This window comes from Amblyomma mixtum, chromosome 9 (assembly GCF_055824585.1).
Source record: "Amblyomma mixtum isolate Tamu chromosome 9, ASM5582458v1, whole genome shotgun sequence".
In the NCBI taxonomy this organism is placed as follows: Eukaryota; Metazoa; Arthropoda; class Arachnida; order Ixodida; family Ixodidae; genus Amblyomma; species Amblyomma mixtum.
This window is the reverse complement of record NC_143020.1, coordinates 7,708,633-7,777,019: the sequence shown is the minus strand read 5'-3', so window position 1 is coordinate 7,777,019 and position 68,387 is coordinate 7,708,633. Positions and strand designations below refer to the sequence as shown.

At 46.3% G+C, this 68,387-nt stretch overlaps 1 protein-coding gene across 1 annotated transcript; it reads right to left on the bottom strand.

Annotated features, from left to right (window-relative positions):
• Window positions 1-13,354: 13,354 nt before the first annotated feature.
• On the bottom strand, window positions 13,355-65,947 carry LOC149328208 (uncharacterized). The gene is made up of 10 exons (XM_089558934.1): window positions 65,884-65,947; window positions 62,269-62,319; window positions 44,871-44,927; window positions 38,578-38,803; window positions 20,105-20,261; window positions 18,874-18,986; window positions 18,234-18,360; window positions 17,472-17,672; window positions 16,254-16,382; window positions 13,355-13,611 (listed from the first exon to the last, which is right to left on the bottom strand). Exons 1-10 carry the CDS (start codon window positions 65,945-65,947, stop codon window positions 13,411-13,413), a joined length of 1,326 nt encoding a protein of 441 aa, XP_089415060.1. The 3' UTR covers window positions 13,355-13,410.
• Between the last annotated feature and the right edge of the window lie 2,440 nt (window positions 65,948-68,387).

The following is a 68,387-nucleotide window of genomic DNA, read 5'->3' as shown; positions in this document are numbered from 1 at the left end:
AAACAAAAAAATATTTTCCTTTGCTTCTTAACCGTTAAAAATTGGCAGTTGAATAAGAAAGATGCCCTCAGTTACAAATATTTACTCTACACTTTCATGCTTTAGCTTTTTTACCCAATTTTCATAGGAATTCATGTGAGCGTTGGAGACGGTGCCCCAACTCCTCTATTTACAGCGCGATATCAGTGCGCTTTAAAGGACCGCAAGTGGTTAAAATTATCCGGAGTCCTCCGCTACGGCGTTCCTCATAGCCTGAGTTGCTTTTGGACGTTAAACCCCATAAACCTAACCCAACAAAACCAGACTCCTCTATCTTGACTGTAGGGGTGATAAAGTTGTGCTCATCAGTGCAGGAAATGCGTTCATCAGCATAGACAAGCACTGTTGACTTGAACGCCCAAGACAGTAACACCCTGGATATTACTTTTAGAGAACACTCAAACGAAGCGGGTATAGATAATTGCAAATAGTAAGGATGAAAAAGGAAAGTCTTGCTTCACGGACGACCGCTTAGGAGTGAGCTCGGAGGGATGGCCGTTAATAAGCTGAGTGAATGAAACATTTGCAGTTGAGTTGCATTTTTTTAGTAACCTGATTTTCAAAATTACACCACTTCAAATCAGCAACAATGAATGAATGGCAGACACGATAAATGGCTTCGAGAGGATGATTTGGAGGAAAGCAAGCTGTTCATGAGGTGAAAAGGAAGGTAAAAACCCTTACAAAAATGCTTCTTGAGACAGTGTTGAAGTTCTCATGAGCAGACTCAACACGACATGTTGAATTTTTGTTGTGACCAGGATGGGCTAGTGTTGGTGTATTATTGTGGCCGAGTTGAAACTCATTGGAAAAGTGGCCACTGTGCCAGAGTTGAGCCTTCTCAATGAAATGTCTGCTTTGCGTTCATGTTGAATTCATGTTGGAATTACGGGAGGGAATCAACACGCTATTCTGAATCTTGGCTAGGGCAAAAAAGCAAAAAAATCCTGGGAATACATTCTTATTGTGCCAGATGGACCGACTACCAATGCACTTTTCGGCCGTATATTGATATTTATTGCTGCAATTTCTCGTTTACGTGAAGCCATCATCCCCTGTGACGTAGTGCTCCAGATATACGCACAAACACGTATGTATATAAATATACATAAATACATACACTCTAGCCCTACACCTCCATCAGATAAAGAGCTTGGGAGAATACTGCACACGAGGCTATGAATGCACTGACTAAGAGTTCAGCCTACGATCTTAAGTGCAACCTTGGCTTCGCCCTTATATAGTCCTACTAAGGGGTGTCCGCACCTGCGCAGGTTATGGCCTGCCGATCAGAAAAGTTCTCAGTTATTACTATTAATATTTGTTGATTCAACAGGAGCTCAACAAGGCGTCAACTGAAGCTCAAAAGTCATTTTTGTAAGGGAAAATGTTCCAGTAACGTGTGCATTACTTTTAATGAAACGAACAGGAGCTCAACAAGGCGTCAACTGAAGCTCAAAAGTCATTTTTGTAAGGGAAAATGTTCCAGTAACGTGTGCATTATTTTTAATGAAACGGCCCATGAGACCGCACTTTTAGCGGGGCGAATGAGAACTGACATTCTGCTTTGTGGAAGATTTAATGAAACTTTAAGTGGAAAGTTTGCAGTCCACATTTGCCAACGTGATGGGCCTGTTGCATTCCACAGCGCGCACTTTTTCTTCGAGACAGTTCTTCGGGATTAAGATTTCGGATTTAGCAATAGTGTAACAGAGCGCACCATCTTTCATCCATCTTGCAAAAGAAATAGCCTATTTTATTGTTTTATTGGCTGCGAAAACGGCCAGCAATGATTTTCTTCTCTTGGCGTCTGTGTTGTTTTATCTTGTCGTGTTCTCATTCTCTTTCCTTCTTCTGTATGTCTTCGCAGCTGGAGAAATAAGACAATGAGTTTTTGGCTTGGTGTCTTGTGTGCTTTTTTCTGGTCCTCTTTATAGCATTCTTTTGGCATGCTTGAAAAGACAGTGAGCAGAGAGGACACAATCAACGATGAGAAGTCTTGTGCTAAAAGAAGGACTTTTCGAAGGTAGTCTTCTCCGCTTAGAAGAGGACGTACGGCGCGATAGAGCTGCGACAAGTTTGAAGACTTCTTTGATCTGCAGCACAAAAACATCCAAGAGGAAAGAACATTTTTGGAAAGTTGATTCACACGCTGCTAACCGACCTCTAGAACCAGCTTCAGCTCGTCGCGCTGAACGAAGCCGGCGACCTCAACGTATCTCAGCGTAAAAGATGCATAGGAGACATAACTGCACTAGTCGCTACAAGTTTCTGACGTCGACGGAAGCATCGTTTTGCCCTCATGTCCACCTCTTGCCACAATCATGCAATCTTCATCTTTTTTTTGGGCGGATTATGCGAAGCCTGATTCCTTGTTGGAATGGCCACGAGGGACGGTTAGAAGTCCAGCTACCTTGCAACTGAATGAACGAGTGTGGACTAACTAAGTAGCCTCTTTTTCTGATGAATGCTCCTGGAGTGAAGGAATGGCCAGCGATACTTATACATGCACACTTGCTGTGGACTTGCCCGGCTACAGCTTCCGTGAGACGACGTTTACTAAGAAAGGTTGGCCTGCGATGGGACGTTGCAGACGACTATACCAAGTGAACTCTAGATAATCGCTATATCACGAACTTGTGCCGCTTTTTAAGCGAGGCTTGTTTGCACTCCTTTTTATAACTTTCTTTCCTTTTCATTATGCCTGATGGCAAACAGCTCGAATAAAAAAAAAAAATACTCTGCCTTGTACAGAGCCCATCCACGACCCATTGCGGCGGTCTTCTGTGCCGAATACTTTTTCACATACCACGTGTACGCGCTATAACCTATTGGCACACATTTTGGAAGGCTTGGGTGTTGAGTTTGTTATTTTTCAATGTGTTCTTGCGTTCTGCTACTCACACTCTTAACCTCGGCCACACACTGCGCTGAGATCTGCTTGCCGTTATTCGAAGGGTTCTGCTTAACATTCTCGTTCTTCATTTCAGAAGTTTTCGCATATTTGGGGTCGTCTCGTGGAGAAAGAAATACCTTTGTCACCTGTCTCTCCTCAACGTCTTCTTGCTTATTTTGTTTACTAGACCTTGTCTTGGTAGCCTGCATCTCTATTCTAATGTCATGCAATGCAATACGTAAGTTCGCAAACCTTTTGTCGACGGTAGCCATGAAAAGTGCTCTGCGCTCATCATCCGCTCTTATCTCGATCAAATGTGCTCGGATAAGCAAGTGCAGTATTTCGCAAGCTATCTTCCCAGTTCGTTTTCGGGGATTGCAAATCAACCTTTTTCGTTTCATGTCTCTTCTGGATGAATGCTGTCAAGGTATGTATTCTTTAAGTCATATTCTCTATCGTCTTGGACTGTACGCATACTGAGGACACAGGCAGTTGTCTGTCCCCATGCAGTGCAGAGAAGTGTGTCGCTGTTTCCCTGAAAGCTGCTGTTTGAGCGGTAATATTGGCCAAGGATTCCTTGACGTTAAAAAGTTCTTTTTTAACAGCTTCGATATCCAACTTTGTGCATTCCTTAGGTGAAACACCTGATGGTGTCGGTAGAGCAAATGCACCACAGTTTGACTCTCTATGTGCTATGATCTCCCTGTGAAGAACTCTCGCTCCGCAGCTTCGAAAGCGTGATACTTGGTAAGCTCAGTTTGTGTGGAAGTGCTTCTTCATGCTTGAAGCATCCGTGACAACTTCACCGCCATTTGGATGGTTCCAGCAGCGCACCTGCAACGAACAGATATTGATGACTTAGGGTTATACGCGTGTGCGTTGCCAGCGTATGCGTTGTTATTTGAGTAGCGGGCAACCGACGGTACTCGAGAACCGTTCACTTTCTCAACTAGCCCGAATCCTACCAATATGTGCACATAGCAAATCGTGCGCGTTGAAAGCCTGGAGGCTATTGTATTTATGTTTGAAGCGTGAAGTATAATATCGAGTGGGAGCAATCCTTCAGGACTAGCTCGAGACAGCTAGGCCTCATGTTCCGCTGCTTTGGAAACTTTCCTTCGTGGCTGTTTTCTCCTCACAGAAAAATCGCTTCCTGGGGAAGCGTAGTGAAAGTCAAGCCTCTACCGCAAGACGTTATCACTTCTCAGAAGACACGGTGCATACTCACATCCGATTAGTACAGCCCAGCCGATAAGCACTTACTTCATCGGAGTGACGTAACCCACCGCGACTGCGACGGTAACTGCACAACACAGCTGCATGAAGAAGCTGTTGCGCCACCGAAACAGTCACTTCGTGGTTTCATTTGCTGTGCACTGTGTTGATACCCTACTGCTCGTAAGGTATAAGGTGTGCGGCCAATAGTAAAAGGAGCTCCCGAGGCCGAATTGGGAACGAAAAAGAAAAGGCTACTTAGGCTCCTACATACCGCTATTGTTTATTATGCACTGCACAGCCATGAGAGCGGACAACGCTTACCGTCAGTCCGTGTGTTACACGCCGTCTTGAGGCTACTGTTGAACTTCGCTTAAAGTAGCGTGGTTTTCGTGCACCATATTCGTAATAAGGCATTTGCTTTACGGCTACTGTGTTGGGCGGTTGTCACTTGCTCGCGGTCCATGCGAGACAGTCACTAAAAGTTACTCCGCACGTTCAGAGTGAAGCTGATTAATTACAACCAATGAGACCTCGACCATTTTCATGTCCGCATATCGAGCGTGGAGCGTACCACAGTTTTATGTGTGAGGCTGACATAATTGTGAACTTCGTGTAATATGAACACGTTGCCATGCGCGCGTTATAACAATTATATCGCGGAATCCTTCGAAACGATTGTACTCTAGCTTGTGAAGGCTGCTTGGTGCATGGTACTGCTACCATAATGGTCAATATTTGTGTCAATTTATTTTTGTCGCCTTTCTGTGTTTAGCAAACCAGTAGAAAATATTTTAGGTTTCCTAAGCAGCGTAGTGAGCGTATAACAAATTCGTACGATGTGCATGTGAGCGTTTTAAAGCAGTGTCTACATGCGGATATACAATAGGACAACGACCTGCGCGGCCTCGGGAGCATTAAAACTAGCCATTTTTGATAACAACAACAACAAACAAACATTCAGCAAAGCCTTCAGCGCATGCAAAGACAAGCATTCAGTCGAGCCTTCCGCAGGCTCGAAGAGCCGGCGAGATCAGCGGCTCTCCGCGACATGCTGCACGATCATGTTTTCGAGCCAGAAGTGATCAAATCAGGGTCCTCACTTGTCCTTCGAAGCTTTGGCCGAACCGCAGTGTCGTCTTCCCACTCCTTTACAACCGTATTAGCAGAAACACTGCCTGTCGTAACCGAACCTTCAGATGCAGCAGCCTGCGCGACGGGGCGCGCGCCGAGCAATCAGGAGGTGTGTAATGGCGGCGTGATCACGTGATCAAATATGGCAGCCCCCATGATACGGCGCTGTAAAGCGTCTATAGAGGCTTTCATTGCGCGTTTGTAAGCTATCGTTGTTGTTGGTGGGCCTTGATGTAATTATGTTTCTATTTAGTACTTGCATGCATGCGCGCGATTTTGTGAGTTGGGAATATTGTTTCACAATATATTTATAAGAATGGACAATGTCACAAATAACGGAGTACATTTGGAAAGCTGGCGCTGCGCGGAAGGAATGTCTCTCGCCCGCTCCGTGGACGATTTGGAAAGCTTGGAGCAACGACCCCTATCGCCGCCTCAGAGTGGGTAACTTGAAGCCTGCTGTGAGAGGCCCTTTGCTCGACACTCGGGCTAGGCGGCTCCGGGCTGCAGAGAAGGCCTTTAACGCATCATCGTTGTCGACAGAAGGTTGTAAGCAGAGGTGTCACGCTTTTCGGTTGGTCGAAGTGATTATGACGTCAGAGGGCGCGGATTCGCCCCCTTTGGAGCAGACGACAACTAATAAAATAGTTGTCCGCTCCGACAGGGGGCGTAAGGCGTCCGTAGGTGACTACATTACATACCTCATTACTGCGAACAGAGCCACCGAACTCATCGAAGGAGAGAGAGAGTCGCGCTAAAGAAGCAGTCGAAGTCGGCAGTCAAAGGGTGTAGTTTAATGTGTAATCAAAGTGTGTAGTCAAATAAAGCACTAGTACACCACAAACAGTCAGTCTCGCAGTCAATGCCAAACAGTGCGCCAGGAAAGGCTTTCGCCTGGCAGCACTTTAGACAGCCAAAGTGCTCCCTGAATATTTTGGGCTCTCTCTTCGCCTCACCAATGACGATGCAGGCATCGGTGGGAGGATGAAAGGGCGGTTATACTGTCGATGCGGAGTGTATGTGTGCGCCTGGCTTGGCGCGAAGCGACAAACAGCCGTAGCGCGCTCTATAGTACATAAGGGACGTTCAGCGCCCATATAGCAGTTCCAGCTTACGAGAACCGCTCCCGCAAAACACTTGCGACCACGCTGGTGAGGCCCAGCAAGGTACTAGACAGGTAGCGCGCCAGTATTCGGGACGGCCACAACGTAATCCTCCGTCGGACTGACTCAGAGCTCAGTGAAGAAATTGCGTTTTTGTGTTTGCCTCTCTCGTGTCCAAGTGCACTTTAGTTGCAGGCTCTCCCTTGTATTGTTGCCTCTGTTACGTGTTGCGTTGCGTCCGTTGCATCGTTTCAGACAATACTGTGCATGTTTTCTTATGAATGCTATGTTAATCCTCTGTGTCGTCTCTTCGCTACACAAAGGACGTTTTGTTTGCGAACCTCGTTTCTGGCTGAGCTTGTAACGCTAAGTTGAGAGCATCTCGTGAAACACCTGAACAGCTACCCCCACGCTGTTTAATGGCGTCTGGGAGCACAACAACCTGTGCGCACTGGTGGCGCACTTTACTCCGCAAGACTGAAGTCTAAGAACCAGGCGGCCCCCCTACGAACGACTGCCCAACGAACGAATGACACGTAACCATTCTCGGCCTTTGCCAAGAATGTGAGTGTACGCAGATAAATCAGTGTGGCGTCTTATGACTGAGTTTCCTCTTCTTCTCCTTCTTCTAAAAAGGGGCTGCGATGAATTTAGTCGTTGTTGTTGGCCTAACAAACGATTATACATAACCGCACGGTGGAATCGCCAAAGAAGGAATTTATAATTGAGGCGGCAAGCGCCTCATTTCCTCTACAGATGACTTGAGCATGCTTCGTACTCCCTTAGAACTCGGCCTGAACTGCCATGATTTGGCCATAGGGTTGGAGCGATAGTGCCTATCACCTGCTGTTATCCTTGCGTGAGAGACAAGGTAAATGTTCTCATCCGTAGTTTTTACAGTAGCAGGGCAGTGTTAGAAGCATCTTTCTCTTTATTTGCAGACAATGGCGTCTATGTCGGCCAGTATGTTCAATACCGAAACTTTGAAGAAGCGCCTTACTTTCGCAAAGCGGGAGTTGTGAGGAATGTGATGTTTGTGATCGCAGTCCGCAAACTGCGAAGTTTGTGATCTCTCTCCTTTTTACTACCTGCATGGCCCGCCGGCTGGAGATGGTACAACAGCAGAGCTGCAGGCATTGCACAGACGTGGCTAGGGTGGTCAGTCTTATTTAATACGTTAGCATTAGAACGATCATGCGAACGAAAATCCGGCGTCTACCTGTCGGTGTACAATCTGCTAGAAAAAAACAAACAAAATCTCTCCCTTATTTACGAACTCGAGTGGAATTCAAACCCCAGGAAGCGCGAAGAAGTTCCATGCCCAGTATTTTTGGACAAAAACATCGTGAACGAGGACCAGTTGATGAACGCAATTTTTTCATATACTGTAAGATTTCACTGTGACAATGAACATATCTGCGGATCTTTCTTCGGTAGGCCTGCATTGTTTTGCTATTACCGCTTTTGCTGTGGTCAAGAGCGTTCTGTTTGGCTTTCTCTGGGGTCCTAACTGCTCGATGAGAGTGAAGGAAACACTATGTAAGAAAGGTTTTGCTACGCATTGGAAGAATGAACCATTCCCTTCAATATGCCTATAAAATACCTAATATTCTAATATGCAAATATTTTCTCCAATAATGTTGGACATACAATCGCTTGCCGCCGCTTTAGACCATCGAGCCAGGGTCGCAGGCGTTTTCATGCGTTAAGCTGGAAACAACTGCAAGCTTGTGGTTGTTGCCTCTGCAGCGATGGCATATGCTCATGGCATGGGATTGACCAGGGTTTGGTGCCAGTCCAAATAGGGTAAAAATTCATTCAGGCTTATCTCAAGCGGCTCATAAAAAAAAAAACTGAGGAATCTAGGGCTATCCTTTGCAAGTCTTCGTCTTCACGAAAAACTTCAAACCTCTCGTGCTGCGCATTCCATGCGCCGAAGGCAGACTTCAAACTAAACAGCACGCGGAGAATTCAACGCGCGTGCAAAATTTCAACGGGTGACCGCTTTGAAGCCAACGCTCGATCAAACTGGGCCCCTTATTTAAATAGATTTGATCGTGTCTGAAATGATTTCAAAGAATAGTAAAGCATGACATGCAACCTTTCTCGCCGCTAGTTAAGCTGCTAGCCTCTCGCGCTTTGCACTATTTTCGCAGCTGCACCCAGGCGGCGCCACAAATTCGTGCCGCAGGGGTTAGTTTTCACTCCTACGGCAAAGGTCAGTGCACTCACGAGATCGGTGCCCACGTGCTAACGCATTCCTCTCGACATATATGGCGTTTATGCTCGGAAATATTAGTTTGAAGAGCAGACACGCAGAAACACCTCTTGCCGCTCGGAATTAAGCACGGCTATGACATGGGGAGAGAGGGGAAGTAGGCAGGCTCTGGGAGCGCACCTACCGTATTTTTAGATAAAAAAAGATGCCTGGGGCTCAACGCGGCTTGAACCTAGTTATACGAGTGAAAGCTCTGTTAAGCAAATCAAATGTCAAGGTGAAGGGTCAAGTTCAGAGGTGAAGATCACGCACACAATGATCATAGTCATATTATCACGTGTTCATACTACCATAGCTTAGACCATACCACCATGAAGTTAAGTTCTGTTTGACCTTGTGAGACATTGAATCTCATTGTTGACATGGTGTCCACTGTCTAAAATCAAATGTGAAGGTCAAAGGTCAAGGTAAGATACCCAGTGATCTGTCATATGATCCCGTAGTCATACTACCATGGATTGGGCTATAACCACTACGCAGTTAAGTTCGGTTTGACCTTGTGAGACATTGAATCTCATTGTTGACATGGTGTCCACTGTCTAAAATCAAATGTGAAGGTCAAAGGTCAAGGTAAGATACCCAGTGATCTGTCATATGATCGCGTAGTCATACTACCATGGATTGGGCTAGAACCACTACGCAGTTAAGTTCTGTTTGACCTTGTGAGACATTGAATCTCATTGTTGACATGGTGTCCTTTGTCTAAAATTAAATGTGAAGGTCAAAGGTCAAGGTAAGATACCCAGTGATCTGTCATATGATCCCGTAGTCATACTACCATGGATTGGGCTATAACCACTACGCAGTTAAGTTCGGTTTGACCTTGTGAGACATTGAATCTCATTGTTGACATGGTGTCCACTGTCTAAAATCAAATGTGAAGGTCAAAGGTCAAGGTAAGATACCCAGTGATCTGTCATATGATCGCGTAGTCATACTACCATGGATTGGGCTATAACCACTACGCAGTTAAGTTCTGTTTGACCTTGTGAGACATTGAATCTCATTGTTGACATGGTGTCCTTTGTCTAAAATTAAATGTGAAGGTCAAAGGTCAAGGTAAGATACCCAGTGATCTGTCATATGATCCCGTAGTCATACTACCATAGATTGGGCTATAACCACTACGCAGTTAAGTTCGGTTTGACCTAGTGAGGCACTGAAGGTCAATACCTCAGCAACATCGGAGTCGTTAATTGTGCCCCGAGGAATGGAGCTGTCGCTCTAAAATACTTCCCAAGGTGCGTCGTCACCACCCGTGCCTCTCGGCTGAGCTGCGGGCACGGTGAGGGAGCGTTATTACCACCTCCGGTTCATGCAGTCTGTGTGAGGTGGTCACTTGGGAGGTGAAAGTATCGATTTGCTACAGGCCAGGCTTTAGCCTTCACTTCAGCCCTACTACGGCGTGTCTCTTTGAAGAGGGCGGGGGGCTGTGGCACGATACCTTGCGTGGAGCGAAGGCGAAATAGCGCTTTCATGGCGTGGCTTCTGTTCGCGCTATTTAAGGAATATGCGGCGGTAACCGGGAATGGACGGCACGGATTCGGCGCTCCTAGGGCTGACTGACCCTCTGTGCCCTGCTAAGCACCCTGCTGCACCGCTAGCTCAATAAACGCGAATGCTAAAGAGGAAAAATTTACTTTGGTCTGACACTGTGTTTAAGCAGCACCTATCGTGATTTTTTCCTGTGTTTCCTCGCCTGTGTCCTTGCATTCAATGCAGCAATATCTTGCCAAGCTTTCTATGGAATTTAATTTTGTTATTTGAGTTTGATCTTAGTTTACAATTCATATCACTTGTGAAAAATATCAAGCTAAATTTTTCTATTCCATTATTACGATCCCAGAACGCAATTCAAAAATTCATTTCAAGAGAAAAAAAAACGCTGAGACCGGAAAAAGAGAAGACGTATCGGCTTCCATACGAAAGCCTTGTTCACTGAAATTTATTCTAGAAGAGCGGAGCTTAAATGCGCTTCAATAATCGTCCCAAGCGTCTTGCGTATGTTGGCGGGAGGTTTCCGGCGTTAAGATTAACTCTTTTTTCAGTAGTCTGAATCACCACGGACTCGAGATACTGGCGAGGAAGCCAGTTTTCTTTGGCGATGATAGAAGTCCCTTCCCAGCAGATATCACGACCTGCCGATACGGCCTGCTCCAAAAGTGCGTTGGAAGTGACTTTCTTGTTCTTTACGTCCAACATATGTTTTAACACCATTCATTGATTCAATCATTCATTCATTCTAACCCAATTCTGAGTGGAAGGACAAGAGATTGTGCGATAAGTCTTTGCCACGTTCTTGTACGCATAGAGTTTCTTACTATTACCTAGAGGGAAAGCTGGCTACGCTGCACTTCAGCCACCATGGACGCCCAAAGCATCATGGGGCGGTGAGCTACTTGTTGCGAGACAGTCGTAGTTTATCGGGAACATGGAGTGGCACTACTGAGATGTTTCATTCCGAAAACGCTGTCCGTGTGTGCGCAGACGACTTTCGCGCGAACGCAGTGTGCAAAAGCCATAGTAGTGAAAACGCGACGACACACGACGCCAATAAAGGTTTTACTCTTCCGAAATGTCATTAAAAAACCTCTTAAAGTATCTAAGCAACAACATTTTTTTAAAAACATATTTACTTTTAAAAGTGCGCCTGTTAATCACGAAATATTAGTTTTTATAGTGTTCACTACTTGGCCAATAGGAGAGCGAGTCGTCTGTTATTTTGGGCAAACTTTGCACTTAAAGGCTATTCTGCTCGTTTGTTGTAATCATTAGACAAGATATTGAATGTTAGGACTTTTGTGGTTATCAAACAGCTTTATTTTTCTATTATTTTTTGGCCAAAAGTTGCAGTTCCGCAACAAGTAGCTCACCGCCCTATGATGCTTTGAGCGCCCATGGTGGCTGAAGTGGTCTCGAGGGGTCGCCATGCAAACTCCCATAGACGGGCTGCCAGCTTTCCCTCTAGGTAATAGTAAGAAACTCTATGCTTGTACCTACCCCCTTTGCCAAAAGTAACCGAGCAACAGGTATTTGCTTCTCAACCGCGTAACGGAGCCTTCAAGGCACCCCTAAAGACCGAAAGGTGTCAGAACATGAGGGCAAGGGCTTCTTCATACTTTACACAGAATCGGGGCTTAAAGGGGCTGCGAAACACTGCTTGGGGGGATGCCGGCTATACTTCAGGTGGGTTCTTTATGTCACACAGATGCTGGCTTAAAAAGAATTACAGGAATCGATGCACAGGAACGGGAGTTATTCAGTGGAGAAATTTCAAAATACAAGCAAACAAAACGCTGCCCTCAACTCGATTTTGGCGGGGCTTCCCACCCCTATTTCGCTCTCCCAATGACGGCACCTGGCGCAACCAATCAAAACAGCCAGCCAGAGCACGTCGCGGAAGTTTGTACTCCATGGTTGCCTGCTCCCTGTAACTCGTTTTTGCTGAGACTGGCAGCGTCGTTTCCATGCCAAAGCGCCCCTGGTGATGTATTTTTATTTTACTTGCTTTGCAGGGCTTTTCTCTAAGACAAACAAGTTGTTTTGTTGATCTAATATAAAACGCAGACAGGTGCAAAATGTGTGTCTATTGATTCACACAATTTGCAGTATATTTACTGTTTGTCCGATCATCAAGCTCGCGCCAGGTGATGTCATATCCGCTGCTAAAAACCCGCCACTGTGTGGCGACACCATCAGAGCCATGAAGTTGTTTTTGGGGGGACATTAAGATATTAAAAAACGGAATATACGCGGTATTACCGACGCTAATAGCACCATTATAACTCACTGTATGCAATCAACAGGCAAAACAGTTAACTAAGGTTGTGTTTCTGGGCTCCTTTAAGGGCTGCCATGAGTGCTTCGCTACGAGGCTAAGAAACAAACCACCTGGGCCGGGTTACTTTTGGCAAAGACTGTACATAGCACATAGTTGCACGCATATTTAAAACTTTGCACGTTTTTAATGACCGCGGCAGCTTGTGCACTGCATTTAGAAATGCAAATTCTATTTCCGTCAGTTTTAGTCCATTTAAAGAAATTTGCCACACACTGGATTTACAGCAAGTGTTGCATGAATGGCTTCCTCCGGCGTGAATATGAGTTTGAATTTGTCGAGAAACTTCGCTTACCAGACAGTACAATATGCTCTGTGCAGCTGCAGTTGCAGACACTATCGAGGATCTGATATCTCCCATAGAAAGTCCCAAAAGACGACTGCCGGTCTATTTTACCACCTAGAACAGCGAAAATTGTCTGCATGACACAATGCAAAGACACATGGCACCGTACAAGAGTGCACAAATGAACTCTAATTCCTCAGTTTTATTGCAACAGTCACGGGCTGGGAGATTTGAGCTCCACTAAAAGGCACGGTCCTAGCGGAAGCGGACAGTGAAGAAGGCAAACGACAACATGGAGCCCTAACTTTCAACTTTATTTGAAACTCACTCTTTCGGAGCTATGTGTGATATGGGGAACGGCATCTCATGCCAGATGACTCAGGGTGACACAATATAAAATGTGATCACATTGAAACCGAGAAAGAGCCAAAGGGAGATAGTGTAATCGTCCAGTGCGGACAACTAATACCAACAATCTTCTCCCTTGTGTGCTCTCTAATCTGTTCCATACTCATTTTTTTTGTCAGCACAGTAAATCTTTGAAAAGTTGTGAAGGTAAGAACACGGTTTGCTGCGAAGAATTCTCCTTTGCTCAGTGATGCTGGGGCTTCTCAACAATCATCAACCGTATCTATGACATGCTGGATGGTAATCTAACATATGGCAGTACATTATCATATCCGGCACAGTGTAGAGGTCTTGGAAAAACGTGATTAGACTCTGGAGCCAGCGCAGCTTGTAGAACCCCGGGTCCGAGTAGTCAATGTCCATGGCGGCTATGATGTACTTGAGAGACGTGTAGTTCTGCTTGATATAACATAGCTGTTAACGTAGAAGAAAAAAGATATTCATGATCGTGGTACTCGGCTTGGAACGCTAAGACACATGTCACTATTGCAAATAGATCCACATGGCAGTGCCTTTGCAGCAATCGGAGTCAGCTCCGGGATTATACAAACAGCTTCAAAATGCCTGGGGTTCAACGTGGCTTGAACCAAGCGACAAGAGCGAGAGCTCTCTCAAGCATGGACTCCATTGTATCAAATCAAATGTCAAGGTCAAGGTCAGATGTCAAGGTCATATGATCACTTGGTCATAATACCATAACTTGGTTCATACCACCATACAGTTAAGTTCTGTTTGTCCCTATGAGGCATTGAAGGCCACTGTCGATGAGGTGTTCACTGCATCATATCAATTGCCAAGGTCAAGGGTCAAGGTCAAAGGTCAAGGTCAGATGCCCAATGGTCAGTCATGTGATCACGTGATCGTACTACCTTAGCTTTGGCCATACCACCACGCAGTTAAGTTCGTTTGACCTTGTGAGGCATTGAAGGTCATTGTCTCATCCACATCGAAATCGGAAGTTGCACCACCAAAAGTACAGCTCTCGCTCTAAAAAGAGCTTCGCGTGTCTGCTTGCAAACGATAGTGCCGCGGACGTGCGCGGGAGAATTTGGAATTTGCAGCTAAAGCCACGTTATGTTCTCTCCGACGTACGGTTATAATCACGGGATTTTTGATAAGAAAGCCTCACTTCTGGCAGGAAATATACGGACCTGACCTATGCTTCTGGCCCCAATGCCGCTGATGTCAAGCTACAGTCGGAGTAAATTTGACATAACAGATGTTGAGCCGCCGCGGTGGCTCAGTGGCTATGGTGCTCGGCTACTGACCCGAAAGACGTGGGTTCGATCCCGGCCGCGGCGGCTGGAATTTCTTTGGAGGAGAAATTCTAGAGGCCTGTGTACTGTGCGATGTCAGTGCACGTTAAAGAACCCCAGGTGGTCGAAATTTCCGGAGCCCTCCACTACGGCGTCTCTCATAGCCTTAGTCGCTTTGGGACGTTAAACCCCATAAACCAAACCATAAACCATAACAGATGTTGATGTAACTCCCTATTCTGAAAACATATTACCAGGTAGGCTTTAAGACAATCGAAACATAACATGCGAAACTGCCGCTTGACAACTGAACCTGTTCCAATAGGCCCGCTTGCTTATGTGAACCATGTTCCCCATCTTGTGTTGCATTATGTGGATCCATACGTGCAAGATAACGAGGAGATATTGGGGACATCTGGATAGCTTAGGCCACCGTTCCTTGTTTGGCATCATTCGGCCTGCGAATAAGCAGGGAGGAGTAAAACCCACAAGAACCGAAAACAGAGCGAAATAAACGGATTCCAAGGTTAGGTACGCGCGCCTTACGCCCGTTACTTTAAAATGTGGGAAAAATTGGTTTGGGTTATGGGTGTTTAACGTCCCAAAGCGACTGAGGCTATGAGGGACGACGTATTGAAGTGCTCCAGAAATTTGGGCCACCTGGAGTTCTTTAACGTGAAACTGACCCCAGGTGGTCGAAATTTCCGGAGCCCTTCACTACGGAGTCCCTCATAGCCTGAGTCGCTTTGTGAAGGGCCTAAAATGGCACGTGTTTTTTTTTTTGTACTCAATATGTCAATTCGGATGTACCTAAGGCACCAATAAAGGAGCAGTCTTTTATAACAAGACGGGTGGGTATATTCCCGTAGCCAGCCTAAGCAGAAAAGGTGAAGCCAGTGATTTGATCGGGGCTTCGAATTGACTCTTCCGTCATTTCTATGCATGTATGTCACACTGCTGGCCACTTGCGCCGGCATGCAGTTCGACTAGATTCACTAGCACCCCCCACCCCCGCCTCCCGGTCTTTAACCATTCCTTAACCCCGTTACTTAATCATACTGAGAATACTCCACAGTCCGGAAGCTGGGAGGCAAGATATGGGTAAAGAAAAACATTGTTCATGAAAGCCGTGAAGCGTTCGGACTCCTTTCAAACCTGAATAGAAATACAAATCTTTTTTTTTTTTGGGTTTTGTGCGTCTTCATGGGCGAGTCTGTCGTTTTTTAGCCCGTTTGATCGACGGAGCGCTGCGCTTCATATCAGCATATGACAAAAGACTGAATACACTAACGTAGGCTTTCGTTAGGAGCCCACAAAAAATGCGTATCAGGACTGTAACACAGTGGTTACAGCCAAAACAGGCTCAGCTAGCTGCATTGCAGCCTGCATGCCGACCTTACGAAGTCGCAAGCATATCCGTGCCATCTGTACGCACCGCTCAAAGGAAGTAGGTAGCCGTTGGAAAAGAATAAAAAGGATAAAAGTTGCTACCAAGTGAGAGGTAAGTGCTTAAAAAAATAGAGGACAACGGCGCCTGTTTTGTGCACTCTCCTGCATATTTCTTCACTTTTTGCACTGTTCTTTGCGCTTCACAAAAACGAGTAGTAGCCAAAGAAGGACAGCTAATCGGGCTAATATTGTAAGTGGATGGTTTCACTCTGGTCCTTTGTGGGACCAGCTTCTGCCAATACATGTCCAATGTTTACCGGATTACCTGCGCTGCTTGGGAGGGCAGGCCGAGCTAATAGCTGCGCTCGTCGGAAGTGGAGGAAACCAACCTTAGGATGAAGCCAACCTCACCTTGTGTCTGAGCGACCCCGATCCGTCGTTTATGTACAGCCAGCACGCGCTCTTGTCGAAATAGAATTCGCTGGAGGTGTCAGCGTCCCACGAGAAATGCCCTTCCCAAGGCGTACGCGACTGGCAAACCTGCGCAGAGATCACCCGCATTTCTTTGGGGCAGGGTTCGCATGGTAATCAGCAGAGCCACGTGCAAAGCACTATCGCTCAGTTAGTCAATTTATTTTGAAGGATTTTATAAAATTCTTTCGACCTTCCTCGGTATACTGGGTATACTCTATGAGACAGATTTTGTGGGCACCTCATCTGAATTTGCAAGAATGCTTCAGAGCACAGAAAAATGTTATAAAATTTTGCTTTTCTCCTAATATAAAGTAGCGGTTTTGGCAATATGTAACGTGAAAGGCGAACAGTATGTGCTTTCTCAAAAGTATTTTTTTTACCAAGGTAATGCGATTGCGTGTTTAAATGAAAGGACGCGGTTAGACATGAAATGCGCCCAGGAGGAAGCCACCAAAAGATGTTACAGGTTGTCGATGTCCAAGAATGCTGAGCATGGATACTTTTGTAAGCATCAGGTGTAATATGGTAATGTTTTATTGGCCAGAATAATGACCTAGAAAGGCTTGTAATGATTTGCAAAATTAAGCTATTTTATGCAAATATTTCAAGGTAATAGCGGAGGCTAATTGACCAACGAATAATTGAAATCCGCGATTAGGTATATGGCACAAACAGTGCATAACAATATGTCTTTGTAATACACACGCGTACCTAAGTAATGACCAGTAACTACAATCGCAGAGAGGGTAACAGGCGCTCAAAAATTTTAAACAAAAGTTATACTGTTGGCAGCCAGAACATTCTGAAGGTCTAAACCGGCACAATTCGTGTTTAAAGTGACTGTTTTTCTTTTTTCTCTTGCTACAAGATCACCACTGCGACTTCTAACATTGCCATCGGACTTTTATACTTTGTAAACAGCCGAAAGGCTTCCAGACTATTTTTGTTAAGTCTTGTTCCCTCACTTACCGTAATAACACCTATGATCTCAAAAAACTGCTCAGGTCGTACGTACGATACACAGCAAAACGATGTTGCATGAATCGATGCCTCGGACTGTTTTAACACTCCCTATCTCAAGCTTATTTCCACGCGTTTGTGTACACATATTTTTATTTGAGGGTCCTTGCGGAAATTTACATTGCCCGGTCTTACCTCCAGGATGCCAGCCAATTGAGGTCCAGGGAACGGCTTGCACGGGCCCATGATCAACTGTTTAGTCGTGTCGCTGTCAAATTGTGAACATTGACTCGGGTAACGGGGTTTGTAGCGGCGAAGTGGAATTCCCACAGACATAGCCAGCGTCGTGGGCAGCTCAGCATCACCAATAGTCTGGAACACCTCGTGCCAGAGACGCTGTGCCGTTGTTCAGTACGTGCGAAAGAGAGAAAAGCAAGTAATAAGCACCGACAGTTGCTTAAGGCATAAGTGTGTGGCTCTATTCTTTTAATTGTTTACTAACTTGTTATTTAAACCTGCGCACGTTGCATACACTGTTAACATTCACCGTGCTAATCACACCCCAGTCCTTGAGCAAAGCCTTCTTACGGACGAACATTGCTGATAAGACTAAGGCAGGGATTCAGACGCTGGCAGAGGTGAACATCCAACAGCGTTTCTGGTTGCTGTACCTCATGAAGTGAATGTCAGGTAAGGTGGCCGCTATTGCAGTTATCTTGAGGCTTGATATCGGGTAAGGTGGACGTTTGGTTTCTGCCAGTGATTTCAAGTGCGAAGCGTAGTATGTTAGGCATTAAAACCCGGTTAATTCATTTGTTCGCAAGAGCGTGTTATGAAAGAACCAGTCCGGTCCGGTCCCGGGTCAGGAGGAAGTGACGCGATCCCAAGAGCTCCGTTGGGAACGCAGGTTTTCACTGTGCTGGGAAAAAAGGATATCCCTGAAATTCGAGCGCATACCAGAGAGAATGGGTAATCCGGGCTGGGGCTGTCAACGTATGATGGAGACATCATCAGGCAGTTGGGGTTATTCTTGTCCTCGCCCACCTGGTGTGCCAAGCCAATCACGATATCCACCAGTGTAGTCCTGCATCGACATAACATTTCGGGATTTTATTTGATTACCACATCACCACTGTATGTTCGCTCCCTGTTCTACTTCTTCCTTATCCCTCTCTCCCACTGCTGAATAGCAGGCCAGGTAGACGTTGCCGCTGGCTCACCTCTTCAACTTTCCTCTCATTAGTCTATTTTCTCCCTCACTCACAAGACGTAGATCACATTAAATGCGCTTAGCAGTATCTGGTTTTATAAACTTTCATACCTTTACCAGGACGGTAGCAGTGATTTCGTAAATGATAAGGGAATGAGAGAGTGAGAAAATCTAGAATGCCTGATCTTATTCGGCCCATTTTTACGAAAAAAGTATGCTGCAGAGCCAGTGAATTCTGCACGCAGCAAAAGCCTAGGAAGAGCTAGCACAATGTCGCTTAAATAAAGAAGGGTGTTCGTAACTGCAAGCGATTACCGAAAGATTTCCTGTGTCTTCAAAGCAACAGGTTTGTGTAGTCTGCTCGAGATCATTCCCATTCGCTCTCACCTCAACCGCTCGACGACGAACTCTGCAACTTTTACGTTGATGATTGGCAGCGCGACTGCTGTGTAGACGGGTCTCTCGTTGATGTCCTTGTCAAGCATCAAGGAGGCAATAGTCTGCGGAATAAATACGCGGAAACATTGAGAGTAGTCATGTGACCCCTTTGCTGTAACCGCCTCATTTACTCTGTTGTCTCAACGTTGCCTTAGAATACGCAGTATTGTAGAAGATGAAACCAATTAGCCGGTTAGCCTCTCGAAGGTAGATGAAGGCCAGTTTCGTTCATTGATTAGTTGTGCGCAATTATATCCGAAAGCAGCGGTGCGGTCTATGAGGTGTGCGCTGTTCGAGGGCTCCGGACAATTGCCCCATCTGGATTAATAAATGCCCTCGGAACCTCAGAAAACGGCTATTCTTGCAATGTCTCCTAGGAGCGGTGGCTCCCGCGGTGGCTCAGTAGCCAAAAACCTTATCCACTGATTAAAGAAACAAAGAAACACTGTGGAGGAAGAAAAATTCCAGGGGTGCAAATATGTCTGTTTAGAGTATTGCGAAATAGCATTTCCCTTAATGTTGCCGATTATGTTGCTGCGTGGTCGTTTCTTTATGTCTGTGCCGTTGCTAAGTCGCGTTTTCGTTCTATCCTCGGTTCTACTACATTCAAAAACGTGGGTTCCGTTCCTAGAGTGTCTAGTAACTACATGAATGTACTATTTAATTATTTATTTATGTTAATTATGTAAGGAATTTATAGATACAATATAAATTACCGACAAATGTGTTTATTATTAATTAAACATCTTGGCGAGTAATTATTCACTCATGCTGAATAGGTAGTTATTTGATGAACTATTCTATTGTTTACTCATATAGTGCATGACTGATAGTTCGTGCGGGCACGTTCTGATAACATGTCCTGTATACGCCACTCACGAGACAAGAAATACTTTGACATATTTCTAATTCTAGAAATATAATTGAACTCTGTCGATCGGGTATCGTGTTATAATACTCAATGAGCACTCTCACACAGATCGGAGTCTTTATAGAGAACAAAAGATAAAAACTAAAGACAGATGTCTTCGCCGGCGGATTTCGCAAGTATAGAACAGCCAAATAGTAAATCATAGCTGATATTCGTCGAGTGAAAAGCTCCTCATGTACTTTTGAAGAAGGCGAGAGATTGCGCAATGAGTTCGGAAGGCAGAAAGAGCATGCCAGACGCGAAACGTACCCATGCGTTCATAATCAGGTCCGCAATATCGGTAACGCTGACATTAAAGGCTGGTGTGTTGACGTGGCCGTAATGATAGATGCGCCGCTTCCAAAGGTTTTCCAACTCCGTCTTCGTAGCGGGATCAGAAGCGAGAACCATTGTATTCCTCCGCAGCCTGGCCGAAGAAAAAATAAAAAAAAGAAGACGACGCAGAAACGCTGGAGAGGAACAAGGCTAACACTGGAGATACTTCTGCGTCTCCTCTCGGCGCCATCAGCTACAACCACCACCAACATGTCGTCTCCTGTTATAAGTAGGACACAGATGTCGCTGCAACTGCGTACGTAGTACAGATCCTAAGTCGTCCCCACGCCGCTTCGAAGTGACGGCAATAGTATAGGCGTGTTGTTGAAATTCTGACAGACGGCCGACAAATTTGACGTACGACGTCGAGTGCTGTTTTTGGTTGATGTACGCTACATTCTTGTTTTGTTCAAGCACCTGTCCGTCAGTTAGGAGAATAGTGGACCTTACTTGTTAATTATTTTCTTTTCTTTGAGTAACTCCAACTGCCGGTGGTTCGTATTCGGCTTTGGTTGTCAGCCGCTCTCAGAACGGCTTCTTCGAGGTTTATTCTCTCACATAATGTTTTCGTAGCGGCCTGGATATTTCGCATAGACTGGCCTGGCTGATATGATAATTTTTGCCTTACGCATTATATCTTGTATGGCATTTGTGTGTATGGTATATAACATGATGTATATATATATAGGAGGTTTCTTCTGTGCTCTTTTCGCTTTCTCGTTTTCTTTTTTTTCTCTTGCCTACTCTCTCTGTTGGAGGGTCAAACTTTTTTATTTTTTTAATTTTTTTTTTATTTTTTTCTCTGCCCTCCCGGCCAGGAGAAGGAACAAGTTCCTGCATTTTTCTACGAAAGTTACTGCACGGCCACGCACCTGCCAAGCACCTCCGAGCTGGACACGCCTCTCAATAAGCAAGCCTGTGGTGCTTAACAAAGCAGAGGCCGTATCTGGTCGTTGTATTTTCTTACTGAGTACATATTCGTCGCACTCTCCTTTTCTTTTTTTTTTCGTGTGGGTCGCACTGCCTCTAATAATTTTTACGTGTATTTTTCTGCTATGTGCTTTGTGTTTCCCACTTACCTGTTCTGTGCCCACCCCTAAAAAAGGGGATGCATTAAAAAAGTAAAATCACTCCTGAAGAAAATCGGCCTTCCGATCGAAACGTCGAGTCGAATAAATATGTTTCCTTTAACGAAGCGTATACATCGCTATATATATATATATATATATATATATATATATATATATATATATATATATATATATATATATATATATATATATATATACCGTGTTCTGCAACTTTATCGGCACAGGTTTGAAAAATTCTCCCGCCACAACCGTTGGCTCGTTTGTGGTGAAACCGCGCACAAAGCTTCCTTTTTGTTGTCCGTTTTAAGGCATAGTAAGTATAAAAGTGGTACTTACTAGGTTTGGTCACGCGAGATGCGAAACAAGAAGCACCCGTGTTGAGATCGAGCCGCCGTCATCGAATTTCTGCCGAAAGATACTTGTGGCGTCATCTGGCATCGCTGAAGGAAAGCGCCGCGAAAGCAGACGGCAGAAATACGACGAGACAATGGAGAACATATCTTTTATTGGTAAATCACCGTCAAGTCATTTAATTTGTTTACGATAGTTTTCAAAATGCGTTGGCCGAAAAATATTTCACGCGCTTAAGCAGACGACATGGCCCGAACGACGCATTCAAAGCAGAGGCCCGTGTACTGTGCGATGTCAGTGCACGTTAAAGAACCCCAGGTGGTCGAAATTTCCGGAGCCCTCCACTACGGCGTCCCTCATAGCCTGAGTTGCTTTGGGACGTTAAACCCCAATAAACCATAAACCAAGCATTCAAAGCAAGCCGCCGCGCTCGTTGCAGCGCTCGCCTCGGCGCTTCCGTCGCGGCGCTTTCCTTCAGCGATGCCAGATGGCGCCACAAGTATCTTTCGGCAGAAATTCGATGACGGCGGCTCGATCTCAACACGGGTGCTTCTTGTTTTGCATCTCGTGTGACCAAACCTAGTAAGTACCACTTTTATACTTACTATGCCTTAAAACGGACAACAATAAGGAAGCTTTGTGCGCAGTTTCACCACAAACGAGCCAACGGTTGTGGCGGGAGAATTTTTCAAACCGGTGCCGATAAAGTTGCAGAACACGGTATATATATATATATATGCGATGTCAGTGCACGTTAAAGAACCCCAGGTGGTCGAAATTTCCGGAGGCCTCCACTACGGCGTCTCTCATAGCCTTATTTATTTATTTTGTAAGAGGGGATTGTGGCTCAACAGTACCTTGGTCGACTTCCAACGTCCAGCAAAGGTCCAGGTAAACGTTAGGGCTGCGAGCGAGCTTCACGCCTCTGAATCGTCGTCGTCTTTCACTCACACAGCTCCCCACAGTGAGCGAGCGCGCCTGCTAAACTACAATTACCTCCCGGCGAAAAAGGAGGCATCCTGCCGACTTAAGGAGCACACACGGTAGGCGGATCCTAGTAAGGCTTGAGACGGTCGATGTGCACTGTTTCACGGCCGCGACGGCGCGCATCTTGGGACGGCGAAAGCGGTTCAATGATGTAGTTAACAGGAGAGGTCTGGCAGACGACACGGTACGGGCCTTGGTACTTTGAAATCAGTTTCGTGGAGAGACCGGGACTGGTTGAGGGAACCCAAAGCCACACGAGCGAGTCTGGGGTATAAGATGGAGGCGGACTGGTAGGGGCGCGAAGGTGCTTCTGGCGGTTCTGATCCTGCGTTGTAATAGATCGGGCAAGCTGGCGGCAATCCTCAGCATAGGTCGCCGCTTGAGAAAGGGTAAGGGACTCGGAAGCATCAGGGCGATACGGAAGCACAGTATAACAGGGTACAGGTAGGCTCGCGGCTGTAAAGAAGAAAGAAGGGAGAGAAGCCAGTTGTGCTCTGTGTAGCAGTGTTGTAAGCATATGTCACGAATGGGAGAATGCGGTCCCAATTTGAGTGGTCAGAGGCAACATACATGGCGATCATGTCGCTCAATGTGCGATTGAAACGTTCAGTAATGCCATTTGTTTGAGGTTGGTAGGCCGTTGTAGAGCGGTGAACAACGCGGCATTGGCGAAGCAGGGCTTCGACTGTGTCTGAGAGGAAAACACGGCCGCGGTCGCTCAGAAGTTCCTTAGGGGAACCATGGCGTAGAACGAGGTGATGCAAGATGAAAGACGCAACGTCGTCTGCAGACGCGGATGGTAAGTATGAGGTTTCGACGTAACGGGTAAGGTGATCGACTGCCACTATGACCCAGCGGTGTCCAGCCGGAGTGATGGGAAGGGGCCCGTAGAGATCGATGCCAACGCGGTCGAATGGGCGCGTGGGGCAAGGCAAAGGCTGCATCGGAGCAATGGAACAGCGAGAAGAGGTTTTACGACGCTGGCATTCCGGGCAGGAGCGAACATACTGTCGGACAAAACGGTACATTCCCCGCCAGTAGAAGCGGAGTCGAAGGCGCGTGTAGGTCTTCACCACACCGGCGTGAGCACACTGGGGGTCGGCGTGGAAAGAGGCGAATATGTCGGAACGGAGGTGCCGAGGAATGACAAGGAGCCATTTGCGCCCGTCCGAAAGGTAGTTGCGGCGGTAAAGTAGGCCGTCCCGTATGGCAAAGTGGCGGAATTGTCGACGGAGAATGCGGGTCGCAGGTCGCTGAGATGGTGAAGACAGGAGAGCGAGGAGGGAAGCGATCCAGGGGTCCTGATGTTGTGCAAATAGCATGTCGGCAATATCAAGAGAAGAGGCATCAGTGGTGGCGAAAGGTGTGGAGTCGAAGTCACAAGGTAGCGGGGAGCGCGATAGTGCGTCGGCATCAGAATGCTTACGGCCAGATCGATAGATGACTTCAATGTCGTCCTCTTGTAAGCGCAACGCCCAACCAGCAAGACGTCCTGAGGGGTCTTTGAGGGACGAGAGCCAGCAAAGGGCATGGTGGTCGGTAACAACAGAGAATGGGCGACCGTATAGGTAAGGTCGGAACTTTCCAATAGCCCAAATTATTGCCAAGCATTCCTTTTCTGTTACGGAATAATTCCGCTCAGCCTTTGTCAAAGTGCGGCTGGCATACGCTTCAACATGGTCGGCGAAGCTGGGCTTCCGCTGTGCCAGAACGGCTCCGAGGCCTACGCCGCTGGAGTCAGTGTGAATTTCAGTGGGCAGGCTGGGGTCGAAATGGCGGAGGATCGGCGGGGAGACAAGCAGGCGGCGAAGCGTGGTGAATGCCGCATCACAGTCTGGTGTCCAAGACGAGAGGTTGGCGTCGCCGGCAAGCAGATCGGTCAGAGGAGAGAGGATGGAAGCGAAATTGCGCACGAAGCGGCGAAAATAAGAACACAGCCCGATGAAGCTACGCAGCTCTTTCAGGGATGTGGGTCGAGGGAACTCGGCGACTGCGCGCAGTTTTGCAGGATCGGGAAGGACGCCTTCTTTGGAGACGACGTGGCCCAAGATGGTAAGCCGCCGGGCTCCGAAGCAGCACTTCTTCAAATTCAGTTGCAAGCCGGCGTCGGTCAAACATTGCAGGACACGCTCGAGGCGGACCAGGTGGGACGAAAAGTCTCGAGAAAAGACTACGATATCGTCCAGGTAACAGAGGCACGTGTGCCACTTGAGTCCGCTGATAACTGTGTCCATCATGCGCTCGAATGTGGCCGGCGCATTGCACAAGCCGAACGGCATGACGTTAAATTCGTAGAGGCCATCGGGCGTAACAAAGGCCGTCTTTGGCCGGTCAGCAGCATCCATGGGCACCTGCCAGTATCCGGAGCGGAGGTCCAGTGAAAAAAAGAATTCCGCGCCTTGCAGACAGTCGAGGGCATCATCAATACGGGGAAGTGGATACACATCCTTTCGCGTAATCTTGTTGAGGCGACGGTAATCAACGCAAAAACGGATGGATCCGTCTTTCTTCCTCACAAGAACAGCGGGGGAGGCCCAGGGGCTTTGAGAAGGCTGGATGACACCGCGCTGAAGCATGTCGTTCACTTCTTTGGTAATGACGGTGCGCTCAGGGGCCGACACGCGATATGGGCGCTGGCGCAGAGGGGCATGCGTGCCGGTGTCGATGCTGTGTGTGACGACGGATGTGCGGCCAAGAGAGGTGTGTGGGAAGTCGAATTACGGGCGGAAACGTTCAAGTAACTCCACGAGCTTTGCACGTTGGTGTGGCGAAAGGGTGGCATCGATAGATCGGGAAAAAACAGAAACGGTGTCTTGGTTTGGCGCAGCAGGATACGAATCAATGGCATCTATTTGGACAGGGGCAGGTTCTTCGGAGACGGAGTATGGGATAGCATGGTCGACCGATTCGACATGTCCCAGGCATTCGCCACGGAGAAGCGTTGACGGGCAAGAAAAGGGGTTCGTAACGTAAATTGCGCTGTGGCCATCGCAGATAGTGAGAAGAGCGAACGGAAGGAGGAAACAGTGGCGACGGGCAGCAGCAACAGTCGGAGTAGAGAACAGTCGAATCGGGGACGCAGAAGCAAGAGAGGGGAACCAGGGCGGCAGAGAAGGCAGGGATGTCAGTGTCTTTTGCAACCAGCATTTTACTAGGTCGGGGAGAGGTGTCGCACGGCTGGGTGGCACAGAGCGGAGACAGTTCAATGCTGGCACGGGCACAGTCGATGATCGCATGATGAAAGGTTAGAAATTCATAGCCCAGAATGACATCGTGAGAACAGCGGGACAGCACGAAAAACTCGGCGATATACACAACATCCCGGATAATAACGCGAGCTGTGCATGACGCTAGAGGGTGAATGCGGTGCGAGCTTGCAGTGCGGAGGCAAAAGTTCGAAACAGGCGTCGTCACTTTACGGAGTCTTTGGCAAAGGGCGGCGCTAATAACGGATACAGCAGCGCCTGTGTCTACAAGGGCAAGAACGGCGACACCATCAATAAACACTTGAATAACATTTGCGGGTGACGACGGAGGACTTGGAGAGTTCGATAGAATCGCAGTTCTTGCCTCCGTAACTGCGGCTGTTAGTTTTCCTCTGAACGGGAAGGTGAGCGTCGGCGCATGGGAGAGAGAGATCGGTGACGCGGAGAGGGCGACCGGCGTGAACAGTAGGAAGAGCGGTCAACAGGGAACGAGACCGCAGGGGTGCCGGAGGAAACGGGTGGTGAAGGAGGCATAGGGTCGTAGCGGTATGGGCCTGCCCCGTCTCGGAAACTCGGCTCGTGTTGGCGACAAAGCCGTGCGACGTGGCTCGGCAAGCCACAGGCATAACATATGGGGCGGTTGTCGTGTGTGCGCCATGGGTTCATGACGGCGCGGCGAGGTGGCAGACGACGACGAATAGGTGCCGGCGGAGGTGGCAGCGGCGCGACAGGTGGATGGGAAACATAGGAGTCGTGGCGTCGTGGTCGGGCGGCAACCTCGGCATATGTGAGAGGGGCAGACACAGGTGGGAGCCGAGGGCTGGAGGGCAAAGCGTCGGCGACCTGCTCTTGGATGGCGCGTCGAAATGTGGGATCAAGGGATGGCGCAGAGTCGCCAGACACAGGTAGGAGGGACAGTTGCCTCCACCAAATGTAACAGGGGATTGTGGCTCAGCAGTACCTTGGTCGACTTCCAACGTCCAGCAAAGGTCCAGGTAAACGTTAGGGCTGCGAGCGAGCTTCACGCCTGTGAATCGTCGTCGTATTTCACTCACACAGCTCCCCGCAGTGAGCGAGCGCGGCTGCTACACTACAATTTATTCAATAAACCCCTAAAGGCCCTCAATCGAGGGTATTACACAGGGGGGAGCAATGACACACAACGCAAAATAAGATTGAGCAAGCGCCAAGGTGCAATACATAGGAACAGAAAGCACATGTAGAAAACAAAAGAAATAAACAAAAACCTGTAGTATACATTGTAATTTACACGAAAAAAAGAACAGAGAGTGTTTTAGAGGCATAACAACCGCAGGAACAAACCAAAATAACAAAAAAGCTGAATGCAGCAAGTGGTAAAATCAATTAGTAAAGCTAAACAGACATTTGGGTAATAAGTTCCTGAAACTTATTAAGATCCCGTTCAGAAGCGATGTGTGATGGTAGATTATTCCAGTCGACTATAGTACGTGGTATGAAAAAGTTAGCAAACGAAGAAGTGTGGCATGATATGCGTTTAACTTTCAGCGGATGGTCGCGACGTGGAAAAAAAGATTCAGGTGATTAGTCGCTTAGTGGAAAGATTAGTCGCGTTGGGACGTTAAACCCCATAAACCAACCAACTATATATATATATATATATATATATATATATATATATATATATATATATATATATATATATATATATATATATATATATATATATATATATATATATATATATATATATATAAATATATACATATAAATATATAAGGGATAACAACATCTTAAAGGCAACTGATTAAAAATATAAGTTGGGAAGTCACATAACCTTATATCTGATGCAAAAAAGGTTTATGATTTATTCATGGCCTATCGTCTTATCAACACGTGACTGAATTTTTTAAGGCGAAAGCCTTTAATGTCCCATCGTTGTAAGCAGCAGTTGTCGACAGAGAATGTCACGCTTTTCAGTTGGTCGAAAAGGTCGTGACGTCACAGTGCGCCAATTTCAAACGGGGCCCATTGTACTTTGGCTAGTAACCATGCAACCAATTGAAGGGACCATATAGTGATGCTCCAAGTGGGACTGAGCTTAGTTAATTGGTTAATTACCCAATTAGCCTAATTAATTTCTCTAGTCAGGCCATATAAATAAATAAAACCTAGTAAATTGGTCGAGCTCGGGAATCGAACCCCGGTGTTCGGAGTGCGAGACGAGCATGCTATCCATTCAGCCATGCCAGCTCGATTGTTTGGAAGGAAGGAAGGAAGGAAAAACTTTATTTTACTCTAGTCCTTTTTCCTGCGGTTTGGGAGCATCTTCAGAGACGTTTCTCCTTGATTTTACCCCCAGGAGTCTTCTCTGTCGAAGCCGTCCGCCTCTAATCAGTGGTCGGTTGCCCTCAGTCCAGGGCTCCGCTGGCCACTGCCGCCCGTTGAGCTCGCTGTACCAGACCTTCTTGGTCTTCACAGCGGTCGCTGGACAGCAGAGTCTCCCACTGCTCCGCACTCGGGTTTTGTATTTTGGGGACCACGTCTATCTTTTGGCAGGCCCATGTGATGTGATAGAGAGTAGGTTTTCCGTCGCACCAGGGACATTTGTCCGCGTATATGGTAGGGTGCATTTTGTTTAGTATATGTAGGTTTGGGAAAGAGCCTGTTTGTAATTGTCTCCAAGTGACAGCTTCCTCTCTGCTGAGAGATTTGTGCGGTGGGGGATACCGCAATCTTCTGCCTCTGTAGTTTTGTAGTATGGCCGAGTAATCCCTGGGTGCTGGCGCGAGTTCCGCGGGCTCATCGGATGCTCGGAAAGTAATGTATCCTCGAGCTATCCTGTCGGCCTCTTGGTTCCCTGCCACCCCCGTGTGCCCCGGTACCCACACAATTTTGTGTGGGATCTTGTCGCTTTGTTCTTCCTGGTTTTTAATTCTGTCGCTCGCTGCGAGGAGTATACGGAGCGCGTGACGACCTATCCTGCCATTCATGTAATTTCGGCAGGCTGTTTGAGAGTCGGTGAGTATTGTTAGCGACCGCCCGGTTCTATAGCCCTCCGCCACCGCTAGAGCAACGGCTACTTCCTCGGACTCTGCAGCTGTGCAGCCTCGGAGAGACGCGCTGGTCATTTCGCGTAAAGACGAATCGACCACCGCCGCCACAGCGATTTTGGTGTCTCCTCCTCTCCAAGACGCGTCTGCATACACGGTCGTGGCTTGAGGAGCGTATGTTCTTTCGATGAAGTCGGCCCTCGCTTCTCTTCTGCCTCGATGGAGGTTGGGATCCATGTTTTTTGGTATTGGCGCTACCTTGAGGGTCTTGCGAAACTCGTCGGGGATCGTTGCCGTCCTCGTCATTTCTCGCATCTGCTCGCGGTATCCGAGCCTCTGCAGGAGCGCTCTTCCAGTCGTTGTCTGCAACAGCCTGAGTTTTTGCGACTCAAGCTGCGCCTCTCGTAGCTCCTCAAAGGTGTTATGTAATCCCAGGGCCATGAGTTTTTCGGTTGACGTGTTGCGCGGACGTCGGAGCGCTGTCTTATACGCTTTGCGTAGCAGGGCATCCGCTTGTTGTATTTCGTTTTTGTTGAGGCACTGGTAGGGTAGGCTGTACGTGATTCTACTAACTACAAGGCTTCTGACTAGTTTGAGTGTGTCCTCTTCACGCATGCCATGTCGCCTGTTGGTAATGCGGGTGATCATGCGTGAGACTTGTAGTGTTGTTGCTTTGAGCAGGGTAAAAGTGTGAGTACTGCGCTGGTTGGATTGAACCCACATGCCTAAAATTCTTATTGTTGTCTTTTCGGGTATGGGTGTCCCGTCAAGGTAGACGTTGAGTTTTAGGTCCTCGTTGGTTGGGACGGTCCGGTTTTGCTTGCCTCTCCAGACTCTCAGCAGTTCCGATTTCTCGGTCGAGCATGCGAGTCCTCTTTCTGCGAGGTATTGCTCTACACAAGAGGCCGCTTGCTGTAGCCTTTCTTCCTTCTCTCCGAGACAACCCGTGTTTGTCCAGACTGTTATATCGTCAGCATACATTGCATGCCTGATGCCTTCGATGTTCTCTAGTTTTCGAGCTAGGCCTATCATAGCTATGTTGAAAAGTAAGGGGGAGATAACTGACCCTTGGGGTGTTCCCTTATTTGGAGTGCGAATTTTGTCCGATCGAAGGTCTCCTATGCCGATGGTGGCAGTTCTGTCGGACAGGAAGGCTTTGACGAAGCCGTGGATTCTGCGCCCGCAATCCAGCTTGTCTAGGCCCGTAAGGATCGCTTCGTGGCTGACGTTATCGAATGCCCCTTTGATGTCCAGGGCCATTATGACATTTTCTCCCGTCCGAGGTACGTTTCGCAGGACATCTTCTTGTATTTGGAGGAGAACGTCCTGCGTCGAGAGCTTCGCTCTGAAGCCGAACATGGTATGTGGTACACAGTCGTTGTCTTCCATGTAATTTTGCAGTCTTAAAGTTACCACCCGTTCGTAAAGTTTGCCAAGGCACGACGTGAGTGATATGGGCCTGAGGTTTTCAATTTGTAGCTTTTTACCAGGTTTAGGTATCATTATTACTTCGGCGTGTTTCCAATCTTCGGGAACCGTCTCCGCCTCCCAATGTTTGTTAAGAAAGCTGACGAGCTCTTGTATGAGGTCGTCGCTCAGGTTGCGGATTAGGGCGTTGTCGATTCTGTCCGCTCCGGCTGCCGTGTTTCTGGTGGTGTTTCTTATGGCCGCGTAAACCTCTTCCACAGTTATGGGGCGGTCGAGTTTCTCGTTTTCGGCTCCTCGATACGTTCCTTGGTATCGCGGGGGGTTGTGATCGCCGAAACATTTTTCTCGTGCCTTCTCCAGTAGGGTGATGTCTGATCCCTCGAAGGAGTGGATGAACCTGTGGATGGCTTTATTGTTTTCTGATTTTATTTTGGTCGGATCGATTAGTGCTCTTAAGAGATTCCAGGTTCTGGCCGTGCCTAGAGTTCCCCTAAGCGAGTCGCTGAGTTGTTCCCAATTTTGTTTCGCGAGTTGCATCGCATATTCTTCCGCCTTTGCCGTAATTTCTGCTATCTTTAGTTTTAGTTTCCTGTTGTGTTTTTGCTTCCGCCATCTTTTGGTGAGACTGCGTCTCGCTTCCCATAGTCTGAGGAGGTGGGCGTCTACTTCAGGCGTTGCTGTCGTTCTCCTTAGACTTTTTGTGCATCGTTGTCGCGTTTCTCTCAGCATGCCGCTCCATTCCTCCAGTGATTGGATACCGCCTTCAGATTTGTTGCAAGCCCCGCGAAACGCGTTCCAGTCAGTGATTTTCGCCTGTCCAATCTGGCGTCTTATGGTGTCGGATGCTATTCGTGTCCGGAGGATAAAGTGATCGCTGCCTAGATTTTCCATCATGTTTTCCCACTGTGACTCCCTGCTCTTCCTTACGAAGGTGAGGTCCGGGCATGTGTCCGTGCTCACGCTATTTCCGATTCTCGTGGGGGTCGCAGGATCTGTGATTAGACTGCAGCCAAAGTACTCCGCTACTTCCACTAATGTTCTTCCCTTGATGTCTTGTTTCTGGTATCCCCAACTCCTGTCCATGGCGTTGAAATCTCCTACGATGATGAGTGCATTTTTTTTGGCCAGCTTGTGCGCTCCATAGAACAGTTCGAAGAGTTTGGTTTTTCTTTGTCTCGGCGGGCTGTACACGTTAAGTAAGAACGTGCTGCTTCCCTGTCGCTTTTTCGGAATAATTTCAACAAGCGCGTGCTCGATGTCGGTGTCGGCGATGGTATCGTGCCTGATGGCGGTAATGGTTTTGCTGACTAGGACGGCCGCTTTACCTTCGTTTTGACTCTCGTAAACCTCGTACCCTTGTAAGGTCGGCTTGATTCCAGTCTCTTGGAGCGCAATTACATCAGGAGGTGTCAGTTGTGTGTTTATATATTGTTTTAAAAGGGCCTGCTTTTTGCGGTAGCCTCTGCAGTTCCATTGCCAAATATCTAAGTGTTCTTGTTCTTGCCGATACGTATTGATCATGTTTACGCGTCACTGCTGTTGCCTTGTTCGCTTGCGAAAGCTGTTAGCGCTGGACGGTTGTACGCTTTTTCCCTAATGTTTTCGGTATGTTTTTGTTTTCGAAAAGCGCTTCTGATCTCTGCGATCTGCCCTTGGAATTGTACTTGCATCTGTTGCATTTGCGATTGGATTTGCTGCATGATATCCTGCATCATCTGCTGCATCATCTGTTGCATTCGTGTTTCAAGGTCTCCTTCATTCGATGCCTGTGGTTGTTGTTTTGGAAGGGCTCTAGTCGTGTCGAGTTCCCGCTGTTGGTCCTTTAGTGTTTTTGTGAGTTCCTCAACTTTGCGTTCGAGCTCGTTTTGTTTGATTCGAGCGAGTTCTAGCTCGCGTCTGAGCGCATCGCTGTTCGCGTCCTTCGGTTCTGTGACGCGACTGTCTTTGTTGTTTGTGTTGTCTATGTTACTACCCTTTCCTACCGAGTGCGAAGCAGTGGTAGAAGCCCAGCTCACCTTGCTGCCGCTTGTCTGGGAAACCTTCTTCTTTTTCTTTTTCTCTTGCTTCTCCCCCTCCTGTGGGCCGGCTGGTGGTAGAGGCGGGAAGGAGTTGGACCTCGATCGGCTCCTCGATGTCTCTCCCTCTGAGCTGAGCCATCGCTTGGGTTGTCGCCCGCGTTGGTCGCTGCGTCCTCTTTCTCCTGTGGGTTTTGGCCTGGCTTTTTTCAATCTCTCTCGGCACTCCTTGGATCCGGTCCGGTGTGCCTCGCCACAGATTATGCACTTGGGCGTGCACTCGTGGTCGGCGGGCGGGTTTGAAACTCCACACAGTCCGCACACAATAATGTTCGGTGTGGGGCACACGTCGGAACGGTGTCCTTGCTGGAAGCAGACGTAACACACTTGCCTAGTGGGGCGGTACTGGTAGCATGGTACTTCACCTCCGTAATAAATGACGAATTTCGGCAAGACTGGGCCGTCGAACGTGAGCACTGCCGTCTTGGATTTTCCGAGCATCCTTGCCTGAAGTATGGTCACTCCTTGAGTTCTGACCCGTAGGTGTGCTTTAAGTTCTTCGGGAGGGGTACCTGGCTCTACACCGTGGATCACGCCGCGCAGGACGTCTTCCGGTGCTGCCACGTAAGCGTTTACATCATAAGGCTTTCCGTCGAATTTGAGGCGGGTAATGTGCCGCACTAGCTGAGCCGTTTGCTCGTGCGGAGTGCTAACGATAATGATATTGGATCCGGTGCGAAGCCTTACAAGTAGGTCCTCGTCCTTACATTGCTGGCCGCACGCCATGACAATTGCGCGCGCTACTTGGTGGGTGGTGAGGGACTTCACCATGAGTCCTTTCTTGGGTCGAATAATGATCTTGTAGTCGCTTCTGGGGAGTGGCGGCATTCTTCGCCTAGGCCTGCTCTGCTCCCTTGATCCATACTTGTTGCAGCCGGTCGCATCACCCGGTAATTTTCCGTCTTGAGGATTGGCGTCCGGGCCGGTTCCCGTGCCTTTGCGTTCCTTTCGCCTTTGAAGTTTTCTCTGGCGCTTGGATTGTACAAGCTCCCAGCTGGCATCGTTGTTGTACCCGGCTGGCTTCGACGAGGAGTCGGACGGGATCTCGTCCTCACTTCCCAAGTCGGCGTCTCCGAAGTCGTCTTCATCCATCACTTGGAATTCGTTGAGAAGGACGTTTGACGATTGTGCTGGCACATCGTTGTCTTGGCTGGGCCCCGCCATATGGTCCGTCTTTGAAACGGCGTCGATGCTAGGCGTCGGCGTCGTCGACAAGGTTAGCGGCCCATGCTCTCACGATGTCGAGCTGGGTGGCCCGTTAGGGTTAGCGGGCCGGCGCCCGCTGTATAACTTTCAAGTCCGGTAGAAAGCCGAAAACTGGTCCTACCTCTTGAAATTTCTATCCTGGGGATCCAGCACTTGATATCTTTCCGTTCCGAATAAAATCCGGTGGCGAGAATGATTTGGTCCGGTGGAATTTGCTCAAAATGTGCGGAACCGATGCGACGCGCGTCCGCTTGCTTGAACCGCCATGTAGCGTCCATTGTTTGGAATGAACAAAGGTGCGTCTAGTGAATACGGTGTCTTCGTTCACTCCCATTTTCCTCCCTTCCCGTTACGGCGAAGTTTAGGTGTCCACTGAGATATGAGAGACAGATACATTTCCTTTCCTCAAGAACCAATTTACCGTCGAGCGAGGCGTAGAACCGAATGGGCGATGGCGTTCTATGGACTCCCTGGCAGCGTTGCAAGACGCTGTCGCGTTCCACTCTTAGAGGCGAAGCTTAACATCTTAACCACACATCAGTGACCACACTTTAGGTAAAAAAAGTGCACCCCCCCCCACCCCCCTGAATTTTGACGGGTGTCCACCGAGATATGTGAGACAGTTACTGCGTAATTTTCTTTCCTCCAATACAATTTTCATTTTCTTCATTACGGGCCATCTTTGTCTTTCTTCTTTCACTCCCACTTCCTCCGTTCCTCTACGGTGCGGTTCAGGTGTCCACCGATATGACAGAGAATTACTGCGCCATTTCCTTTCCTCAAAAAGCGTTGCGTTCAAACGGCAAGGCATCACGCCGAACGGGTAGTGGCGTTCCGTGGCAGCGCTACAACACGCTGTGGCGTTCCACTCCTAAAGGCGAAGCTTAAGCGTCATTAATTAGCAGTTAATTAGTATTCTGGCATTAATCAGTAATTAACCATTACTCAGTGCTTTGTCATCACTTAGTAATTAGTACTCAATTACATGTGACGCCACCAGTGCCACAGAAGCAGTCAAAGTAGTGCGGAAAACGCTTTCGCCTCTACGCACTTTAGACAGCCAAAGTGCCCCTGAATTTTTGTAAGAGATGGCATATTGAAACTTGAAGCCTTGTATTACCAGCGGCTTTCCGAAGCTATCTATCTAGAGGTGAAAGCAAATGGCGAACTTTTCTTTTCTACTTACAATAAGAGTTTACCTTATTACGCTTTCAGACACCACTCTTTTTGTAAACCTTTCAGTAGAACGAATTATGGTATGCAACTGCTCAACTGGAAAATTCCTAACTGCTTGAGTCTTTTCCCGCCTTTAATCGAAATCATTAATTCTAGTTCTTCCCTGATTTCCTTCAGGAAAAAGGGGAAAATTTATTTTCTGTATAACTTGTAAGCATATCTACAGGATTTGGTCAATGACGCTGCTTGCGAATAGCATACCATAATAAAGTGTTGTCCTGTGATTTTATTATTTTCCACTTCGTGAGTCCATGCCCACTGATTGGTTCTGTATTTTATTATTCAACTTATTCTGTCAATTGATTTTGTGCTTAGTTTACACAATTGTATAATTTGACTACTTAGTGCTGGCTTCAATCCTGCTCTTTTTAATTTGCTCTGTAGTCGACAGATTGCCTCTGTTCAGGTGCAAGTTTGCTTTATTTGCAGTCATTCCTAGGTGTGTGCTGTTTGTGCTGCAAGTTATGTAGGGACATTGGCCCAGTCAGGTGTTCATTGCTATCGTCTTTTGCCTCTGCCCCTTTGCACTACTTCTGTACCGTCTTAAGCACAATAAAGAAACAAACAAAAAAACTTAACAGATTTATTCAACGTTTCGACCAGGGACTGGTGTTTTTAAAGACCAAAAAGACCAGTCCCTGGTCGAAACGTTGAATAAATCTGTTAAGTATTTTAATGTGACTTCCACAACTTATTAGATATATATAGCACAAAAAATAAAAGCACTTGCTTGCTAGAGGTAAAATGCGAAATTCAGAAAGGCTTCATTTAGGTAAACATGTATTGCTAATCGACGTTTCAGACAGCCTGAAACTGTCAAGTCTTCAAAAAAGGACAGGCTCTGTCTGAAAAGTCGACTAGCAAAAAGTATTTACCTAAATGGAGCGTTTCTGAATTTCACGCATATATATATATATATATATATATATATATATATATATATATATATATATATATATATATATATATATAACGGGGAAGATCTGAACTGTGTCTCATAGAAGCAATGAATCGCGATTAAAATTCCTTGTAAATCGTTTTCTGAGTTCTTTTCTAGTTTGTTGTAAATCAGCACTTTTTTCATGCAAGTTTACAATTGGAATTGACTAACATCGTTTTGTACCACGCTTAGAAATTGCTAACACGTGGACAATTTCGCCATAAGGCGTGACGTCACTGGAATACTGTGTTAGTTTTTACAAAACATCAAATATCCGTGTAAAGCTTCATATATATGAGAATACTTTATAACCGCCAATTGTTTTCGGAAATCTTCTTTAGCAGATCACCCTTGAAAGACAGACCTGAAAGATATCTTCCAACAGCATTTTTCTTAACACGCGCACAGTGGCCAAGGTGCACACAGGTGCGCACAACAAGCCAACGTGTACACAGCAAGCGCCAAGCGGCCGCCAACACTCGCGGGTGTAGGAAAAAACGTCCCCATAAAAAAGGTGCCCGAGGAAGATTTCATTTCATTTATTTCACGTACTGAAAGGACATGAGGGGGCGAGAGAAAAAAAATTACCGACGATTACGTTACTTCCTAATGCGAAATTGGAGCGCAGCAAATAAGCTGTTTCACCTTTTCGATAGTGAGTCAACCCCAGCTGCAGAGTTGGTTTCAGGGACAACGCCGCCGATGCCGACACAAACAATATGATACCCTCGCTCCCGCAGCGCTAAGAACCAGGTCTAGCCGTGGGAAGGTGGTCACGTATTCGTCTACGTGCCGGGGCCTACGTGAAATAACCGGCGCGTCGGCAACTGAAGAGCACCCTATCCGCCACACAAGAACAGGAGGCGGGGGGGACCCTTTCCTCCTCTTTCTGCATGGCGGCGACGGTGTTCTATGCAGTCACGTTATCTTGACTCTCTAGCGGCGTCAGCGGCATCCAGCGGTATCAGTCGGTCGTTATCAGTCGGTCGCTGCTAGCGCTGGAGGGATGAAAGGGGGGCGGAGCTGGTTACGAGGCCGACGACGACGCGAAACCCAGGAACGGACGCCAAAGAGCTGCGCTCTAAAAAGCTGCCTTACGGGCAGCTTCACAAGCTCGCACCCCCCGTTACATATGGACGAGGGCAGACACAGTACATGCGCGAAACATTAGGAAATTACATATTTTGTAAAGCCATTAGAGTAATTAGATAACAATTATTATCAAAACACATGACAACTCTATAAATACTGTAATAACATGCAAATTTGGCAAACCAGAGAGTGGCAATTTTCCATTGCCGTGTAAAAAAATGTCGACATAATACACACCACTTTCACACACACATGTACACATCAACTGCATTCATCAGAATTCATATATCATAAATAAAATCAACTCTACAAGACGTCAAGGTTTCTAATATGTTCATGCATTGTATGGCCTTTATTAAGATTATTTAACAGTCTTGGAATTACATTACACAACATTTGCATTCCATAGTTCCAACATTTGCATTCCCCCTAGGAAGCGCCCTCTAGCAAAAAAATGTCCCCAAGTGAAAAGTTACGCAAAGAATAATTCTTCCGGAACAACTTGACAACAAATTGCCCTGTATATTGTACTGTTCCTTGAATTGGAGAATAGATGTAGGCGTGAAGTATTTTGCAGTGCCAGACCACACCGTGGTCATGCAGACTTCATTCTCGGAAAAAAAAAATACCGCAGCGTTTAAATTTACCGCACTTTTAGCGCTCTGCATGGCCTTACACCACATCTGCTAAACCGTACACTTACCTTGCAATCGCCGCTGCAGGCGGGAAGCTGCTTTCTGCTGGTGCAGTGTGTAGACACTGAGCTACCGCCTCCTAAATATTGGATTGGGCGCATGTGATAGCTCGATGATTGCGTAGAGGCCATGCGCAGTGTTTGTTTCACGCTATCATTAAGCTATAAATGAGACGTGCAGCATTAAACGTATTTAGCTTATATTTTTCTTGTATATCAAGACGCCGTTCTCATCCAGTGTTTTTCCCAGCCTTGAGCAATAATCCACACCATCACTTGCGTTGTGTTGACCATACCGCTGTGTTCAGGGCCAGTGAATAGTTCCACCGTTAAACAACTTAAATCCGCCTCACGAGGTAAGAGCCCACTAGTGGCATTGCCCACATGTTAGGCCGATGCTCAAATTACTGCGTGTTATGAGGCGTTTCATGGCAACCATCTGGGGACATTTTCTCCCAGTTCGCAAATGGGAGCATTTTTCCCGGGGGCGTTTTTTCTTGGGAAATTTTTCCTGGTAATGATTTTTTTTCCGGAACCCCTCATTCGCAGCAAACTTCGGCAGATTGCCCTCAGTAATTTTCTGTTTTGATACGCTGAGCCCATTCGCCTTCACTTATTTCTGCCCATCATGTCTTATTATGCTTTGGCTTATGGTTAATAGGGTTTAACGTTCCAAAGCGACTGAGGCTATCAGAGACGCCGTAGTGAAGGACTCCGGAATTTTAGAACACCTGAGGTTCTTTAAAGTGTAATGACATCGCACAGTACAAGGGCTTCTAGAATTTCGCCTCCATCGAAATCCGATCGCTGCGGCCGGGATCGAACCCGCGTCTTTCGGGTCAGATGTCTTTTTAACAAGACAAGGTTTTAGCAGCGCGGTCATATGACGCCCCTTCTTAATGTATTCTTTCTGAAGCGGCGCTCCATTAAAGTTATCAAGACAGTAAGGCGCTAAGTGTTTCGACACTGGGGGGGGGGGGGGGGGGGGGGGGGGGGGGGGGGGGGGGGGGGGGTGTTGCATAGTGCGTTGATAAAAAGATAACCGCAGCGCGCCAGCCACGAAACTCACCTATAGTCGAAGCCGATCCCGAATTGAGTGACCTTATGTGCACCAATGGCGTCAAGGAATCGCTGGAAGTTTGTTTTGAAGGGCTCGCTCAGTGTGCTTCCGCCTGGCTTGTACAGTGAGTCGTAGAAAATAATGGTGCAGACACCGTCTGGCGGAAGCTCGGTGTTGCCCGTGCTGAGGTGATCGCCCATAGTGCAGATCAGGGAAGTATTCGGGAGACGAGCCTCTGCACAACAACAAACGTTTACAAAGAGTCCTTTAGAGGGTAATCGGACATCGCTGATGAGTTCGTAACAACGCCGTTGATGTTTTAAAATTTCTTGCACTGCACAGCCTGAAAAAAGAAGAGGCTCTGAATGTACACGAAAAAATATTTGGAACACGGGTGTGCGTCGAAGGGAAATAAACTGCGTTCCACACGCTAGAATTTCGTAATAGAGCTCTGGCTTCGACAAACTGCAGATGTATTAATAGTGATAGCAAGATAAACGAGAAAAACCTGCTCCTTCAAACAAAAATATAATATTCATGAGAAAAAAGACTGTTTTGTCTACAATGAATCTGTCTTCTGTTTCTACAACCGCAACAGCTTGGCAAACATTGCAGTTGGTTTTGAAATGCAGAAGACACTGAACATCTTTGCGGAAAAACTTTTAGGACTTCTAGGTTTGTTAAAGTGTTAGGTGCTAGTCAAATACTAGTAATAGAAAATCTTTGCCTGTTGCTTGAATGTTTGAATTTGGGACAAGTGGTCTTATTTTCTCCGGCTGCATTAAAGTGAGGCAAGGCTTTTAACAATGAGAAATAATGCGTTGATATCATACGTTAAATAACGAAGGGAATCAGCGAGGGAATGCAGAACAGAGCTTGATAGACTGCTAGGGCTAGTGGCACTGGTTAGGCACTGTCACGTGCTCTTGTCAATACGTACAGATTTCGCAATTACCTGACGAATGGCAAGAAAAGAAAAGCTATATTCTTCCGAATGGACACCCGAGAGAGTATTGAAATGCGATGCGAATACGAAGCATACAAATAAGACAAAATTGTCACGCAGAGGTAACCGGAGCCCCGCAGTCGGGAAGACATCGAAATGCTTACAAGAGGGACTCTCTATTGGGCTAACTCGTACCCCGTAAGAAAAGAACAAATTAGCAGCGCGGATAGCAACAAGCGAACTCGGTGGTCGTCGATGAACACAATAGTAGCTGCTCTCGGCAGCGCGTTCAGTTTAAGGCAGACAAATTGCTTTCTATATATGATGCGATTGACATCGATGGTAATATCACACAACCTAAAAGGAGTTGCGCGTGGCTGCGGTCATTCGAGAAAAATTTGGCTACATCTCACGACAGCAAAAAATTGTAAAGCCGCATGCTGGCAGCCTTGAGGATAAGCAAATTCAGACTACAAAGAATCGCGACATTACCCCACTTTATTGAACAGTCGACCCGATGTGCTGGGACATGGTGTAGGACAGAATACGTGCCAGGCCTACTGCTCTGCGTCGAGTTACACAGAAAGTATGTCAGCAATAGTCTTGTTAAGGCGTTCCATGAGGCCGTTATTTTGCGGATGGCACGCAGATTTTCTCTCCTGTGGTTTGTCTGACTGTGGGGCAGGATAGTTTGAATGAGCAAGACTGTTAATGCTGCTGCACTGTTCGTTATGACTACCTCGGGGGGCCGTGTAGCAGGAGAAGGCATTCCACAAATAGTATCACAACTTCTGCAGTGCCGATCAGGTTGGCGTTTGTTCCGGCGTATCGGGTGAGGAGTAGGTCGCTACTATTATCCACTTCCGGGCACTGACGTCGTAAAAGAGCTGAGTAGGTCCATGCTGATTTGCTGTGGTGGTGTCGTCTTCAGAAATGTGCTGGCGTGGCAGAGGATGCCGTCGCTGCTGGCAGTCTAGGAAAGATTTAACGATCTGTACGACGTCCGTGGATGGTCGTGAAAAGTAATAGTTGTTTTGAATTGGGCATAGGCTGCGGGTAAACCAGAGGTTCCGGGCTGTAGGTTCGCCACGTTAATCATGAAAAATGTCCTCTCGAAGGCTGTCAGGACAAACGAGAAGGGCAATGGTCTTGCTGGACGCCAAGCTCTCCACGATGATTTCATTTTGCATACAGAAGGAGGAAAATACAGGCTTGAACGCTGTAGGGGGCCAAGAATTCTTGCCTTCCAGGCAATAGATGAGAAGGTCTAGGACGGAGTCCGAGCATTGCTGCTGCGTAGCAGTGCTGTTGGCGAAGAGTGCGAGGAAGGAGTCGTCGCTGTCATGTTTCGGAGCTATATCGACAAGGGCTCGTGACAAGCAGTCAGCGTCATGTTCTTGCGCCAGGCTTCTGGACTACGCTGTCGTCTAATTCGATAAGGCGCAAGCTCTGTTAAGCGAGGTGGCCGGAGGAATCCTCAAATTGGCAAGTCAGCACTGCACATGCAGGTTGCTGACAACTTTGAATGGTCGCCCTTACAGGAAGGGGCGGAATTTCATGTAGCCCAGATGATGGCGAGACACTCCTACTCGGCTGTCGAATAGTTAGCTGCTGCTTTCTACAAGCACTGGACTGCATACGTGCTTACCTTCTCAAATCCGTCAGTCGTCGTTACTCCCGCCTGAAGTTTGTTGCTATTACAGAGCCTTGCCCTTCCCCGACCACCTTAGAGATAAATTCTGCAAAGGGATGCCTTGGTTCAGCAGCAGATGCATATTTCATTACATGACGCCGTCAATATTTTTGGCATAAAAACAGCTACGGTGACCATAATGCTTGAACGTAGGGATATGCTCACTTCTTTGTCGAGCACACTGAGCGCTACATGATTAGTCAGGGTCGAGTTCGAAGGCATGGGCTCCTCCGTCGAGAGTGTGATGGACTCTAGCATGAGCTCAATGATTGGTTGGTGCTGCATCGAGAAGTCCGCGGGTAGAATCAGGTCTCGGGAAAAGCCGCTGCGGTAGCTCTTCGGGTATAGCACTCGGCTCCTGCACTGAAAGTAGCCGGTTCGGTCCGGCGGCGGCGGTCGAATTTCGATGGGGGCGAAATTCTATAGGCCCGTGTACTGTGCGATGTTAGTGCAAGTTGAATCCCAGGTGGTCGAAATTTCCGGAGCTCTTCACTACGGCGTCCCTCATAGCCTGAATTGCGTTGGGACGTTAAACCCTCACAAATCATAAACATCACGGAAACACTGATGGAGCACTGTGAAAGGTGCACGGCGCGTGTCTCCGTGGTCTGTAACTGTTGGAGTACACTATCGCGACAAGGTGGTGAGATGGCCTCCGAGTGCGCGCATATGCGGGCCGTCTCAAACTGTCGTAACCTTCTTCAGCTAAGCGGAGGACGGCTCACCGATGATTAAGAGAGAGAGAGAGGTGTTCACCAAGGCTGTGAAGTTGCGGCCCTGGATAGTCGTTACTTCGTACTCTCCCGCTACTCGCCGATCGTTTTGTAAGGCGACGGCATGGCAGGCGAATCGAGTCCTATATGGGGCGTTGTCTTCGCAGCACTAAGCAGCTATGATGTGGCTTTGTGGGCCCTTTGGTCGGGTCCTCCACTTGAGTGCGTGGCGTCATGGTCGTTGGAGGATCTTCGTCGTTTCGCCGGGAAGCAAACTAACATCAAAAGGCTGCTGCCTTCATTTTGCCCTGCGGGGGTGGAAAGCCTACCTCTGGCGGCTGCGTTGTACCTGCGGTGCGGTGGGGAAGCCGCGGAGATATCAGTGTCTCCAAAGTTGATGAGGCGCTCTATGTGTGATCAAGCTGACGCAATTACTCTGACTGCGTGTGATCGCTGGCCGGGTTGCAGTCGCACAGCGCCGCAGGGGAAGCGTTTGTTCCCCATTCCTCGATAAGGGCAGTGCCGGATAATGTGCCCCGGTTCTCTACAGTGAATGCAGAGCGGGTGGCTCTCATCGGGAGTTCTCTAGACGTGTACTTTCCTTAGCGTAGCTCTTTGGTCCAAAGTTGGCAGAGCGGGTGGCTGCAGAAGTTCAGATGGTGCATAACGTTGCTGGGGCGGGTTGACGTGGGTCGTTGGCTGCGTACCACAGCGACGTGGGTCATTGCAGCGAGTTTTGCTGTGCGTATTATCGTTTTTTCAGGACGCCTATACCTTGCGGCAGTTTCTTGTGGACATCGTCCGTTACTGCAGGAGTATAAGGCTGGGCTAGCGACGAAAGCATTAGGCGGTGTTCTCGAAAATGATTTCGCGAAATCCGTCTGGCACGTTTGAGGTGTTTAGGGTTAGCATATCCATCGGTATCGCTGGAAAGAAAAGTGCCTGATGGTCGTACAGGAGCGCCCGGGCATTCAAGATATCGACTATCAGCGGTTTGGTGGGGAACTCAAATTGGTTCAGGGGGATTCGTACCAGCTTGGTGAAAAGATGTTCCCTGCCACATCGCATGAGCAAGTCGGCCATCTTGTCTTCGAACATGGCGGTGTCGGCTTTGCTGAAAAGGAGCGCCATCTCTGCAAAGTACATTTTCGCAGTCTTGTGGGAACATTGCAAACCGGTCAGGAGCAGGCGGTCTGCGCTTTCTTTGTGCCCGATGCTTCTGGTCGTTCCACGTAGTTGGCTCTCCAAGCTCTTCCAAGTAGTCATAGAATTTTGCGTGGTTTTCACACTGCGATGTTCATGGTCATAAAATGCGTAGACATTCCGGAGCTTGGCGTCGTTGTCCTATGGGTTCAGCGCAGCCACTCTGCCGAATACGTGAAGCCATTCTGCTATGTCCTGATGGGTATGGCCACACAATATGGGCTGCTCATGACGCATGCGAATACCAAGGGTGACTTCTTGAGCCACCGCGGCGTTATTTTGGGGTGCATAGGAAAACTACAGGACAGCATCGCCATCAGATGTCGCATAGTGGGGACGGAAGTCCGGCAGTCAGGAAGGGACCCAAAGGCTTGAAAAAGGCATTCTTTATTGGGATCTCTTGAGCGCTCAAAAAACAAAAGAAATTGGCGGCGATAATAGTAACAACCCTGCTCACTGGTCTTCGATGAACAGAACTCTCACTGCTCTCCGCCGTGGTCCGTTTAAAGAAAGCAAATTTCTTTCTAGATAAGGCCCTAAGAGCACCTACGATAATATCCTTTAACTTAGAACCAGTTCCGCGTGGTTGCGATCATTCGAGATGTATCTCGTTACAACATGGGTCAGAAATAATGATTAAGTGACATGCCGGCGGCTTTGAACATAAAAAAATTAATACAATGTTTCGCGCCAATAACCCTCTGTGGGACAGCACACATTTTTTTTTGTAAAGTCGAGGAAAAACTTTTCATTGCACGAGCCACTGACGGTCCCAGAAACGGTTCCTAACAAATTTCACAATTTTAGTACAAATAGTTAAGTGGGGCAAACTCGGACATATTTGTTCCGTTTCCACTAAATGGAGAAGAAAATGGGACGTATTTGTCGAATTGACCTAGGTGGGCTAACTTACTGAGTTATTTTCTTCTAGCCACTTCATGACCTTGCTCACACTTGTTCGATAGATCTTGAGCTTGTTCGCACTACGTCGCCCGTCTTGGAGCACCAGCGGCGTCTACTCGTTTCACTATCACAGGGTTGTGTCCTTTGTCCACGAGCCGAACATCACCGCAGACGCCAACTATTTCTGGCCATTTTTTGCCCTCGATGTTGTCTCGGAAGGGCTGCTTGGTGCATGCGTTCTGAATTTTAGTTACTAACAGTTTGGCGCCCAAAAACAAACTACATACGATGTTTGAGCATAACCGCTAAATATTCAATCGTTAAATGTCCAGCTATTTTTAGCATGCTAACAAAAAGCTCTGTCTTCTTATTGCTTGTCATGTGAAATCTTTGGAACAAGTTCATGTTGTGATGTGGAGTTTTTCCTCCTTATGCATAAAAAAAGAGTCAATCACCGGGCATTTTGATCTTGTTTTTTTTGCCAGATCGAATATAGCCAAAAACTTGCAGCGTGCCCCCCAAAAAGGACGAAGTTTAGAGGTCTCGACTCGCTACGTCATCTAGTGGGCGCGGCTGAAACCACTTTTAAACAAATCATTGGAAACTTAAGATAGGTGGGAGTGCAGTATAAGTGGGACTGCTGTATCCCAGTGCCTCACAACCTCTTTAGTATGGGGAACAAAATGGGACATACGTGTGCCATTTTCTTGCCAAGGGATAATATAAACGCCATGCGGACACTAGTGTATACATGTAGCGACCGCTAATCCGCTCGAAACATTTGTGCCACGGGCAGCTCTCACCGTGGTAATAATCCAGTGAGAAAATAATCAAAGAACCTCACGAGTAATAGGTGGTCGAGTCAGACCAGGTGTAGTTGTGCTGTTCTGCTTCGTGGACTCTGAATTGAAAGAGAAAGACAAAGGCAATATTATAATATCTATTGTTGGTTTCTAAAATAACGGTAATTTTATCGCGCACAATCTGTTTGACGACCGTAATATTAGCTCCTCATTATTAGGCAGAGTAATAGTGGGTCAAGTGAGACCTGGTGTAGTCATGCTGTTCTGCTTCGTGGACTCTGGATTGAAAGAAAAAGAGAAAGACAAAGACAATATTATAATATCTATTGTTGGTTTCTAAAATAACGGTAATTTTATCGCGTGCAATCTGTTTCGCGGCCGTAATAATAGCTCCTCATTATTAGGCAAAGGAATGGTCGGTCAAGTCAGACCTGGAGTAGTCGTGCTGTTCTGCTTCGTGGACTCTGGATTGAAAGAGAAAGAGAAAGACGAAGACAATATTATAATATGTATTGTTGGTTCCTAAAATAACGGTAATTTTATCGCGTGCAATCTGTTTCACGGCCGTAATAGTAGCTCCTCATTATTAGGCAGAGGAATAGTCTGTTTAGCCATACCAGGTGTAGTCGTGCTGTTCTGCTTCGGGAATTCTGGAACAAAAGAGAAAGACAAAGATCAATATTATAAAATTTATTGTCGGTTTATGAAATCACGGTAATTTTATCGTGCGCCTTCTGTTTCACGGCCGCAATAATAGCTCGTCATTATTAGGCAGGGGACAGTTTCCCAGGAATGAAGTATTATTGACGCGAGGGTGGGCGATGATGGTTATAGCTCAAGCTGGCTTGTACCGGGATGTCAGTTTTCTAAGAGAACAATGCAGGGAGAAGTCTACCAGGGAGTACAAAAGATATTTCGGCATTGCTGCCACAGCAACCAATACAACACAATAAAGGGCTAGAAGGCTCGAGAGCGTACTAAAGTCGACCAACCACAAAAAAATAAAAATGCAGGTGGCACGTGCGGCGCCTTTACAACAACTGAACTTGCTCTCTCTGCGAATGGCAGAAATTAGTGAAAACAGGCCATGTTTAGTCGCTGTATAAAGATTTTTTCGAAATACACTAGGATATAAAGCCTGGATAACTACATGACTAGGAACTTTGATTTGATCATGGCATCACTGGTTTGTTGACATGAACCAACATTTAAAGAACTGATAATCGAGAACGAAACCTTGGATATAGAACGAAACCATCCCTGAATGGCGGTTCCAGAGCGATGGAGCACGATAGATGCATTAGGCATGCGGTAGTAACAATGATATTAGGGACAAAGGATTCCTTGCAACCAAATCACCTGCGCACTTGGGCGCTCAGCGATATTTTTCGCACTCTTGGAAGTGCAAAACAATCCACTGCGTTGATATTTTCGTCGACATGAGTTAGAAATGTTGATGGCACTGCTGTGAATGCTCGCTCGACGTTTCGCTGGTTTGCAAGGAAAAAAAGAAGTTTGATTTAGGTGAAAAATATTTTCGGATTGCCAAAACATACTTACAAATGAATTTATCCGAGGCTTTTGCTACTGGTGGATGCTTACGGCTGTTTTTCGCTGAACAAACGCAAAGGTACGGCCTAGGCATTCCTTGCCTTTGGAAAGACATGTCACGATGTACATGTTCTAAATTATATGTATGCGCTCTGTGTCCAAGTACATCTAAAGAATATTCCTTCTCATTTGAAATCTTTCGCTCAGTTGAAGGAGCCTTGGCGAGGCGACTGAAAACCATCGTAATGGGGAACATAAAACTGACTGATAAAAATCACACGAAAATTGCGCCCAAGAACTCAAAACATATTTACTTTGCCCTCGAGTGCTTTGAATAGGTTGACGTCGATTGCAACGCCCACCCTGGTCAAAAAGCTTTCGGAAAATATCACAAATTCTCACCGGATGTAGTCGTTGCATTGGTCCACACGACTGCAAAAAAGACAGACAAAACAAATGTCTTCAGTACGGCATCCGGTCCTGGGTTCTAATAAGATGGTTTTTTAAAGTACCCAGCATCACCGGAGGTCTAAAAGATGGTGCTTCTGCGGGGCCACGTAAAAGGCGGCTTACTTTTCGCATCTATAATAACGGCTTTTACAGCGGAGATGAGTCTTGAAGATTCGCCGAAGTCAGTGAGGCTTAAAGCCGCATACCTAATCACCCGGCATACCACCTTTCTTCTCAGAAATCAATGCAGAATGCACCTGGTGTTCCACTCCGTGTAATACCCTGAGATGTGAAAAACTAAGCTGATGTCCTTTTCTCGTAGTACTCCCTTGTTGAAAAGATTACTTTCTAGAATTCGCGTGAGCCACTTGGCATTCTTAGCAAGCCGGCTAACTGAGTGGCATCGACGACTGCCATAGCCTTGGCTTCCTGTTTGTTTCTTCTGTGTTTATTCATGTTACTACATGGAGAGATTACTGAAATACGTCGCTAATTTCGCCCATTTAGAATTTACGTAAAGATTGTCGCTGTAACATTTATTCAGCGACATTTCTGGCACTGCTCTCCAGTTATATTTTCCAGTAGCGAACATCCATGACATTTAAAAAATTTATCAGGGGCCATCTAAATTTTGCAAGATCACTCACATAAACCATAATCATAGAGTATAACCTGTTATCACAAGTTCCAACACAAATTGTGACACCTTACTCGTTCAAACAATGCCACCAAATGTTCGCAATTACTTTACCAATTACCTTAATTTCTGGGGCTCGGTGCGTAATCTGCAAGGCTCAGTTGAGGGCGAAAAATTTTTACTTTTGTAAATTATTCCCATCACGTATGTAGCCCTTCAGAACGAGTTCTGCCATCCAGGCATAAACAGTTTATGTGCATGATCGACGGAACTATAGTTTCTTCTTGGAATGCGGTAACCGGTGGAATTTCTCTCATATTAGGCAAAATCAGAAAATTACAGTGTATAGTCCGAATCGTTAGATATCCGGGTAGTGTAAATGTCACCATTTTCAGATTTTTTGTAGAGTCCGTAGTCTGTACTTCGGAAATCATGGTAGACTCTCCTTTTTAGCCTGGCTCATTGTTTTACGCGTGCTTCCTCCATTATATTTGCCTCTTCCTTTTGAGAAAGGTCCTCATTTCTAACCTTTCCTCTCTATTTTCATCCTGCCTTGTTTTGCGCCTAATTTGTTTAAACCTGGTCACTTTGCGTAGACAAGCTGTTTTGTGTTTAATTTTCCTGCATGCCTCATGCACTGCTCCTCTATCCAGTTTACAACATTTTTACTGTTTTTGACGTTCAATGCTGTGTTTGCGTGTTTCCAAAAGGTGATTTTTTATCATTCTTGTTGGTCTGCAATGACTGAAGGGTTCAATGCACCAAAGAAAGACGGCACAAGAAACGCAAATACAGAAAAAATACATTGTTTGCCATGTTCTACCTGTATATTAATGCGAACTCATTTCTAGGCTATGTCGGCGGGGTGGTGTCACCAACACGTGTCCGCAAAACGTGTCTGCCGCAGTTGTGACGTTCTCAGAAGAGGTAGCATTAAACGAATGGTTGCGATCGATAGAGGAAGGTGTGAGTATGCTGCGCAAAGAACGTTATGCTAATAGGATGATTAGTTAATTAATTAGAGCAAAAATGTCGAAAAACGTAAAATTAACAAGGACGTCGATATAGTGAGTGGACGGGAAAACAGCCGTGGGTGGCAAAATAGTGGCAAAATAGGCAAAGGAGTAAAAATAAAGTCTGAAACGAATTTAAACGTATTTGTTGAGTGATAATTAATCGAACAAAACTGCTGATTGAGAGAGAATAATTAGTTATATATTAGCAACAACCATTGGACGGTTGAATAGGCTGGACGGCGATATAGTAAGTGGACGGAAATTGTTGATTTAGATGAAAAAAGGTATAATAAAAGTAAATAAGTCGATCTTTAATAACAGCATAAGATAATTATGCTAATTCAGTAGTTATGTAATGAACAAAAAAAAATAAAATGGTAGAGAGAGAGGCGACGAGTGCCGAAGAGGCGTCAATGTTTTCGGAGTCTCTCAATGCGGGTTGCCGCAGTGATCTCTAATTTTTTTGTTAGAAGCTTCGTAATACACTTTTGTAGGTCAGCGTCCGCGTGCCTCATGTCTTTTCACTCCTTGTGTCGTCGTCCCTTAGTACGCTCTATGCTTCAGTCACCCCGTTCCTCTTCCGTGGTGATCACCGACTACCGCACATTTTTTTTCCGCTCTTTGCTCAGGATGCTCGTTTAGCGAGACATCGTGCGGACCCAGTATCATCTCTTGACTGCAACTGCAGATATTTCGTCACACCTTATATTTTTTTGTCAAATAGAGGGTGTGCAGAATAAATCTGAAATATTCTTCCTGGAGAAGACGCAGCTATTCAAATATTGCTCGGTTGGCCTAACAATAGCGACTTCGTGAAAACCTGTTACTGCGCGAGATTCCTGTTACTTCTAAAACGGCGTCTTCATGAACTACTTTCAAGATCGGGCGCACTTTGAGCGGGCGTGCGAAGCTTGTCGGTGGGAGTGGCTCTAACTTGAATACGGCAACGCTATTGGTTGGGTGGGGCGCCTTGTTTGTGCACTGTGCCCCTTCGTTCTCGTCTTCCATCCGAATATAGGCCTCTCTAAGTGCTGACTTCATTTTTATCTACACTAAGAAAATGTTTCAGCGTTTTACTCTTAACTTTGAAGGTTATGTACCTTTCAGATAAGTTAATAGGCTTAGCAAGGAAATGTCGTTTGAATCCAGCCATTTTATATTCAAAATAAACCAACGCAAGTGGATCAGCCTTACGTTGCTATTTTTGGCGCTGTTCATGTCTTTGAATAGGATGATTAAATTTTACAAGAACTTTGGCCATGCATAGTTCTTTGCGACGAAAGACGAATATCTTCGCATATCTGTGTGTAACAATTAAACTGCAAGATTATTTAAAGAGGAGGCGCTGCGGAAGATTCAATTAAAAAAAACGTATATGATACGGCTGCATTGGTACAGTAGGAAAGTATCTTATGAACTGAAAAAAAAAACTTATTTTCTTCAGCATAAAAGTCATAAAATACACCGGTGGCAAATTCTGCCTGGGTGCAGCTATGCGCCTTCCCTCTGGTTCATTTTTCCAAACGTGTAGTTACGTATCGTGGAAGAATCTCCCCACAAGCAGCACGGATTCTGCTAAACTCTCAGCCCACGCGGCGCATTCGCCTAATCTGGACGCCTGCTGATGCCTCCCTTGCTGGCAATGAGACTGCTCACACAAATATATCTACTAAGCGCAATGGAATGCATTGGGGCACTCTGCGATAATCACAATGCCCACCTACTCCTTTCGGTAAATATGGAGTAAAAATTACCCGATGTGGTCGTAGTCTTCCGCCTTAGGGGTTCTGGAAAGAGGGATAGAAAGAGGCATTCAATACAAGATGCAGTCCCGGTTTCTGAAAACACATTACATTTTCCACGCGCAAACCGGTTTCCCACTTGACCAGAGTTTCTGATGAAGACTGTTAAGGGAACAATAGGATAGGCATTTTGTTGCAGCCCGACTTACGGGCTTCTGGAGGTGATAATGGTGAAAGGAAACGTGCGCATAACATTTTTCTAATGGAACAACGAAGGCATCAGTCGTTGGCAAAAGAGAAAAAGTTTTTCGCCGGCACCAAGTTGAAGGCCCTGCGGCTCCCGGCCCCAAAAACTACGAAATCAACGGCCAGAATTTACGATTTAAAAGGAAGGAGTAAACTAAGAAAGGGTTATAAAGCAAGTAATATCTTTCAGGCATTTACAACAACTAAAATAACTGTTTAAAAAAGCTATTAAGCTGCCAGGTTGAATTCCTGCGGCCGGGTAAAAAATACGTTTTATTCCAGACGATAAGGTGCTGATAGAACAGTAGACTGAGGTGAGGGGTAGAGAAAAGAGCAAGGGCACATGCATTGGCAGCTTGAAGTGAAAAGCTAACACCCTCGGGCAGTTGTTTTCATCTTCCCAAACAGACCGCACCTCATGCAGATGCCGCATTGTTCTGAGTGCTTTCCAGGAAAGGCTTTCGGGGAGAGTTTTAATTTCTACAAATGAAATTAATTTCAACGTTTTATTCCTAGACGATAATCTTTTAATGCAAGGTCGTAGAAAAACGACAAAAGAAGAGACATGCGCTGAAATATATCATGGATGATATTGCAGTGGCTGTTCAGGCAGTGTTGTTGGACGCACATTCTCATTTCTTTAGCAATAATACTATCAGCAGCACTTAGGGGTTAATGACTTCGAGGCAGCTCTGTCCACTATGGGTTAAAAGAGAAATGGCATGAGTTATTTGGTGCATGAATATTTTGGAATGCGTCTGAAATATTTATCTTTGCTTAAAATTGAATTGAAGTCATTATTTAAATGGAGTGAATGGCTTAACATTGAATAAAATTCAAGGCTGAAAAAGAATGCTGTGTGTGCAAAGTTTACTAAATGCTCACTTCTTTTTAAGACATGATTTGAGCAAGAACATAGTATATGTAAAACTTGCAACTGCGTAACACTGTGCACAGGTCAATACATCTGTGTTCGTCCCATGCGATGGACCCGTTTTAGCCTGGCGGGAATTTTACATTATTTCGTGAATGATTTTGCATGTGATAAGCAATTGCTGTATATCTGAGCTAATTGCCGTCATTTTCAACGGCGTTTCTAAAGGCTGATTGCCATGGTTTGTAACGTTTACCTTTTAAATGCGTTCTTATTTAGACTGTGCCTTATCCTATGTAAAATTTTATCAGCAAGAAGCAAGTCAGGCGCATTTACTGGCGTCCATTTCTGAAAGTGTAAGTAAACCTGATGAATGCTGGAGAAAGTTCATATTATAATTTATGCATGGTGTGCAGTTACAAGATATGAACAGCCAGGTAATGCAGTATGCACATTTCTAACGACGCAGATACCCGTTGATTAACATGTTTAGCATACTTGATATTCCTTTTGCGTATATGAGCGCCATTCCAGTAATGTTCCGCCGTTACCGTACTGAAACTTGTGTTATATATACTGCTGCTGTTGATTTTGCAGTTTTCTACCCTTCGCTGTGAACGCTGTAATCTCGTATCCGCTTAAAAGCTCAAGCTCTTGTACAAAGGGATCACCCATGAAGCCTTCTGCCCACTGAAATTTGCGTTATGGAAGAAACCTACAGCGTATAGTTTCCGTCTGTGACGGAGTGTCCTATTGAGAAACCTTGTGCTTTTGCGAGCGGCCCAGGGTTTAGCAAGGAGTACTGAAATCTTAACACCGTCGAAGGAACGGAAAAATAACCAGGCTGAAGGATGGTTTACTAAGCCGATGGAAGAGGTGTAGGGAATACCATTTGCAAATATTTATGAATACAGATTTCGAGAGCGCCGATCTGGCTCACAAAGTGCTACTGAAAGCGCAGCCCGAAGCTAAAAAAAATTCGGTCTTGGAAGGCTGCCGTGCAAAGTTAAGAAGGACAATTTTTTTCGTGCAGCCGCATTACATCCTTATTCAATGTGCGTAATGTTATCAAGTCATGCATTGGAACGCGGTTTCCTGTTGGCGCACTCTGTGCTAATAATTATCGAGCAAGACCGCAGTGTCATGCTGAGTCGAGTGTGTGTTTATTTATTTATTTATTAGTTACCTGCATCGCCCCGCAGGACATTACAGCAGGGGGGTACAGACTTCATTGCAGGTATAAAACAATTATTGCAGTGCATGGAAAAATGCATCATTAGATGCGATACATACAATGCTCGATGGCAAACTGTTCCAGTTCCGAACAGTGTCATGTTGTAGCTCATATAGAGATGTTAAATCCTAATGGTAAAAAAACATTGTGTACGCTAGAGTTGCTCTTTTTATTCCAACTGGGAATGCTGAAGCGTTGAACCTTGTGGAACTTCTGTCGAAGCTTTGAACCGAGATAAATTTCATGGAGCAGTTGCTGCAATTCTGTTGAACGTATGAGCTTAGAAAAATTTCATGATGTAGAAACATTGTTTCATGGATAGTGAAAAAGTCGTTAGAATACCATGGCTACCAGTTCAACAGCCCCCTCGCCTATGTAAGGAACAATCTGTTCTAATTGTTCCTGCCGATAATGTATTTCTTTTTCATTTGCAATGTGTGAAATTTCAATACACTTTCTGCAATTGTGGAACTTTATGGCTACTACACTCAACACGAAGCGTTTGAGTTTTCCCTATGGTGAAATTGCATGAATTTCATGAAACCACAAATCATAAGGAGAACTGAAGTCCACTGTGAAATAAAAATATGCAGGTGTCACTGCGATAAAAAGCTTAAACAGTACAGCTCAGGCGCACCCACAGATTGGCGTAGCTCGCGAAAATCCATGGAAGCACTTTGCGCCAATCGGAAAGGTCACCCACTTATTACCAACGATTGAACACAGGTTAACGCTCACCAGGAGTACCCGCAGTGTTGAGCCACAGGAACGCTTGGAAAAAAAGAGAGAGAAAAAAACACAATTCTTTATGCAACCAGTATATTCTTGATTGGCAAAAGCAGGAGAGACAATGAAGCTCGTAACAAGTTTATAGCACCGGCGGAGGTCAGAAAAAAAAACTCCTTTAATTTAGTATGGAGAATCCTTCTAGACGTTTAAGGTTTGCAATACTGCAGCCGAGAATGGTAGATAAACGTAACTCGCAGAAAGCACGCGCACACGTATTCGCCTGGCATTTTTCAGAGCAAACAGTCAAGTCTAGCGGCCCCAAAAACATAAAAAAGAACATCAACGCTGCGTCCAGGTCGAACAGCTTGGAAAGCAAGCAAGAGAAAACATACAACAGCTGCATCTTGCCGCCATTCACCTACGGGGCACAAACGGGGAGGCTAACGAAAATGGTTCAGCCTAAGTTAAAGACAACGCAGCGACCTATGGAAAGAAAAATGATTGTTGAAACGTTAAGAGACCGGAAACTGGCAGAGTGGGTGAGGAAAAACGCGGATTAATGACATCTTAGTCGAAGCAGAGAGGGAGAAATGGGTTTGGACAAGGCATGTAATACGAAGGCAAGGTAACCGCTGGATATTAAAGGTGACAGAGTGAACTTTCAGAGAAGGCAAGCGTAGCAGGGGGCGGCAGCAAGTTAGGTGGGCGGATGAGATTAAGATGTCTGCGGCTATACGGTGGCCGCAGCTGGCAAATGACAAGGTTAATTGGAGAGACATGAGAGAGAACTTTTCCCTGCAGTGGGTGTAGTCAGGGTGATGATGATGATGACAGAACCACGCGGATCGTTGCAAGAGGGAAACTTCAACGGGAACAGATCAACGCCGGCCAGTAGGAGAGAGAGGAGGACGACTACCCTCTACGAGGGGATGTAGGAGGGAAGCATGGGACGCTGAGGAAGACTCCGGCGACTAGGCTTAGTGGTGAAGAAGAAAGTCAGGCCGTAGGGAAATCCTAGAGCGGTCTGATGCCTTTACGCTGCGAAGTCGAGGGCTCTTGCACAAGCCTCTTAGCCGTGAAGGTGAAAGAGGTCTGTCTCGCTCATTCCGCTTTGAAATGAACGAAAGCGAAAGACTGGCCGTAGGAGAGATCCGAGAGCAGTCGAACACCTTCCACCCCGATGCCGAGTTCGATCAAGACCCGGATGAAGCATGGCCCACTTGCCCGTGCCGCCGCCGACCAAGCACTTCGCCACCCCGTAACCGTCACTACTGCTGCAGACTCCCTCAGCCTTCACCGAGGGAAAAATCTCCTTGTGTGCGCGCCGATTACGAAGGACTTACGAAGGAAAATATCTTCAGCTGTCGGAGTTATGTCGCGCCTGCGCACCATTCTTCCTGTCAAAATTAGGCTGTTCGTGTATAACTCTTTAGTTCTATCTCTCTTACAATACTGCATTATCGTTTGGGGTACCACTGGTATCGCGAACATGACCAATTTACATCTCCAAAAAAGAGGTGTGAGATGCATTGCTGGTGTTCCTTATTGTTTCCCTACGAGTGACCTCTTTTTAAAATATGAATCCTGCCAGTCTTAGCTTTACACGAACACAGGCTTTTAATGAGCTTCAAAAGTGCTTCGCGGAGCAATGAAAATTATGTTGGTAATTTGGCAGAACTTGCAGAAAACACCCATATTCCACAAACCAGAAATAAAGAAATGTGACTACTTCCTACACCTAGTTCCTACACCTAGAGTATATTACTCAGAACAATCTATCTCGTATACGCTGCCAGTACTCTTAAATAATTTAAACAAAGAAATTGTTGACCCTATCCAGCATTCAAATACTGTTATTAAGAAATTTTTTCTAAACAAGTTTGTGTCATGACGATGCATGTATTTTTGTGTTGGTAATTTTTGCTTTTTTTTCCAAGGTGTGTTATTTTCTTTTGTGCTATAATGTATAGCGCAGAATTTATTACCGCTTGTCTGTTGAAATGCCTACGTGAAAAAAGGGGGCAGGACCTCTGTCAAGCTTCCGAGCTTTTAGTCCTGTCTCCTTCTCTAATATAGAGAAAATAAAAGGCTGATTGATTGATTGATTGATTGATTGATTGATTGACCTGCCAGCAAAACTCCGCACTCTCGAGTGTGCCGCAGAGGCACCTGTAGCCCCACTGGTTATTTTACGGTCTTTCTGCTTCCTTCCTTTCTTTGGCCTTGTGCCTTTGCACTGAATACTATGAACTTAATTTATCATCAATCTTGTTTGCTTGTTTGCTCATCCTGTGTTTCTTTTCCTCCACTTCGCGTGCACCAAGGCATGTGAATGCATAAGCATTGCTGAGCGCGCTACACATGCTTGGTAGACGCATGTGGATCTTTCAAGAAGTTTAACACGCACATTTATGGAAACTTCACCACCATTGCTAAAAATAACAAAGCGGACAGTAGTGTGCTTTGCTAAGCACCATTACAATCTTGGTACGAACTGTACGGGCCCGCTCTGCGTGTATATTTCATGGGCCCAAACATACCTAGAAATTCTGGACACCACTAATTCGCGGGAAGTTATTTATGAACGTATTTTTTTTTTTCGTAGATGAAAAGATTGAAGCACAGGATTCAGATTACCTGCAGATCTGTCCTCGGGACGCTTCTAATTTTCTGCTATTTAGTGTCAAAAATAGACCCTTTCGTTTTTTAAGACAACCTTAGCTACTAAACGTGAGCGCAGGAATAACTTTAAAAGCTATATTTTTCTCTACTTCGGAAGGGAAGACCAGTCCTGGCATATGTGTTTATGACTTTGCGTTACAATATTCTACACTTGTGTCATAATAAAAAGTGGTTTCAAAAAAGTTAGTTGGAATTGCTCGTCCGAAAAAGAGTTCACAGATCTCACGGCAGTCGCAAAGCGCCATTCATATGTACATTTGGTATAGCCACTAAAGGGTGTTTTTCTTTTTGTTAATTCGTTGACAAGTGAATTCAACAAATTTTGTAACCAGAAGAGGAAAAGGAAAAACAAGGTGATTAGGAACGGTGTTAAATGTTCGGCAATGCCGGTCCTATAAGAAAGTTTCACTCTGATGCAAAGTAAGTAAGCATTGAGAGAACAAAATCTGGAACAAATTCATCAAAAAGGATTGCCGTTCCTTGTGTTCATCGATTGTATAATTTGTTTTCGTACAAAGCTTAATACTGACACGCGAAGGACCGCGAATAACAGGGCTTACTCACCTCTAATAGTGGCGAACATCGTGACAACAAAGAAGAGAAAGACAATGGCGCTCATGCATCCTACCAAGACCCACGCTTGAGGCGACGGGCCGACACTATTGAAAAAAATAGGCGAAGATGTTCACCATTAGGCACTGTGTACATTATATTCATCATCACTGTGAATAGAAATGTCGCTTCAAGGAAATTATGCGTAATTTTGCAGCAACAAATAAAAATCAGTCTTTGTTTCAACTGAAACCATGGAGCTGTACACTTTAGTAACTCTCTCGGTGTATCATAATTTTGCTTCTTCGCGGACGGATAGCCTTTTCGCCTAGTCGATTCTTTTACCGCAGCTGCCTTCTAACGCTCCTTGATAGCTATTGCGACGGCGTCACACGCGTTGCCCTTGGGCTGATTTGTGCCGACACAATTGAAGGAGCGAAAAATTGTGTCAAAGTGCCACCTGAAGGTTTCGAGCAGTATATGGACGGCGTAAGGTAAACGGCAGGCACAAAGAATAGTTTCCTATAAAAAGTTTTGAAATTTTCTAAATATTTTGAGTTCACAAACATCGGAATTTCTCGACCCAAAACAACGTATTTGGAATGGTCTCCATTTGCGAGGGCCCAATTTGCTGCATTATTCACCAGCACACCTCTTCTGAGCCTAGTATAAAAAATCAGCAGGAATTTTCAGGGATATGAAGGCCTCGTTACGACATATCTTTAATAAAAGTGAATAGCTGCGAATACCAAACATCAACAAAGAAATGCTTTTTTGCGGTGTCTCTCTGGAGTAAATTAAAACAGTAATCGTTTTTTTACATTAACGTTAACAGACAAGCAGAAAAAATTAATTGGCACATCTAATCCCGCTGTGTGTTGGCAATGCGGTAATATCCGAAGCTGTTGATGCCTTTTCCGGAAGCGACTAACGAGCCTTGTCAGACACAAGTTGCTCTACCTGAGCTCTTCGTGTGCACCGCATAGCGTTGTTAGCAGGAGGAGGCTTCACTCAGACAAAACCTTGTCTAGTGAGGCTGCCTTTTGAGATCACTTCTGACCACCAATTGGGCATTCCCTGCTCTTGTGCAATCGCTGATGAGGTCACTGCCTACCAGCCAATCAGGGATTTTATGGACAACTCCCGACGGCACCGGGTTTTTTCAACGGTCAGGGTTTACGCTACCACACAGAAGCCCAAGTCGCCAGTGGGATACCATTCCACCATCTTCATATGCCACGTAAGGGGCTCTACTAACTGCAACGTGGCGAAGGGCGTCCAATCTTCGATTGAGTGGCACTGAACTGAATTCTAAATGTTAGGTTACATAGAAAACGAATACACTCGAAAGCAGAAAACTGGGAAGACGCCGCCTTATATACGTTGATAGAGCACCGCACACGACTTAAAGAGATCATGGGTTCGTATCCCACTGGAAATATGTTGTGCTTTGTTGTCCTTTTCTTGGTTTTGGTGTCTAGAGGCTTCTTCCAAATGACGAGGTCAAGGTCAGTTTGCATGGGTCTCGAATGGGTTGCATCAAGCACAAGCGACATCTCTAAGGCGGCGGAACTGAAGTGCTAATATGAAGTGCGAGTAAAAGCACAAATGAGTGAAGAGTAATCGGTCGCATATTGTTAATTTATAGCGATTTAAAACGCAATTCAAGTTATTCGTTTATTTATGCTTTTTTGTGTTTTTCTTCCCAAAGTGCAACGCTCTTTTAATGAAATGTGTAGCTCGCGTTCCCTCACAGTAGCGGCCTGCGGCTCTTACGTCATTCACCTTGACAAACGTTGACATTCGCTATTCTGCCGCTTGCTTGCCGCTAGCTGTCGACTGCACCCCACCTTTGCATGCGGATCTCGCTTTTTTGTGACTTCACTGCGTGCAGCTTCTCGGCCTTTATCAGCGGGGATCTCAAACGATTGGTTACTTTTTATCAACGTAGTACTTTCCTATCACCTACGTGCGAACGCTGCTTTTTTTCTTCCATGCCAGCCGCAATTTCAGACTCACGCTGCTGCTTTCGGAAAGAAGGTGTGGTTCGAGATGAAGGCTTCAACTTGAGCGCGACGCACGAGGAAAAGACGAAGGAAGAAGACACAACGTGCGCGGTTTACTGAAAATAGCGGCGGTGCTCTTCTCTCGTTGTGCGTGCTTTTCTCATCTTTGCCTCGTGTGTCGCGCTGAGACTCGAGTTGTTCAAGGATTTACTCCTCCCACCGAAAACACCTGTCTATGACGTCATGTTTTGTTGTTTAATTATGACGTCATATTTCAGTTGCCCGCACACTTCGAAGACGGCGCTGGCTCCACACCATTAGCCGCACCTTTGGAAGGTATGGGCTTTTATATGCAAGCAGCTTTGCAATTTAATCCTTGAGGTGAGGTTTTATTGCCCTTGTGACGCGCGTCTGATTACGTACAGCCTTCTACTCATTCCCATTTCGGTGTGTTACGCTCTCTGCGTTGCACTTACAAAGGAGCGTTGCCTGAATGCGCTCAAGAAGTAATTACTTGCATATTGGTATGCGAACGGGAGATTTACATGGATACATTTTACCATGGGGCCGCTCCTCAATTTAAGAGGGCCTAGTAAAGGCGGAGTAAAATGTAATGGTCGGTACATCATGCTTCAGTGTTTTCGTTTTCGCTCTTGCCCTTTAAACTTTTTACGCTTTTGCTTACACTGAGTTCGGTCATTGTCAAAATAAACGAGAGCACGAAATAAAATTGAGCATGAGTTACATAAGTTTTTGCTTTCGCACTTGCCCTTGAAACTTATATTTTTGCTTACACTGAGTTCGGTCAGAGGCAAAATAAACGACAGCTGAAAATTGAATCGCGCAATGCATGATGAGCTCCTAATTCAAAGGAAACTGGAAAGTGGCGCCGTTGATTTTGAATCTAAGGCGTGGTTACACCTCTTTTTTATAAGTAACAAAGCCGGTTTGAAATTCCTATCAAATAAATAATACCTCTGCGCTTTCACGTTCCCGTTTCTTGATATTTTGCTCGTGCTTGAGTCTGACCCTTTTGTAGAATTACCACATCTCATTCAGAGACGCTGCGCTCCGACCCCTTTGCTATCTCCGGGGTCTACGTTTGAAGACTACACGGCAGCTTAATGGAGGATGGACACCTTCCTAAAAGCAGAATCCCCTTAAATATCCCCATTCGCTTTCCATAGTTTAATATTTGTTGAATTTATACAAAGCCGTCGACTGCAATGTCTAGCGGGTGTTTTGCTTTATAGGTATGGCAAGAAGATAAGTACAAAGAAGAGCTCCGTTGAGGATCAATAGAAAGGGTAGTACTTACTGGCGTACTTCCTGGTCTGCGAAAGAAATAATTTGGAAGAAAGTTCTTTTTATAATCTCTGAATAGTTACAACAATTCCCGTTTTCTAGATTAATGTGACGAAAAAAATGAATAATTTCGCCCAAGTATGCTCTCGTATTCCATATGTTCTAATGTGAATTCTTGGTTGTTTGAAAACAGTGCTGTATATAGCCAAGATCACTCATCCACGCCAGCTTAATTAGGAAAGCTTCACTGTTAAAAACGCGGGAAAAGGACACAGCAGTGTTCAGTATTTGCGCGGCTAAAGCTGTGCAATGAAGTAGACGGGTTGTAGAATGTGCATTTTATGTCACGTCGCTATTAAGCTATATCCGATCAGGACTTTGACGCTGATTCGTCGGACTGCTAGTCATGTCGGCTGCCGATTTTCCGAATCCGTTTCTTCAACAAGATTTTTGATAGCTTCTATTAAGAACCTATATTTAGTTACTCATAGTGTATGCCATTATTTATGGGGTTCCGGTCTTAGACCAGCCTTGATATCGACACCTATGATAACCGATTTCCTCTTGAGCTTTTCGAACCTTAGATCTTCTTCCACATTTCTTGTCTACGTCTTCCTCGGTCCTCCTTTGAGGATCTTTCCCGTTTCCAAGCTTTGCCTTTTTTATACGTTCTTCAATCCACATCATTAAATGACACCACCATGCAAATCAGTTCGCTTCAATTCTTCGTTCAGTTTGTGTGAGTTTTCCATCCACTCTCTTTCCAGATCTTTCCAGAGTGTGTTCTTGCATTTCATTCCACAAATTCATCTTGTGCGCAGATTTCACAGAATAATTTTGTCGCGAAGGAAAGCCCCAGCCGATAAACAAGCGCTAAACATACCCCCCCCCCCCCCCCAGCATACTTTGGCAGTTGAATCATACAAAAAAAACTTCGCTTTTGTACTGTTTGAAAAAAGATACGATGGTCGAATCTCGCCGAGCAACATGCTACGACTAGCTCGATTGAGGATTCTGATGGAATGATGCGGCCGTGTCTGTTTCCGGTGAGCATGACATATTCAGCGAGACTTTCAAAATCGGACAGAAATTACATTTAAGAAGTAAAAACCATACATCTAATTTTTTCCCACTTGCAGAGAGTCAGTATTGAAAAATATAACGCATGCACCAGTTTTATATCCATTCAGCAAAAAGCGGTGACATCGTGCAAAGCACAGAATAAAGAACATACTCTTTCGTCGTCGCCCTGCCAAATGAGGATTTTATACAGTGAAAACATTTTTCCCAGATTGAGATTCCTCTAGAAACCGTCATCGCGAAAGTGGCATAGGCCCGTGCGAATGCGGGTATTCATTGCTTTCTTCTCACCCTTGCTGCAGTAGGATGACCCCGCAGAGGCCATTTACAGGTGAAGCTTATGCGCCGAAGTACGCTAGGCCAGAAGGCCTCGTGTTCTCATAAATGCAGCCATTCAGGCGGCTCACATGAAACACTAGAAGTCAGGGCGGGTTAACGCACGGAGGAACACGCTATCAGGTTTCAAGATAAGCCAGTGCACTGCGGTTTTGCGTGCCCGATTGCAGCCTTGTGGTCTAGTGCAACGCCGTATGTTATGTTATGACTTGGTTTATGGAATTTTAATGTCCCAAAGCGACTCAGGCTATGAGAGACGCCGTAGTGAAGGGCTCCGGAAATTTCGACCACCTAGAGGTAAGATCTGCGCTTTTATTTTACCACGCATGTCATATTGGTGAAGACAGGTATCGTCTACTTTGAAATTCTTGGTGTCGAAATTCTCAGCTTCAGAGTGGGTTGTCCCCACTGCTGAAGATCAAGCCAGTGTGGTTAAGGTGACTAATGCAAGCCTTTGTGAGCCTGCTACTGTATACATGTTAGCATTGCGCAGAATCATAACACTTAGTAGACAGCGTCTTCTCAAAATATGGCTACATGCTCATGCAGGCAAAATGGTAGGCGCACAAGTAAGTAAGATGGCACAAAGACCAACTACTTTCAACGAACCCATGCATTTGTTTCAGCTGAAATTTGGTCATTATTCAGCTCTCCGACATATAGCTTTCGTAGCAGTGTCTACACACAACTACACTGTTTCTGAATATAATTAAAAACCATAAATATTATTGAACCTCAACTGGGGAGCGACACGTCCGTTGACGATACTCACATGTCTCATACTTATTATATTTAGTTCCCTGCTCAGAGATACACCATAGCAAAGCGCAGTTAAGATATGCCTGGAAAGCTTGACAAAAAAAGACCTTCCACTTAGGAGCGCAGCATCCAGGTGCCTAATATCACCACAAGGAAAGGTAACAGTCACAGTAAGAGTAAGCCTGAGTGTAGGCCTAACACAGCGATCAGGAACGGACGCACATGCATGAAAAAACTTACCCCTGTTTTCGTTTTCAGCGCGGGATTCGGCTGAAGAGGAAGGCTGTTGCTCTGAAAAAAAAGTGACAAAATGTTGGCATGTGTCGATACATTTTAGTTGCGCAAAGCAGTCTTTCCATAGAGAGAATTGACAGAGAAAATGCGGGATCGATTATCCCAAATACGAACTGAGGCTTGTGGAGATCCCAGAAAAAAAGCATCCTTACAAAGCTGTCTTTCATCATTGTTTACTAGTACGTAAGTAGTCACGTTTTAACGAGGGCCAGGACGAACTGTTCTAGACGGAAAACGTTTTGGGGCTAATTGCTCGAAACAGTAGTGCCACATGATGGCGCTACGACACGCCAAGCAAGAAGGAGGTCTACCGCAAGCGTAATTTTGTACTCGGTTAATTGCGACATCTGTGATTTACGTGCTCATAATTACTCATGTACGCCTCAGTACCTATCTCAAAGATACTTGCTAAGACAACTGTGCGTTCACTAGACGCCGCTTTATTCAGCTGCAAGCGTCGAACCGTCATGGCGCAGTCCGACAATAAAGAAAAGAAAAATCGTTGTGGTGTAGTGTCATTCTCCCCGTCTCGCACGGTCGAGGCCCGGGTACTGTTCCCTTCTAGACCCAACTTTTTTTTCCTTATTTTTCTTCACTGACAGCTCGTGCGTAATTGGATTCTGGATTTGATTACAGATTGGATTGTGTATTATGGTTTAGCTTGTCGGATTTAATAATGAATTGGGTTGTTGGATGGCTACGAATTGGATTGTGAATTGGCTATAGATAGACTAAGGCGCGACGCATCCTGCCCACCTTTTCGCATTAATAAACCAAGGCTGTCATGTTAATAAGAAATGCTTTTGCCTTAATAGGAAGACGTTTCAGTCGCCGCGGGAAAGGAAACGGCGAGTTTTTTGGACGTTTTGCTGATTTCTTCCTAAAACGCCAAAAGTGTGAACTGGAGTTATATCAGCGAGAATATTAGATTAGTTTTCTGTGCTATGCATGCAATAAAGGTGTGTTGAAAATTCTTACGCAATAAAAGAGTAAAAAGAAGAAAATTGCTCTGCGAATTACACTTTAAAACACACCAGCAAGAGATTTCCTAACGTTGAAGTTTAAAATTGCAAATTTGTATTTTGCGGGCATCCCGCCGCGGAGAGATGGTTCTATCGAGAAATGACAGAAAATTTCTTGATGATAAATAACGCTATAAACAATCAGCCTTATAACCAATATTTGCGTGCCCTAAACTCGTCTATAGTACACCGCACTGTTGGTTATACGGTAAGATAATCGCTGGAAATTGTATTGCATTATGTAACTATTACGGGTTCACTTCTCGAACAATGCCCAGTGCTCAAGGCACCAGCGGCAGGCAAAGTAAGCAGAATGCCTTGAAACAATGTCGTCGCACTTCAGATCAACAGCGGAAATTCCCGCGCCTAGGACTGCGTTCAACAACGCAGATTACGGTTTTATCTCTTTCTAAGCGGACAAATAATCATAAGAACACCATATACTGAAACGCCTATAATGCACGGTCCATGGTTTACCGAAACCTGCTGTTATAGAACTGTTCTCAGGGTCACCTCCCAGGGTCAGTCTCTTCAACGAGGAGCCGCGACATTTGAACTGGTTGGGCAACTCACGAAGAGGTTGCGTTTATAATTCCGTAAACATACATGGTACCTAAAGTAAATGAAAGAACGTTATGTGCACGGCGTGAGTCACCAAATTCCAAACCATTACTCAGCCATCAGGCGTGCTTGGATAGCAACATTCGCGTGGAGCTTCTTAAGTTCAAACGACACACACACGTCACACGCTGTCCATATTGCTTTTGGGTAACAGGCGACGGCTAGATTGCTCAGCCGTCGTAATGCGTAATCGTAATGCGAGGCCGACGCAGTGTCAGTTGATACAGTAATTAGACCGCGAACGATCGTATGCAACTAACGTTGCACCAGGCGGTCGTCAAAGCCTGTATTTCACACGGTTGATGCCGCCTAGCAGGGTCCCTGGCCCTAGAAAAAGCTCGTCCTGTAATAAAGAAATTTCGAACTCACCCATATTAGCAGGACGGTGCTTGTGAAAGGCAGACCGAAGAGCTCAGCGACTTCCACGGCTTCTTGGTACTTCTTCTTCTGCCCCTGCAAGCCAAAGCGCGTGCTTCCTGTTCCTACGCGGCTGCTTGCCACTTCATTAGAGGGCAAGTAGGTATGAAACACGGACGTCTTATTTTTAAAATAAGTGGAAAAGTAAGATTTGAGAATATAAAAAGCATCGTGGAAAACTGGATGTGTAATTCTACGTGCCCATCCTGGTTGAAAAACGATGTAAACGAATATCCTTTTTTTTTTCGCTGTAAGTGCCGTGCCTTCCACGGCCACCATTGACTAATTTTTATCTCTGGAACAGCACATCTGAGTGGCAAAATTATTAAGGCGGAAGCCTTTAATGCCTCATCGTTGTAAGCAGGAGTTTTCGACAGAAATGTCACGCTTTTCAATTGGTCGAAATGGTCGTGACGTCACAGTGCGCGAATTTCAAACGAGGTGAATTGTACTTTGGGTAGCAATCTTGAAACCAATTAAAGGGATGGTATAGTGATGCCCCAAGTAAGTGGGACTGAGTTTAGTTAATTAGTTCATTAACCAGTTAGCCTAATTAACCTTTCTAGTCAGACCAGATAAATAAATAAAACCGAGTAGGAAATTAGTCGAGTTGGGGAATCGAACCAGGGTCTTCGGAGTGCGAGACGAGCACGCTAACCACTCCGCCATGCCACCTCGATGGTTTGGGAATGAACAAAGGCGCGTCCAGCTAATACGGCGTCTTCGTTCACTCCCATCTTCGTCCCTTCCCTTACGGCGAGGTTCAGGTGACCACCGAGATATGCGAGGCAGATACATTTCCTTTCCTCAAAAACCAACTTGCCGACGAGCAAGGCGTAGAGCCGAACGGGCGATGGCGTTCTGTGGACTTCCTGGCAGCGTTGCAAGAAGCTGTCGAGTTCCACTCCTCGAGGCGAATCTAAGCATCTTAACCACACACAGTGACACAAGCTGCAATACCGCGCTTCCGCCTCACCGCAATTTAGGCCAACAAAGTGCCCCCCTTAATTTTGTTAACCCCTGCAAAGTGTGTCGCAATCTCAGTTTTTTGTTTATTTTTTCGTTTCGTTCTCGCTGCCACCGGACGCGAATGGCTTGGAGGACGATGCAAACAATGCTTCTCGGCGGTTTCGTTCTTAAAGCATACCCTACTCAAGGGCAGGAGTGGCAGAAAGGAGGCTGCAAAAAATGGGCTGTGGTTTAGCTCTGGTTAAATCTGGAGTGACGCGAGAGCTCCGCCGAGCCGCCTACTTATGCAGCTGCGACACCTCTCCCCCCCTCCCCCTCCCCACTCGACCCGGCGCATGCGCACAGCTCTTGCAGCTCGGTTTCACCGGAGCGCCGCGCCGCCGGCCGTAGCAGCTGCTCCGCACCACGTGACCAACCGGCTCAAGGCCACGGCGCCGCCACGGAGCTCAAGGCGCGTCAAACTGAAGTCTCGAAGAGCTGGCGTAGTGTAGCTCTCGCTACAAAAGGAAACTTACAAATCGCTGCCTCTCACCTTTTGTGAAGTCGCTGCTGCGGCTTTCTTGCGGCCTCACAGCGTTTGGTGGTCCTTGAATCATGTTAATCGCCTGAAGAAAGTAATACTGAGAAAATTGTGAACACCTGATCATTGCATAATAGATCGTTACGTACTAGCACTATTGTAGACGCAATGCCCATGCCTAGCGAGTTCTTTGGCGGATCCACATTTTATGATAATCTACTAGCATGTGTGAATGAAAAGTTACAAAAGCGTTGTTTTTATTCAGTCGCCCCAGCCCGCTTGTTTTCACAGTTCCGGTCTACGATGTGAAGAAACAGAGATAGCTCTTCCCTATATCACACCCTGCCGGGAATCGTCTGCACACTTAGTATTTTTTTCAGCCGCAAATCGTGCTTCGTTTTCCCACGACCTGCTGCTACTGCATCATTATAAATTGTCCCCCCGATACACGACCTCAATGCTAACAGTAAGTTGGTTGGTTAGTTTATGGGGTTTAACGTCCCAAAGCGAATCAGGCTATGAGAGACGCCGTAGTGAAGGGCTCGGGAAATTTCGACCACCTGGGGTTCTTTAACATGCACTGACATCGCACAGTACACGGATCGCAAGAAATTTGCCTCCATCGAAATTATGCCACCGCGGCCAGGATCGAACTCGCATCTTTCGAGACAGCAGCCGAGCGCCATAAGCACTGAGCCACCGCGGCGGCTGGAATGAGGAATCCACTCCTATTCCACAAACACGTTTTTAAGCATGAAATGCTTTTAGCTCCCGTTGTCGGTAGTGTGGTGACGTCACACCGAGACCGAGAGCCAACATCCGAGCACTGAATTCCACGTATCCGGGCGAAGACCATAACGATCGGCGCCTGGCAGGGGCAGAAGCGCTAGCCCGATATTATGGCAACAAAAGAGGTATCTGCTACGTGGATGCCTCCGGTCCTCACCATGGGGGATGGAACACCGTCACGGTAGTTCACAACAGCAACACAGTTAACGGCCTCACCTTCAGAGCCCGTAGTGCAACACAAGCAGAAGAGGTCGCGATTGCTCTCGCGGCCTCACATTCCGATTAAAAATACATGATCACCGACTCACGAGGGGCCTGTCGGAACGTCGAACAAGGCTGCACTCCCTTCCTAGCCTTTCGAATATACCAAAATTGCATACGGGATACGGACCCCGCACACCGTCACCTTATATGGTCCCCTGCTCATCAGGGGTTGGCAGGAAACGAGGCAGCAGACGCAGCCGCCCGCGCGCTCTCTCACCAGGCTGTTTTCTCCTCCTCCGATCAGGAACCCGATCCTAACCCGATCTATAACTTCAAAGATATTACAACCTATTATCAAGACAGGCATCGCCTTTACCCTCGTCCATGTAAAGGCCTGAAGAAGGCAAAGCGGAAAGTTGGGCCGCTGAAGGAGGCGGATGAACGGCTCCTTCTCCACCTTCTCACCAATACATTTCTGTGCCCGGCAGCACTAAAACATATTGACCCATCCTTTAACGGCAGCTGCCCGCACTGTAGTGCGGTGTCTTCTGACACCTATCACATGGTGTGGGCCTGCCCCTCCAACCCGGCTATTCCCCCCATCCCCAACCCAACCCGGGAGCACTGGGAGGCGTCCCTGCTCGGCTGCCACGACTTACAGGCCCAACAAGCCTTAGTCGGGCGCGCCCGGGCGGCGGCCACCGCCACTGGGGACCTCCACCTAGTGTTTGTAAGGATGCGTCCCTTAAGGGCTGATCCAAACAAACCTCCTGTCCCTTTCTATTAAATGTTTTCACCACCACCAGTGAATTCCACTCATCCAGGCACTGAAACGAGAACATCCGGGCTCCGTACGAGATTCAACGAGACTCTCTAAGCCCTCCTACGGGACCGGCATACAAGCGCCGGTAGCTCTCCAAACGAGTCACAAAAAATAACTGCTACCAATGTTTTCTCAATGTTCATCAAGATATCACTCGAGCTGTGCATTTGATATTGCACGGAATTACAGTTTCCGATTTCTAATAACGCATGCAAAAAGCACATACATGCCACGATACACTTCGTTGTCATACGTGCTCTGTTAGGGGCTTTGAGAGAAGGCCGCTTAGAGAAATAGGGGAGCTCCCGGGCGAGAAGGGCTTTCGGCGGAAAAACTGCTTTCGCGCCCTCCCCAAGGATGGCGCTGCGGTTCTACACTTAAACATGTAAAAGACCGGCCGCTGGGCTGGCTTGGCTCGAGCCAGTAGGCAGGCACGTGCAATTTCCTTTTCATCCTTCTCTCAGTCACAACAACCTTCAGCTCATGCCGTTTCCCCCTCTCGCAGGTATACACGCTCGCGGAGTATTCGAACGCGCGGCATATACATTCTTGTCAGGCCTGCGTCTCGTCGTGTCCGCGTACGCTTCTGCATCGTCCTGCATTTCAATGCCGCCACCGTCAAAGCTGCTTAAGCCGAGCAATGGAGCCTGATAAAACGAGAGGTAGGAAGCGTCTTGCGGAAAGCGATCGCTTTGCGAGT

Coding starts and splice junctions, on each gene's coding strand:
- LOC149328208 (XM_089558934.1), bottom strand. CDS start 65,947: ATGATTCAAGGACCACCAAACGCTGTGAGGCCGCAAGAAAGCCGCAGC. Junction 62,320..65,883: donor CAGCAGCGACTTCACAAAAG/GTGAGAGGCAGC, acceptor CTTTTTTTTCAG/AGCAACAGCCTTCCTCTTCA. Junction 18,987..20,104: donor ACCTGATTATGAACGCATGG/GTACGTTTCGCG, acceptor TTTATTCCGCAG/ACTATTGCCTCCTTGATGCT.